This window comes from Thalia democratica, chromosome 7 (assembly GCF_965202585.1).
Source record: "Thalia democratica chromosome 7, ktThaDemo2.hap1.1, whole genome shotgun sequence".
Taxonomy (NCBI): domain Eukaryota; kingdom Metazoa; phylum Chordata; class Thaliacea; order Salpida; family Salpidae; genus Thalia; species Thalia democratica.
This window is the reverse complement of record NC_139171.1, coordinates 30,811,926-30,884,014: the sequence shown is the minus strand read 5'-3', so window position 1 is coordinate 30,884,014 and position 72,089 is coordinate 30,811,926. Positions and strand designations below refer to the sequence as shown.

The 72,089-nt window shown below is 25.0% G+C and overlaps 2 protein-coding genes across 2 annotated transcripts; both read left to right on the top strand.

Moving 5' to 3' along the window:
* The first annotated feature begins 5,589 nt into the window (after positions 1-5,589).
* On the top strand, positions 5,590-6,393 carry LOC145841243 (kelch-like protein 23). Its single transcript, XM_082948609.1, has one exon. The coding sequence runs from the start codon at positions 5,590-5,592 to the stop codon at positions 6,391-6,393; it is 804 nt and encodes a 267-aa protein (XP_082804735.1).
* A 47,788-nt stretch (positions 6,394-54,181) lies between these two features.
* Positions 54,182-55,993, top strand: LOC145841242 (solute carrier family 15 member 2-like). The gene is made up of 5 exons (XM_082948608.1): positions 54,182-54,313; positions 54,476-54,560; positions 55,111-55,345; positions 55,720-55,819; positions 55,955-55,993. Exons 1-5 carry the CDS (start codon positions 54,182-54,184, stop codon positions 55,991-55,993), a joined length of 591 nt encoding a protein of 196 aa, XP_082804734.1.
* The last annotated feature ends 16,096 nt before the right edge of the window (positions 55,994-72,089 follow it).

The following is a 72,089-nucleotide window of genomic DNA, read 5'->3' as shown; positions in this document are numbered from 1 at the left end:
GAAATTATTGCCTTTTTTTCAGATATGTAAATAATTTATGCAGTTGTAATTTTCAAGTTTGTTAATTTTTTTTATATGTTTTTTGTTAAGCTTCAAATAATACGGAAGTTAGTTGGAATAATTGTATTTTAAGTTTGAATTATAAAATGATTGCGAAGAATAAGTAAGTGTTTCGAAAAAATAGTTTTTAGATGTCTAACTAAAACAAGGTTAAGATAAAATAATATTTGTACAGATATTATCATTTTAATTAACCTAACAAATTTCAATAAACACCCTTAAATATTTTAATTTCGATTTCATACAGTGTAATACTTAACTATCAGTTAATTTTTCTACCAAAACAATTTTGCTCTAACTACCAGTATAAAATTTAGTTATTTAAAAAAGAGATGATAGTTTTTAAGACACATTATTTGATTTTAAATTAGTAGCAGTTTAAAAAGGTTATGAGTCTGTTTAAAAAGTCTATATATAAGTTATATAAACTTTGATTTTTTTATATTATATAACTTATCTCAACTTCTATAAATACTTCCATTATTTTTTTATTTTTGTAAGAAATACCAATCTTATTTAGTTTGTTGCAAATATTAGATAAATAACCAATATACTGTTTATAGATACTGAACCTAGTTACACTATAATAAAAATTTTAGTTGTTTGTACTTAGTAAAACATTTTCTAACAGTTTTGTTGTGACTTAAAATTTGTTTTAACCTGTCATTTTAGTTAAGACAAGTTAAGTATTATTTATTACAGAAATATATGTTAACTGCATTATTATAGACAGAACATTCATATAAAACTTTAACTTTAGGCTACTGGACTTCAGAATCAGCAAATTAATTAATAAAGCTTGTTAGCAGTCTACAACGTTCAAGATATAACAAAAAATAAAGTAATAATTTATTTAGTTACTATATATAAAACTATTTCTAAACAGTTTTAGTTACAGTAAAACTTTTAAAAAACATTTCAAATTTTCAAAAGATGTTAAGAGAACTTGTTTGCAAAAATTTAAATTCTAAAAAAATTAGTTTATTATTTGTTATATATCTAAGGATGATTTTTTATAAAAAGTATTTTGTAAGATCGTAGTGTAAAAATAAAGTTAATTAATAATTAAAAATGTTTAATAATAAAAACAGTGTCATCAATTTGTTTTTATAAAATAATGGATCATATTGATAAAAAAGTCATAAGGGGACTAAAATGTAAAATGTAAAGGGTTTTGTCCCAATTTTAGTCAACAAACTTTTTTTTAGAAATGGAAGAATATATGTCCCCAAAGTCACAATAGAAGTGACAAAGTTTAGTCCACAGTCACAATAGAACTGACAAAATTTAAGTCCAATTAACACAATGAAAATGTATGAGTACAAATAACTTACAAAAAATAGTGACCAGTTTTAAGTCACAGTAACTCATGTTAAACTTATTTAAGACTCTTGAATAATTATAGAATTAAAAAATAGACAATATTTGTAAGTAACTAAGACAGTAAAGACCAGTAAAATATTAAAATTTTTAGAAGTTTGCACCATAAGAGTTTGCACAGGCATGACAATTGAATGAAATTTTTTTATTGAAAAAGTAGTTTCAATCATAATGTTAATGTTTTTTTTTTTGTCAAGTTAGTGCAGGGTTGTCACACACTCAGGAAACTTAGATTCCAAATTATAGAAAATCTCAGGAAAACTCATGAAGATTTAGAAAAACTCAGGGAGTTTGATTCCTTTTTTAACTCAGGGAAACTCCTGGCAGTTTTAGTTTTTTCTAAAAATTTCCAGTAAAATTTTCAGATTTAAAAAAAAATCTCAGACAAAACTTTTTATAAATCTAGAATGAGATTTAGTTTATCTTGTTTAAAATAGTTCAAATTGTTTTTAGTGTTTATCAAGAAATTTCTATCCTTGAGACTAGATCTTCAATATTCTTAAAATTAAAATTGTAATTTTTTAAAAAATAATAAAATTTTTAAGGTTTTTAAAAAACTCAGGGAAGTTTTTGGTCACTAAGGGAAGATATTTTGACTCAAAGAGTGGCAACCCTGTATTGACAATTTTTGTTAATTAAATTTTCCTAAACAGCTTTTAGATATTTTTGTGCATTATTAGTTTTCTAAATGTGAGTGCTTTAAAACCATTTTTTGAAGATATTTAATTTCCATCACTGCGTACTAAAATGTTTCATATTTGATTAGTTTTAAATTTAATTAAATGTTTTGCATGTTACATAATTTAAAAAATTTGTTTGCTGTAGATTTAAATAATTAAAAGAAGTTGCACTGTTTTGCAAGAAAAATTACTTTTCCTTACCATTACCATACCTTAAACTTTAAGTAAAAGAAGAGAGAATCGTTGAAAACGACAGGAATAGGTAACGTAATGGTTGAACAGTTTTATTGCTAAACCATTTACAGGGTTGCTATTTTACCTGAAATTCTGGAAAAACCTGAAATTTGTTAATTAAGGCTAAAAAAAACTGGAAAGCCCGGAATTTGAGAAATTTGAAAAAGAAAACCTGGAATATTAACAATTTTCACATGTTGAGTAGTAAAATTTCGATTTAACACAAAAACTCTATCATATAAATAAAAACTTGTTGTCATTATCAAATTTTTTTTTATTAAAAACAATTATAAAATAGGTTAACAGTATGTTTTTGATGTTTTAACAATATTAAACACAGTTTCTTACTTTAAACTTGACTTTAAACTAAAAATAGACCAAAAATTGTGAACTTAAAAACCTGAAAGAAATTTTGAAAACCTGAAAAATTTTTGAAAAAACGACTGCCAACTCCGCATTTATTTGATCATCAAACATTATTATATCAGTCAACCAGAAAGCAAGTCAGTCTTAAGCAAGTTTAAATTTTCAAGATAGAGCTAAATAAACCTGCCACAGTGGAATTGCAGTAAAGACCTTACAGATAGAGTTACAGAACTGAACTTATTAGTAATTATACTGTTTATTGTAGAGCTCATTTTAAAACAATTCTATTAATTTTTAATTGATTTCTTGATTTTGATTCCAAGAATTTTTTTTTAAATTAATATACATTCTTATAACATATTCCTGTTAGAATTAATTTTAGTGTAAACCCTTTGACAAAATTAAAAGTATTTTCAAAAGTATAATGTTCTTTGATATTTTGTTTAAAGTAAAATATAACCACCAAAAGTTATTTATAGTTTTTATAAGTAGTATAGAATACCTGTAATAACAATTTTTTTTAAATAAAATTTAAAATTAATGATTGTTTTCAGTGTGGTTGCACGCTCCATTATAACTCAATAAGAAACGATTTATTAGTTTTTTATTTTACAGAGATTTGAATATTTATAAAAGATTAACTATGTCAACACAACATAGTCAAAATAAAAATACTACAAAGAAAATACAACTAGATGAAGAAGATGAAAGTATAAGCAATATTGCAGAATACAAAAGGCTTGCTATTCTGAAGTATTGTAAGGAAAATGAGATTGAAAAAAATCATTTAGATGAACTATCAATTTCAAATGAGCTTTATAAAATAGGTTTGTTTTATTATTTTGTTATATTGATAATAATATTTATCTTTGAATTCTATGAAAATCTTCTCTATGTTCGTGGTATATCAAACTACAGTAGTACTCATTACTAGCTATCTTATGCACAAATTAAAAAAAAAAAAAAACAAAAGTAAATCATAAACCTTAGTTTGATAAACTTAAATAATTCTTTTTTATTTCTACTGAGGATTCTAATCGTATAAGGTTAATAATTAAACTATCAAGCTTGAAGTTAAAATAATGGTAGGTCATCAGTCAACGAAGCTTGTCTCTTACAAAAATTAACTGTGAATCATAATTCAATCAAAGAAATAAATCTTTTTTGTTAGTTTAGAACGTAATTTTAACAAAGCTAAGTGTTATTGTAACATCCCCACTCTGTTTAAGAGTACTACGAGTACTACCTTCAACTAAAGTAAATTCGCGCTTTGAGTTTTAAACTATTAAGCCTCTTCTATACATTTTGGTACATGCTCTTTATAAAACTCTTTTTAAAGAGCATGTACCAAAAAGTGTAGAAAATTTTTGATTTTTAAATAATAAACCTGGTATACCGGTCAAGGTTTTAAACGCATCTAAACGTTCATCTAATGCAGAACATTTAGTTGTTAATCCAACTTGTGCAAACAGTTATAATATAAATAGACTCAAATTATTAAAGCTTGTAGTAATGTTTTAAATTTAGTTAAATTAGAAGCCATTTGTATTTTGTTAAGGAAACCTGTTTTATGTAGTCAAAAAGATTTTCACTTCACTGTTTCTTTATTTACGTAATATTCTATAAGAGTTGTTTTCATTTTATTTATGTTTAGTTTTACTTTAGATCAAATATAACGTAAAGGGTCTTATTTGATTTTAACTGTTACTAATTGCTTTTATGTTTTATTAATCCCTTGGTTACACTTTGATTACTTGATTACTTGGTTACTATATAAAAATGTAAAATCTTATTAATTGTGAGCATTGTACTCTACTGAAGAGAATTGCTCGAAATATATTTAGTGTTTTTGAAATTGTGTGTCTTGTGTAACATATTATTTATTTACTGGTCACTTATCTTCCAATATGTGTAATATCTTTAAAAAAGTTAGTTTATTTGAATTGACATAGCAGCTTATCTATCAGTAGAACAAAACTGCTAAAATGAAAACAACAAGTAAGTTTTCTACAAGTTTATAAAATCTTATTTAGCGTTTTTATTGAGAATCTTATTGAGTGTTATAAACAGAATCTTGACATCTAGTGTTTAAATTTTATAATTTGAATGGAAAACATTCATCTAGCACCACAATCATTAATTTTAAAAACGACAAAGTGTATATAGCTCGTTAATATAAAAAACTATTCAACAAGCTTCATTAATTTTTAAATTAGCTTTTTTTTTGTTTAAAGGGTTTATTTTTTTAGTAACTACTAATATATATATAGGTATGAAGAACCGAAAATTAAGTGAACTAATTACAGCTACAAGGTTAAACAAACTTTCCCTCAACGAAATTGCAAGTAGTACAATTTCTGCAATCTTAGAAGAAAAGATACAAATAAAAAATGTAGCTTCTGTTTACAAGTTCGTGAATCTGTTCAATTTTTCTAGCCTCCTAGGTTCAACCCTTAACTATATAGAACGTTGTATTACGATTGTTAGTGATAATGAAAGCTTTTCAGAACTTGAATATAAGTTTATTTCTAAAATACTTGCAAGTTCTAAACTTCTAATTACTTCAGAAATTGAAGTATTTGAAATAGCAAATAGATGGTTAAGCCACAAAATTGAAGATCGTAGCAAATACGCTGAAGATCTTTTATTAAAAGTTCGTCTTCAGTTGCTTTCAACAGAAACTATAAGACATATTTTAAATGATTCAAAAATTACAAAAGCTGATATTTGTGTAAAATTTTTAAGTGCTATGCTAAACTGCAGAGATAACTGTTCTTATAAATCTTCAAGTGATTATCATACTAGTAGGTATTGTAGCCAAAAATATTTTAAACTTGTGGTATGTGGATGTCTTAACTCAGTAACATTAATGCCTTATCGCTATGTAAGTTCTGTTGACTTTAACAAAGAAGGAGATGTAGAAGCTTATCCACCAATGAGAACGGGACGTAGTTCACCAAAAGTAGTTTATTTAAAAGGTGAGATTTATGTGTTTGGTGGTTGGAATAATAATGAAAAATGGATAAAGTCTGTAGAAAAATATTCACTTACTTCTAAAACATGGAGTCAGGTAGCTAAAATGAAAGATGATCGTATAGATTTTTGTGTTTGTGCATTCTTAGATAAAATATTTGTTATTGGAGGTATGAAATGTGGATGTGAAACTAGTTCTTGTTTGCAATTTGATACAAGTGATTATAGTTGGAAAGAACTTGCTACTATAAACGAGGCAAGATCAAACGCAGCTTGTGTAGTTTTTGAAGATAGAGTTGTAGTTTCTGGTGGATGGAGTATTTTTGGAAACACTTTAAACTCTGTTGAATCATACGATGTTCTACCAAATAAATGGTCAGCAATGCCAAATATGAACTCTGGTAAATCTGACCACAGTTTAGTTGTTGTTAAAAACAAGTTATTTGTAGTTTCAATGAGAGAAAATGCTTGTGAAGTTTTTGACAGGATTTGTGAAAAGTTTATCTTAATAAAATCACCAGAATTTTACTCGTTTTCTACCATTAGTGCTTATTCTATTGAAAACAAAATTTTTGCCATTCAGGACGACCTGAAGAAAATAATTACTTATGATGTTAACAAAAATGAATGGTCGGAAGAATCTTGTGAAGTCAGAAAAAACCTTCGGTGGTCTTCTTGCGTGACAGTACCTTGTTTATAAATAATATTAACCCAATTATATGTTTTAAAACTTAAAAAAAAAGGTTATAAGTATTGTTTTGATAATTGACAAAAAGACTAGATCACATAGAAATAAAAATATACAAAAAATATTATTCTCTACTCTTTGAATATATATGGAAATACAATATTTTGATTTTAGGTTCTTTAAAATAATTTAAGTCAACGATTAATGAGCAATTTTTTTTTCTTGTTGTATCTTCTTAGGTTTTTATTTCAATGCAAGATTTTAAAGTTTAGAAGATCGCTTTGATTTTTTTTTTGACTAATAAACAATGTTATTTCTTATTGCTTTTTTTGCTTATCGACGTTTAAAACATAGCTTGAAGTAGACATATATTAAAATAAACAAGTTTTTTAACCTTTTATAATGGTTTTTATAGAAAAAATACAGTTTTCAAATCTATTTATTCTTAGATCATCTGTGAAGATTACTTTACATAGAAATTTGTCATTTTTGCACGACGTCACTTATGCTTAAGTGCAGTTTTTGTATTAGACTTAATTTATTTATGTGTCACGTTTATGTACATATCAGGGTTATTGCACAGAGCTTCATTTTAGCACGGCATAACTTTTGTATATTAATATTTTTAACAAAAGTATTTAAGTGAAGTAGATACTGGAGAGATCTTTTTTTTTTAGTTTTTGGTAAAAACAAAATGAAACATAAATTTAAATTAGTTTTAAATTAATTAAACATATTCGAAAGCGGCAAAGCTTGTTTAGTGAATTTTGTTCAGTGTAAATGTTTAAATGAAAAAATATATATGTATATATACTTCCTACATATGTAAAAAATGATTTAGAATCTACCTAATCTTATAAAACAATGAAAATAGTTATATACAATAAAAATTAGAGATAAATAATAAAAAATTCAACTTAAACAGCTTGTGAAAATTTGATTCAACTAAGTACTTTTGTCAACAGTTCAAATCTTATAAATTTATTTTATTTTAAAATATGCGAATTAGTTGCGACTGACCGCTTTAAAACGTAAGATTAAAAAATATTTTGATATTATGATGAGGGAATTTTTTTTTGAGTCACGAATACATGCTTCACAAAAATATTTAATATTCGTTTCTCACGTGATAGTTCAGAGTTTTCATAATTATTTTTTCAAACTTTCACTTATAATATTTGTGTAAACGCGTGTTAAGATTAGTGGTGTCTTACGTCACAGTTCAGAGTTTTATTAAAAGATCTTTGTATAAAGCTTCAAATAAAAAAGTTTGTATATTAGCGTGGTAAGATTTTCTACTTAAATATCAAAACTTCCTAAAAACAAAATAAATTCTATTAAAAAAAGACTTTAACTCTTATATATGGTGTTTAGTTTCTTTTTTTATTAATTAAAGTCGTATAGTATAATTTTTTATATTCAGGGAACATTTCTCATATAATTATAACACAAATGTGAACCTGGTATTATCAACAATTTGTACAAGCTTAGTTATTATTTTAATGTTTTATTTTAAATTTTCTATAAGGTTCATTATATACTACTTAAGAAAGTCTTTAGATCGATGCTAAAGTTTTAGTGACATTTAAATTAAAGTTGTTGTTTCATATTTTTATTTAGAATCATTTTTGGTTCAAATTTTAGTCCTAAATTTTTGATTTTGGCTTCTAACTTTTTAGGGTTATTTGAGTTCAATTGTCATAGCAGTAAAATTATTAAAACTTAAATTGTTTTTTATTGACTAAACATCCAATCCAATTATTGTGTAACCAGTACAGACACGTGATACTTTTGTTAAGGGTGCAGAAAATTTACAGATATTTAAAAACCCCTTTGGTTGATATTTTAAAAATAATTTGTTAAGATTAAAGTACTACACATATTAAAAACTTAGAAGTAAAAGATTAAATAATGTTATAAATGTTTTTTGAAATCAGTTCTGGTTAGCATAATATATTTTTCAAGTTAGTATCTGCTTCAATAAAACCCACCCCAAGAAGCCGTTAATTATTAATATACGGTTAAAAGTATTAACATTCAGGCAATTTGGCAAGATATTTAATATATTTGTAATTTGCTTAACAAAACAGTAGTCTGATTTTAATTTATAGATTGTTTTTACTTGGAAACGATGTTTTTGTAGTTCCAAAATCACGTATTGTATAAAACTTTAATGAGGTGGTTTATGTTTTTATTGTAAATTATGCGTTTTTAAAACTTATTTGTCACAAAATACTAAAACTCATTTGTTATACTTTTAAGTTTTGAAGTATTAATCAGTTTTTCAACTAGAAGTATGCTCACAAATAATACATACAATTATTTTATCGTATCTAGTCTACTATTTAGTTTTTTATCAAACTTTTATTTTTTAATTGAACAATTTATTACATGAATAAGAAAACACAAGTAAAAAGTATTTGATTATATTAATCGTAACTAGTAAAGTTAAAGAGAACTTCTATGAAATGAAAAGTAAATATAGATCGCATAATAACTTTCGTAAATAAACTAATTCTAGTTGAATTTTTTTTACTACAATATACTAAATTGTACTGATGTTCTCGGTTTTTTTAACAATAACTTCATTAAATAGGCATAATTGTAGAAGATGAAGTTAATTTTATTTTAATTAATTTTGAGTTATTTAAGATACATTGTAAGGCTAATGAATTTACGCATAAACAATAATGAAAAGCAAATTAACTGATGTTGCTGATGATTCAAAGTTAAAGCAAGAATGCAAAAAATTAAAATAGAAATAAACAAGCTTTTTTTTTATTTTTTATTTAATTCAACCACAATAACAAAGTTTCTCAACACAAGGAATATTTTATGAATATTAGATGCTGCAGACTGCAGATACTTGGTTTTGGTAGCTGCACTCAATTGCTTTGTCTTTTAATTTCTTTAGTTTGATCGATGATGTCTCGAGCTATGAATCAAAGTATTTCGTGCTGATGCTTGATTTTCTCGAGAATTTATTTTTGAAGATGCTCCGTTGTTTTTGATTTGATTGATACCAGTATTTCCGAATAATTGATGATTATTTTGCATACTTTGTTAATATTGGTTTTTAAAATGTTAAACAGTTTTTAAACAGTATATTGCTTAAGTTTGATGCTGGTCAAAAAGATAGTTTTAGCTGGAAAGTTAACGACCGCAAATTATTATCGATCTATATATTTAGTAAGACTTATGACTTCATAATACATGAATACAAAATTTTCTTAATTTTTAAGTTAAGGTATTAAATCAATTTACAGCTCACTCACTAGGCTTTAAAATAAAGTTATTTAATTTAGCTTCAGGTGTTACAGCTGTAGCAGGGCCTTATTTAAAACAATCTTTAATAACCTTAAACTTTTTGTTTACAATTTTTTTGTTTTGTATTTTTTACTAAGTGCAGCCATAGCTCAAGCGTTCAACCACACGTGACGCCCCTGGTTTGAACAACTGTTTTTCTGTCTAAAAAAAGTTAAACCTAATAATAGACATCAGTGTCGACGAATGATATTTTTCATATACTGCGAAAACATACAAGCATCAAAAAACTGTAATTTCATGCTTTGAAATTAACTTTACGAGACAAAAAAACAAAAAATTATTGAAGGGAAAAGTATATGATTATTTTTATAGTTCTATAATGCTATGATAAGGTTTTAAACTTTTCTTGGTAGAGCATCTGTTCTAACGTTTTACTATAAATTTGGAAAATTTCATTATGGTTAGTGTTAAAAACGGTTCCGATTGTAACGTTGAAGTGTTATACTAATATTTGCAAAGTCACCAAATTAAAAGATTTTTTTTTTTAGTTTATAGCCTTATCCCTAACTCATCTAACTCAAACACGTTTAGAATAATAATAAAAAAGTTAACAACCAAAAATATAAAATCCTGAAATTTTTTCTTTTAATTTTATAGACTCAGCAAATATTAAAAGTAAAACTTTAATGTTTCAACAAGACTCTGATAAAAAGTCCTTGGCAATTTTATTTATTACTTTAACTAGTTTAAATTCTACTGCGAGGATTTGTAAACACTAAACACAGTGCTTTATATCAAGACTGCTCCACACTAGCAGCGCCTCTGGTAAACACTTCTAAGTAAATGTTAACAAACATGTTTTCTTTATATATCTAATATTTTAACATAGTTGAGTCAGACATTGACTCATTGGTTTAAGTTATACTGGTAAATTTAATTTGTTTAAAAAATAATAGTTACCATGATTTAGGCTAGCCAGAATTTCAAAATAAAAGAGTCTCGAATACTGAATACTGAATAATAGCCGATTTTTCCTTCTAATCTGGCAACCAAGCTCTGTAATTTAAATTTAAAATTTTAAAACTAGAATTAAAACTACTTATAAAATTTGTTATGACTTACTATAATCGCTTTACGTACCAGGTCTTAGACCAAATGTTTTATCTATTTTGTTTTTTGTTTTTCAATAACCAATATCACAGAGCAACTTATAAAATACATCAAAAATAATATTTATTAATAAGAAAACTTTTGAACTTTTTAAATAGTTTATTTTTTTGAGGGTGTTTGCCATCCAATAACTTATAATTATTTTTTCCTAAAATATTTTACTTTAATACATTTGTTCCCCTCAAAATATGTTACAAAATGTTAATAGCCAAAATTGTCACATCAGTTCTTGGCATTTTTAACAATAAATTTTATCAATTAACCATTTTTAAAAAACATCATGAATTTTTTCATATATGTAAATAGTTCATGCAGTAATAATTTTTTAGTTTGTTAGTTTTTTTGATGTTTTTTTGTTAAGTTTTAAACAAACTTGGTGTTAATTGGAAAAGTTATATGTAAAGTTTCAACTCTAAAATGATGGCTATTAATACATTTGTTGTTTTATAATAAAAGTTTTTAAATGTCTAAGATAAACAAGGTTTACATAAAATAACATTTTATCAGACATTATTATTTTAACTAACCTGATAAGTTATAAAAACCACATTAAAATACACAATTTTTGTTTTTATACAGTATAATACTTAACTATTAGATAATTTTTTAGTAAAACAATTTTGCTGAACTACAAGTATAAAATTTAATGATTTAAGAAAAAAGATGATAAGTTTTAAAACACATCATTTGATATATATTTAGTAACAATAAAAATATATTATGAGACATTTCAAAAAGTCTATCTAAGAGTTTTATAATTTTTTTTCAATTTATATAAGTATCTCAACTTCTATTGATGCTGCCATTTTTTTTGTAGGAAGTATAAATCTTATTTATATGGTTACCACTTTACTTGAAATTCTGGAAAAACCTTAAATTTGACAATTAAGGCAAAAAACCTGTGAAAAATTTGGAGTTTGGGAAATTTTGAAAAAATACCTGGAAAAACCTAAAATTTTGAACAAAAATCATTAAAAAAACTTGAAACACCTAGAATTTTAACAACTTTTAAATGTTCAGTAGTAAAATTTTGATTTGACTCAAAAATTTATCATATAGTTAAAAAATGTTTGACACCAGCAAAATATTTTTTTATTAAACAGTTAATTAAAGTAGCTTTACAGTATCTTTTAAATGTTTTTAAACTATTTAACAGTTTCTTAGCTTAAACTTAACTTTAAACTAAGAATAGACCCAAAAATGTATTCTTTTAAAAGCCTGAAAAAAAAACTTTAAAAAACTAGTGGCAACCCTGTGTTTAGTTTGTTGCGAATATTAGCTTAATAGACAATATACTGTTGATACATACTGAAGCTACTTACACTTAATTAAAATTTTTATTATTTTTGTACTTTGTTAAACATTTTCTAATAGTTTTGTTGTGACTTATAATTTGTTTTACCCTCTTATTTCTTTAAATATAAATTTTTTTATAGAACTATATGTTAACTACATTATTAAAGACAAAAAAAATGATATAAAAATGTAATTTTAGGCTACTTGGCTTAAGAATAAGGAAATAAATTAATAATGCTAGTTAGCAGTCCAAAATGTTTAAGATAAAACAAAAAATGATTTAATATTAATTTTAGTTGTTATAATAAAATCTAATGCAAAATGTTTTATTAACAGTAAAATTTTTTTGAATAATATTTCAAGTTTTCAAAAGATAAAAAAGGAACTTGTTTACTAAGATATACACTCGAAAAATGTTTATACTTTCCTTGTTATATATCTTAAGTTTAATTTTTTGTAAGAATTAAATTCCAAAAAAAAAAATTGTTGTGTTAATACATAACTTTAAATTTTAAGAATAAAAACTGTTTTTTTAAATGTAAACAAAAAAGGGTAAAAAATGTAAACAACAAAGGGTATTGTCCCAATTTTAATTTTCAAACTAATTATGGAACTGACAAAATATAAGTCCCCAAAGTCACAATATAACTGAAAAAACTTAGGCCACAGTCACAATAGAACAGACAAAATTTAAGTCCAATTAACTCACAAAAGTATTGAAAATGTATGAGTACGACTAAGTTACAAACAATGGTGACCAATCTTAAGTCACAGTAACTCATGTTAAATTTATGTAAGACTCTTGAATATTTATAGAATAAAAAAATAGACAATATTTGCAAGTAATTAAGACAGTGAAGACCAGTAACATGCTGAAATTTTTAGAAATTTGTACCATAGGAGTTTGATAGGCATGATAATTAAATGAGATTTTTAATTGAATAAGTTGTTTCAATCATAATGCTGATGATTTTTGTCTAGTTATTGCAGGGGTGCCACACAATCAGGGAATCAGGTAATTCAGGGAAACTCAGGGAAGGTTCAAGTTTTAAAAAATCTCAAAGAAAATCAGGAAATTTTAAATCTTTTTTTTACTCAGAAAAAACTCAGGGCAGTTTTTATTTTTTCTAAAAATTTAAGTTAAATTTTCAAAAAAATCTCAGGGAAAATTCTTTTCTAGATCTAGAGTAAGATTTAGTTAATTCACTTAGTTTCAATATTTTGTTCAAAAAAGTTAATATATTTATTTTTGTGTTTATTTAGAAGCTTTTACCCTTTCGTCTAGAGATCTTAAATATTCTTAGAAAAAACATTGTAATTTTTTAATAAACGGTAAAACTTTTAGGATTTTGAAATCTCAGGGAAACTTAGGTAAGTTTAAGGTTAATGAGGGTAGTTTTTGGTCACTTAGGGAAGATTTTTTGACTCAAAGAGTGGCAACTCTGTATTGACAATTTATGCTTATTAGATGTTCTTAAACGGCTTTTAGATATCTTTGAGTACTATTAGTTTTCTAAATGTGAAGGCTTTAAAATCATCTGTTGAAGATATTTAATTTACTATCACTGTGTATTTAAATTTTTCCTATTTTATTAGTTTTAGACTAGTTTAATGTTTTGTGTGTTATATATTTAAAAGATTTTTTCTGCTGTAAGTTTAAATAATTAAGAGAAGTTGCACTGTTTTGCATTAAAAATTACTTTCCCTCACTATTGTCATAGCTAAAAGTAAAAGTAGAGAGAATCTTTGAAAATAGCAGGAAGAGTAAATGTATTGGATTATCAGTTTTCTTGCTGTATTATTTACGGGTTTGCCACTTTACCTTGAATCTACAAAAAACCTGAAATTTGATAGTTTAGACCAGGGTTTCCCAAACTCATTTACTAAATCGCCCCCTTTTCAGCAATTTGAAAAAAATTCGCCCCCCACAATTTTAAAAAGTAGTTTTTCTTTTGAGTACAAACTTTTGAGCTAAAAAAAGTTGTGTTCGAAATGTAATTTAGCCTGGTACTTCTTATGCACGCACTTTTGTGTTCAAAGTAGTTTACAAGGCTTGAGAAAATAATTTACAGTTATTTTCTTAGAAGCCCAGTAAAGTGTATTAAAATACTTAATTATTAAAAAGCCTTGTGTAATCTGTAATCAATCTTGTTTAAATATGAACTGTTGTGAAACTGGTGAAACTTTAAGGCCAGTGGTGGACAACTTTTGTAGTCAGCAATTCATATTTACTAAAATATATTTTCTTGTTTCAACTCGTTAAAAAAACGTAAATGCGGGCTGCATGATTTGAAAAATAACAAATAAGAAAATTAAAAAACTCGAGCAAAATTGTAATAAAATCATTTAGTATTATTGTGATCTAGAAAATACTATTGTGAACTGAAAGCGAAATGAAAGCGTATTTCAAAATGTTAAGTATCAAAAAACTAAATTTTATTTATTTTGCACAAGTAGTTTTCAATTTACTTAGCGGGTCGAAATTCAACTGGATCTGCGACTCGATCTGAGCCGTACGTTACCCATCTGAAATTTTAACTGAAACCTGACATTATAATAATATCACATATAAGAAATTTCGGACATTTAGAAGTTAATACTAAGTAACTTATTTAAGCCGCACAAAATACTTAAATTATTTTATAAATAGGCATATTTTAAAATAACTATACCAGAGATTAAAAAACTTTAAAATAATGAACACATGGTTGCCACTGGTCAAGCTGAGAAAAAATTCCTAACTTTTCCTGACTTTTTCCTGACTTTTTACCAAAATTTTCCTGACTTTTATATACCAAACTCTTAAATTAAACTTATTCTAAAATACATAATCTAACATTTGAAATTATATAAAGCTTTCAATCTAATTTTTATACAAGTTAAAAACAACAGTTTTTTGCTGAATTCTATCATCAAACTTCCAGTACTTAAGTGAAGTAATTTAAAAAAAAAAGACATAAAAAAGTAAACTAAATCTGTTGTATAAAATATTTCCTCTAATCATTTAGTATAAAATTTGTAACAAATAAATATACTCTTATTTACTTTAAAAACTTAAGTTACTCTACAAAAAATACAAATAATGTGTAAACTTAATCTTGGCATATACCTCTCTTAAAACTTATTTCATAAATTTAAACAACTTTAAAAAATTATAAAGAGATAAAGTATACACATCAACTTGATCCATAAAATTCTAAGCTAACTGCTTAACTATAAAGAACTTAACTATTTACTTAAACAAAAAACACTTAGATTCTAAATTTATGCTAGATAAACTTTTGTGTATATATCAGTTTCACTATGGAAGTGTCCTTGCTACAGATTATCAATACTAAAAAGCTTACAAAATCTGCTTGTTAAAGTAGGGTACTTGTTCAATATGTTAATAGAAATTTTTTGCAGTTTTATAAAGGATATTTTATTTCGAAAGCAAAATTATTGGATTCTATTAGCAAATTTCTATCGTGACGTAACTATAGTGGTAGGATGGAGCTGATTTTCATTTCTGCTGATACTGACGTCGTTCCAAGGACGCATACAAATTTTAATCAACAATAATCGAGTTACTTTGCTGAAATCGTGATCCAATTTTTTTTTACAATTTCCACTGTGAGGAATTTTTTATCTTAACTTATACCAGGTGAAGGCATTGGAAATAAAATTAAACATTTTTGTAAGTTTCTAGGAAAATTTTGGAATTTTTTTCTGACTTCAAAGGACTTTTAATTAATTTTTACCGTTTGAAGGCTTTGGAAAACAAGGAATTTTGTAAAATTAAAATGACATAATCTGACTTTTTTTTTAATTTTATAAAATTTCCTGACTTTTCCTGACTTTTTTCAAAACCCCCCATTTTTTTTAATTTCTCCTGACTTTTCCTGATTTCCTGACTTTTCCTAACCGAGTGGCAACCCTGTGAACAGTTTATTTTACACATAATAAAATAAAAATTAAAAAATAATTTCTGATCTAGTTTGAGGAAGTTTGACCGACTGGTTGATTATCTTACATGAAAAGTGGTTTCATCAACAGCTTCAATTAATGCAGTAAATTTATTAGTTTCAATGCTAAGTAATATTGTAAGCAAGTTAGTTGTAAAATTAAAAATTTAATTTCAAACTTTTTAAACTATTTGTTTTGTAGTACAACACCATGTAATAGTATTTGACTTGGAATAATCTTTAGGGAACTAAACCTTAATTCTAACAATTTTTTTTCTTTATTAAAATTCAAAAATAAAAAAATCCAATGTTTTACAGTTAATTCTGAAAACAGAAAGTAATCAATTAAAAAAACTTTTAACTAGGTTAAAATGTTTTTTGTAACTGTAGCAGTCTTTCTGATGGCTTATTTAGTTCTGTTTAATTTTTTTTTTCTAGCTATTAGCCTCTAATAATTTAACAGAGGAAAACAGTGAAAAACTAAAAGCTAGTGTTGAAGTATTAAAATAAACTAAGTATGTTCTAATTGCTAATATATGTTGAATTAAGATAATACAAAAAACAGTTGTATTAATAGTTTAAAACTTCTTATATAATAATAAATTTTTTAACAATAATAAATAAAGTTAGAAAATAAAATTGAGTTCAAGAAACTTTTAAATGAAAACGTAGAAGTCATTTGAAATAGAGACCTCAAATTTATACTCTTTTAAAACCGAAAAATTCTTTATAGACATAAAAACTTTAATGGTTACCAGAATTTTACAATCAGATAATAGTTATATAGTGATATAAGTTATATACAGATTAAACAAGTAATAACAAAAACCTGTCTTTCAAACAAATATTTTAGTCACTATGCTATAAAAACTTTTAGTGTAATGTAAAACGACGAATATAAACTACAAAATTAACAAGGTCAAAATAAAACTATTAACAACTTTAAAACATAAACCATTTAATAAATATAATAGACTTCCGCTTGAGTTCGCACTTTGAAAAAAATCAAAAAGTGCAAACTCAGAAAATTATTACAATTTTTTTTTTTCTAAATGACAAATTTCAATATGTTATATGCAATAATGTTAAGATTAAACATGAAATCCACTTCAATATAAAACAAACTTTCATTAAAAAAAAAGATCTATACAAGCTATTAAATATTATATATTTTTTGTTTTATAAATATTTAGTTAGTAATAGACTTGACTTAAGTTAAATTTAAGAAATTATAAATTTGCATTTTTTTTGGGTAAAAAAGACGAAATCAAGAGGAAGTCTACCATAACTAATATTTATTAGGCATTATGCAAACCTGTTGTAGAATAAATAGCTTTATAAAGTTATTATTTTAAAAAGAATACTTAAATACAATACAAACCGGGCTAAATAAGAAATATTTCAAAAGATCAAATAAAATTAAAAAACTTTCAAAAAATAATGTCTGCTACTGAAGTCTAATATTATGTGAAGGATAAGGTTCATGACTGCTTGCAAGTTTTTCTAATCTGATTTTTAATCAGTAAAATAGAGCCTTAAGCCACTTCTTTTATAAATATCTAGATTAGATCTTTTGCTCAAGATGCTGATAACTAAACTGAAAGCTTTCTCAACAACATAGCTAGAAGGAAAAGCTATAAACAACAGTCTAAATTCTTCTCAAATGATTGGTAACTTTTGCCTTAGTTTTTGTTGAGTCCAAAAGCTTTCATATCGTTCTTTGGAAGAACTTACTTTAAGTTCAAGGTCAGTTTGTAAGTCGTTTACTTCAAAAGTATCTGCCTCGAAGGGATCCATATTTTTATCTATATGATAGCTTTTTTGTGTCAAATCTAAATTTTACTACTTAATATGTTAAAATTGTTAAAAATTCCAGATTTTTTCTAAGTTATTTTTTTGCCTAAATTGTCAAATTTCAGAATTTTCCAGGTTTCTAGGTAAATTGGCAACTCTGTATAGTTTTATTTCTTAGTCTAACTTAGTGACTTTTCAAAAAAAAAAAACTGGAAATATCATGAGGTGATAGTTAATAATAAATAACATAGATTTATACAAACCATTTATGATCCCAAATAACATATATGTCAGGTTATAAAACAGTGAGAGGGATTTAAATCGTCTATGATTTTTAACGATTTAAATCGTCTATGTAATTGTTAAATAAGGAAATATTTACTTGAAAGTAGGAGTCATAAGCACTTGATTTTTTTTCTATCTGTTACATAAATAAAAGAAACTTTTTTGTTTAAGTTTCACCTCAGGGTCAAATAATTAATAGCAAGCTAAAATTAGTAAAATAGCAAGAAAAAAAGTAAAAATCTTATGACAGCCCAAAATTTTAAAATCGCCCCCTTTTCGCCCCCTTACTAGTTATCGCCCACCCTTTCGCCCCCTTATTAATTATCGCCCCCCCAAATTACTAAAATTGCCCCCAGGGGGGCGATATCGCCCACTTTGGGAAACCCTGGTTTAGACGAAGAAAAAAAACTTGGAAATCCCAGAATTTTGAACAAAAACCACTAATAAAACTTGAAATTTTAACAATTTACTTATGCTCAGTGATAAAATTTCGTAATATAAACAAAAACTTTTTGTCATCATCAAAAGTTTTTTATCTAAATACATTTATAAAATAGCTTTACAGTATCTTTTCAATGTCTTTATACTATTTAACACAGTTTCTTACCTTAAATAGTTTCTTTAAACTAAAAAAAGACTTAAAAATGTGTATTTTTAAAAACGTTGAAGAAATTTAAAAACTTGGAAAAATGTTGGAAAACGACTAGCAACTGAGCATTTATTTAAACATCAAAAATTATTAAACAAGGCAACCAGTAATAAACAGTAATTATACTGTTTATTAAACATCTTTTTATAAACAACTCTAATAACTATAATAGATATTTTGATTTTAATTCTAAGTAGTTAATTAGTAATTTAACATATATTCTTATAGTATATTCCTGTTAGATTTTATTTTAGTTTAAATGTTTTGACCACATTTAAAGTATTTTCCACAGCATGATGTTTTTGATATCGAGTGTTTGATATTATTTTTAATATAAAATATAACCACTAAAAGTTATTATTAGTTTTTATAAGTAGTATAGTATAGAATACCTTTAATACCTATTTATTATAAATAAAATTTAACTTTAATTATAGTTCATGTGGTTTTACACTACACTATAACTTTACAATATATTATTTGATAGTTTTATATTTTACAGGTTTTTAAAATATTTATAAAAGATAAACTATGTCAACACAACATAGTCAGATAAAAAATACTACAAATAACAAACAATTGGATGAAGAAGATAAAAGTGTAAGCAATATTGCAGAATACAAAAGACTTGCTATTCTGAAGTATTGCAAGGAAAATGGGGTTAAAAAAAATCTGTTAGATGAGTTATCCATTTCAAAAGAATTTTTTAAATTAGGTTTATTTATTTTTTTTTATATTGATAATATTATTTTCTTTGAATTCTATAAAAGTTTTCTCTTTGTTCGTGATATAACAAACTACAGTAGTACTCATCACTAGCTACCTTATACACAAATTTTCTTCCAAGAAAACAAAAGTAAATCATAAACCTTAGTTTGATAAACTTAAATAATTCTTTTTTATTTCTATTAATGAATTAAAAGTAAGAGGTTAAAAGTTAAACTATTAAGCTTAAGTTTTGAACAATGGTAAGTCCTCAATCAACGAAGCTTATCTCTTGTAAACAATAAGCTGTTAATCGTAATTTAATCCAAGGATTAAAGCTTTGTTGTCAGTTTAGAATGTCATTTAAAAATTTATGTATTTTTGAATCATTTCCAGCCTGGTTTAGAGTAATACCTTCAATTAAATTAGTAGTATTTCAATAGTAATTTCGCGCATGTAGTGCTTAATTTTTAAGCATTCTGCTGAATTCATCTTACTCATTATGTTAAACATATAATCATCAGACTTAATACTACTTAATATATGTAATATCTTTAAAAACATTAGCTGTCTAAATTGCGCGAGCGTACAAAATTGCACGAGGGGAAAAAATTGCACGAAAACTTAAAATTGCACGAAGATACTTTTGCACGAAGACTAATTTGCACGAGAGCACAAAATTGCACGAAGATAAAGTTGCACATAGACAAAATTGCACGAAGGTTCACTTTTGCACGAAGACACTTTTGCACGAGGGTGCATTTTTGCACGAGCAGACAATGATGCACGCAGATACTTATGCACGAAGGGTCATTTTTGCACGAGTGACAATTTAGCACGGATGGTCAATTTTGCATGAGTTTTGTTAGCTACCCAGGTACGGGTCAAAATTGCGCGTAGACATTTTTGCACGAGGGGACAAAATTGCACGATAAATTCTTTTGCACGAAAAAATGTGTATAATATATTTAAAAAAAAAATCAGAATTAGAAAAATTAATAACTAAATAATAGAAAAATACGAAAAAAACTATATAATATTAAAAAAATAAAAAATAAGTAAAAATATTAAGTAAAAATAAAAAAAAACAATTAAAAATAAAAAAGTAAATAAATATTAAGTAAAAAAAAAATCAACTAATAAAAACAAAATAATAGTAACTAGAAAAATAGAATAAAATAATATTTTTAATTAAAAAAAAAGTTATTTTTAAGAAAAAAATAAATATTAAATGTGAAATAGATTAAAGTAAATAATAAAAGAAGTCAGAATTTAAAAAATCAAATTACTAAATAATAAATATATTTTGAGAAATCAAAAAATAAATAAGATTTATAAAAATTAATAAATTAAATAATAAATATATTAAATAAAAGTCCAAAACAAAATTTAATAAAATTATTAAAAAAAGTTAAAATAAATGAAATAAATAATTAAAAAAGTTTAAAAGAAATACTAATAATTAAAAAATTCAAAATGAACAAACTAAATAATAAACAAAAATCAATCAAAAAAAAAATTATAAAAGTAAAAATAAAACTAGATTATAAAATTAGATTCAAACCGTTATTAAAATATAACTACCAAAAAGATTTTTTTATACTAATAATTTTTTTTGTTAAAAATAGAAATTAAGTAAGTCTAGCTGTTGTATTATTTTGTTTGTTTTATTTTAGTCAAAAGCTTGTATCTCCTTTTTTTCTAAATAAGTAAGAAGAAAATTGCTTTTGCCAGTGCTTTTGCTTAAGTCTGGGTTAGATAAAGAGAAAAAACAAAGCATGAGAAACTTAAGATATAATTAGAGTAAAACGCGTGCAAATAGTAATGCAACTAAAATAAAGTTTAGACAAATAGAAAATAATGATATATAAATTATGTTTAAAAGTTTTATAAAAAAAAAAACAATTTTAAGTATAATTTATGGAAGTACACAGCCATAACAGAACTTTCTGTACAATGCACAATAAAATTTTCATCAGACGGATTTTCTCCTTTCTAAATTTATTTAATTGATTCACTGTTATGCATGCTAGTTTTTTTCTGTACAAAAGTATCTTCGTGCAATTTTGTACGCTCGTGCAATTTTAACAGCTACCCATGTAAACATTATTTACTTGTTATTATTTTTCATCTTGTTTTATTTCATATCGAGTTAAGTATAATTTTAATTTAATTTAAGTTTACATCAATACATGTTTATTCTTTAATAAGGGATATTTTTATTAAAATAAAACCGTATTTTAATTAAAAGCTTTTTAAATTTTTTATTAGTTTTTAAACACAAAAATTTAGTTTCAAATTAAAAATAGCTAAATAAATTCGAAAAATAAATAATACTAATATAAACCTAAATAACTTTAAGTTAACTACACTAATACATGCTTATTTTATTTTGTTTTTATAAATATAAAGGTTTAAATATATTTTTTATTTAGTTATTTTAAGTTAGTACTATTTTGTGCAAAATTGAACCTCGTGCAAAACTGTCTGTCGTGCAAAATTGACCTTCCGTGCAAAATTTTAACTCGTGCAAAATTGAGCTTCCGTGCAAATTAGTCTTCGTGCAAATTTGTGCCTGCGTGCAAACTAGTCTTCGTGCAAAAGTATCTTCGTGCAATTTTGTACATTCGTGCAATTTTATTCTCGTGCAATTTAGTCCCCACGTGCAATTTAGTAACCTCGTGCAATTTTGTCTTCGCGCAATTTAGACCCGTTCCCCTTTAAAAAGGTTAGTTTATTTATATGACAAAGCAGCATATCTATCAGTAGAACAAAACTTTTAAAATGAATACAACAAGTAATCCAAATTTTTTACAAGCTGACAAAATCTTATTTAGTGTTTTTAATTTTTATAATGTGAATTAAAAACAATTATATAGTGCCTCAGGAGGTAATTTTAAAATCAACAAAATGTATATAGCTTGTTAGAATAAAATAAAAATATTATTTTAGAATCAGTTTTTTTTTTTCTGTTTAAAGCGTTTGATTTTTTCTAGTAACCACTAACAAAACTATTTAGGTATGAAGAACCAAGAATTAATTAAAATGGTAACAGCTATAAGATTTAACAAACTATCTCTCAACGAAAATGCAGTTAGTACAATTTCTGCAATCTTAAAAGAAAAAATACAAATTAAAAATGCTGCTTCTGTTTACCAGTTTGTGGATTTGTTCAGAATATCTAGCCTCCAAAGTTTAACACTTAGCTATATAGAACGTTGTTTTACAATTGTGAGTGATAATAAAAGCTTTTTTGAACTAGAATATAACTTTATTTCAAAAATACTTGCAAGTTCTGAACTTCTAATTACTTCAGAAATTGAAGTATTTAAAGTAATTGATAGATGGTTGAACCACAACATTGAAGAACGTAGCAAGTATGCTGAAGATCTTTTATCAAAAGTTCGTCTTCATTTGCTTTCAACAGAAACTATAAGACATCTTTTGAAAAATATATCATTTTTTAAAAAAGATGATGGTTGTGTGAAACTTATAAACAAAATTCTAGACTGCATAAAGAGTAAACCGTTTTTATAAATCTTCAAGTAATTGTCATTCAAGTAGGTATTGTAACCAAAAATATTTTAACTTATTGTTTTGTGGGGGTTATAACTCAAAAACATACATGACTTGTAGCAATGTAAGTTGCATTGATGTTTATAGCATGGAAGATGTAGAAGCTTATCCACCAATGGAAATGGAACGTGAATGTCTGAAAGTAGTTTATTTAAAAGGTAGTATTTATGTTTTTGGTGGTTTTGATAATATCGGCAAATGGATAAAGTCTGTAGATAAATATTCACTTACTTCTAAAACATGGAGTCAGGTAGCTGAAATACATGATGATCGTTATGATTTTTGTGTATGTACATTCATAGATAAAATATATATGTTTGGAGGTAAAAAAGATGGATTTTGAACTAGTTCCTGTTTAAAATTTGATAAAAGTGATTACAGTTGGAAAGAAGTGGACAAAATGAAAGAGGCAAGGTCGAGTGCAGTCTGTGCAGTTTTCGAAGAAAGAATTGTAGTTTCTGGTGGAATTAGTGATAATGATGGAAATGTTTTAAATTCTGTTGAATCATACGATATTCTACCAAATAATTGGTCAACCATGCCAAATATGAACTCTGATAAATATAACCACAGTTTAGTTGTTGTTAAGAACAAGTTGTATGTAATTTCACATTCAAAAGACGATTGTGAAGTTTTTGACAACATTTGTAAAAAGTTTACTACTATTAAATCACCACAATTTAACAATGGTTCTACCATTAGTGTTTTTTCTATAGAAGACAAAGTTTTTGCTACTCAAGAAAACATGCCAAAAATAAGAACTTATGAAACAAACGAAAATGAATGGTCGGTGGAATGTTGTGAAGTTATGAAAAACCTTCGAGGGTTTTCAAGCGTTAAAGTACCTTGTTTATAAAGAAAATTTTTAGTACGTTTAAGTTTAGATTTAACAAAAATTTTAGAAAATTATCAAACTAATTAAGTGAAAAAAATTATTTTTATATAAAAGATATAATTTCTACGCTTTAAATGTATATTTTTTTAATATTTCTAGATTTAATTTATACTATTTTACTTATTAAAAAAGGTCAATAGTTTTAGTCAATTCTTGTTTAGCACTATTTTTCTGACAAAGTTTTCTTCGATTTTTATTTTATTGAAAAACGGAGTTATTTAAATTTTTTTTGACTCATAAACAATTTTAGTTTATTTTTCTTTTTATCGTTTAATGCAGGGCTTAAAATAAACAAATATATATACATATATATCTAAATGTAAAACAATTAATTTTTTGTCTATTAAGATAGTTTTCTTAAAAAATGTTATACTTTTCAAAGCTACTTATTCTTGAATGGTTGAAAAAGATTATTTTAGCTCATATAAATGTTTCACTTTTGCATGACTATTGTGCATGTTTTCAAAAAAAAATACTAATAATATTTATCTTATCTAAGTTAAGTAACAACTCTTTCTTTTTTTTTATATTAGCTACTTTTATTTTTCTACGTCTCCCTCTAACAGACTATTAAATAGTTTTTTTAGTTTTGTACAAATGTGTTAATGTCGTATGTACTATAAAAAAAATTTATTGAAAGCGATCTTTTTGACAGTAATTTTCTATAGATGTGCTACACCATTTCTTTTTTAAATGTACCAAGTTATCACCTTTTATATTAAACGAATTGTTTATACTATTTATTAGTTATTTTTAAGTTAAACTTTGTTTAGTTTCTGGTTTACGTTTATTTCAATCTTGATTTGTTGAATAAAAATTATTTTATTTTTATTGCCCTTCTTGTGTGTCTTGTTTAAGGGGTACGGATTTTGATGCCTGAGTCCGAAATTGTACAATAAACAATATAATAACAATATTATGTATGTGTGTTTATATCTATACTTATTTTCTTATCAGATTTTTATTTGCTAATAAAGATTTGAAGAAAAGAAGTTTTTCTATAGTTTTTTCGTTCTAGTATGTTTATGACATAAAAACTGTTTATTGAACGATAAAAAAGCGCTCAATAAATTTGGTCTACAGACATGTTGTACAAAGGAACCTTTTGGATATCGACTCATACACCAAATGCTTATAATATTTCTTACGAACTATTATATTAAACTATTTTATTAATTATATGTTTAAATCTTTACTAATAAAACAATCAGTTTAACAAAATGAAAGATAAAAATTATTACGAAAGTTAATAGAACTTTTTATATAAAAATGTACTTAAAAGCTTGTTTAGTAGCATAAGAACTAAAAAATAGATATTGCTTTTCATCAACTTATAATAGGATATAAACAATACTAATAGCAAACATTTAAATATTTGAATGATAGGTTACAACCTCTTTAAATAAAGTAAAAATGTAATACGCTAAAATATCTTTACGTTCAATTTTATCAGTGTTTTGTGCGAAAAGTTTTATTTTGTTTGTCAATTTCAAATGAACATTAAATACTATTTCTCGTTCGAAGAGATAAATAAATTATTGCATAATTTTTTAATAATTTAAAAAAATTGAATTCTACTTAGACCGAACTTAACTTATATAAATAAAAATAAAAATAATGGTAGTGGTAAATTTATGCTTCTAATAAAAAAACAAAACAAATCATAATTATAATATAAACAACAACATATTTCCTTCTGTTTTAAAATTCACCTTATGTTTTATTTTTAATACTTGTCTTAGCCCAAAATTGTAATACTACAAGGCTAAAAGTATTTGTAAACATAAAAAAGAAGTTTTTTCTTTTTTTTTGATTTTCTCATAAAAAGAGATTTTTCAATATAAGTTTGCTTGAAACAGGTATCTCAGCGTACTTTTTAAATACTTAATTTCTTTTTAATCTATATACATTTATAATATTTTTTTACGTTGGCATGCGAAATGAAACAAAAAGTTTGTAAGTATTCTGAACTTACTCAAAATAGTAATCTAAAAAAACAATCTAAAAAAATACCAGGTAGAAAATGCTGCAATCTAGGCTATACAACTTTTATTTATTGTAAGCGAATAATTCAACTTTTGAACTAAAAATAAATAAGTAAATAAAAAATTTGCTTATCAATAAACAAATACTATTAACTCATTAAACAAATGTAAGTAGACACGTTTTAATCATCATAAATAACCTTGTTAATCACTTTATGTTAGATTACTTTTAAGTTCATGCTGGAATTTTCCAAAAAAACTTATATTTTTAAAACATAATAGTATCTAAGTCCATAACTTATTTTCTTGGTAGGAATTCGATTTATGACCTATTTTGCTGTTGAATCTAGGTGGGAAAAAAAGTTTTTTTTGAGAAGACCTTGTATGATAAATATGGACATTTTATACAATTTTATAGAAGGTTTTAAAGTTATCTGCTAACAGATTATTGTTAAACTTAAACATAAACAGATCTAAATCTTATAGATACAGACTTTCAACATCTAATATTTTTTTCTGAGTTTTCAGTACTCTTACATTATTATCATCATGTTTTTTATAAAGTATGCGTCTAAGTACTCTGTTTTTGAGAAGATTTATATCATTTATGAATTTTTTATTTGCTCTTCCCCAGCACAACAAGCCATATATAACGTTGCTCATAAGCAAAGAATTCAGAATCAAATGTAACACTTTTTCATTTAAGGAGTGTCATGTTTTAAATAAGATACCTAATGTTTTTTGAAAATTTGTTTTTTATAGTTTCTATGTGTTTTGACCATTTTAAGTTTTTATCTATAATTATTCCGAAGTTTTCAACGATATTTGTGTTTGTTATAATCTTTTACCTATTTTTATAGTAAGGTCCAAATTTAAAGTTAAAATATTTTTTCGATTGATATAGAATCAAGCTTCTAGTTTTATTAAGATTTAGTTTAGCTTTGTTTCCATAAGCCAATCTGATACCTTTTTTAGTACTGTGTAAAATTATTACAATAATTTTGGTGTATGTCTTCTGTGAATGTTTTCTATAACATTTTATCATCTACATAATTGAGGACGTTAAGACTGGTATTGTTCTGTAAGTCGTTCTTATGTATTAGGAATAACAACGGTCTTAATACTTAGCCATGTGGTACCCCAACTTCACTTTTTTCACAGGTTGACTCGTATCATCTAAAGATAACGACTTCCATCTAGATATGAGCTCAATCATAACATTGCATTCTAATAAGTAAGATATTTCTATTTACAATATCAAATGCTTTACAAAATATTCAAACAAAATATTTCAGTCAAAGAAATTTAGGAAAGTGTTTGTTATTGTGATAAACTTTTTTAAAGTTCATAATCAAAATAAACTTAAAATAATTTTGAAAAATAGTTTAATCTTATTTACAACATTCTCCAGCAAACATTTATATTCAATGGGTAGGGTTTTTTTTGTCGTAGTTGTACATACTACTGTCTTGACCATTCTTATTTTTTGTTTTAGTTAGTACCTTTTTGTTGTCACGACTTATTAATGACTTAACATTTTTCATATTGCAGTAGAACACTTTGCACTATTTTCTGTCAAAATTTTTTTTCCATGTTGTCGCTTCGAAACTGTTTCTTAATTTGGTCCAAGAAGTATTCTTCTATATTAGTTTTAATTTATTGACATTAGACGAGATAAAAGAACACAATCTTTCCTGTTCGTTTTCGTTTCTTTTATCTGTAGGGTTGGGTAGATGTCAGAAAAGTTCAGCGTCATTTTTGTACGGGTCGTCAATTTAGCACGGAGTGACACTTTAGCACGGGGGGTCACTTTAACACAGAATGACATTTTTTCACCGATTTATTTAAAATCTTTTAAAATGTTCATTTAAATAATGGTTTGATGTTTTATAATTAATAAGTTAATAAACGAATACATTAGAAAATTTCTTCTAACACTTTTTATTGTATCGTCAAGAAAAATTATTAAGAAAGATTTTACTAGGAGCACTTAAAATTAAGCTGTTTTTTTAAATTTGAAAACAAAAAAATAAATAAAAAAGCTAAACAGGCAGAAAAACTGTCTAATTAAGTTTATTTACCATAGATTTAAATCTCTTTAAGATAAGAGCTAGTTATGTGTAAGCATATGTTAAAAGTTTACTAAATTTTAAATGTTTGTGGGAAGAGTATTTTTTAGCACAAAAGATCTCGACATAATTATTTTTAGAAAATATTAGTAATGACTATATTTACAAAAAGACAACGACGTTTCACTTAAAGTTTGGATCTTCAGGTCTGAAAACATATATATATGAAATTTACTTCCAAGAAATAACCTTTTCTAAAATTTAAAAACAAGAAAATACCAAAGTTTTTTTAGGGTCGACACGTTCCTTAAAGTCAAATTCAAAAATTTTACAAACTTTACACTCAAAATTGTATGCAGAACAATTAATCCAGACAAATATTCACTCTGTATAAAAAGTAAGGATATACTTGAAAACACTTTGACTCAAATAAAAAAAAAAAAAACAATCACTCAATGGAAAATTCACATATGAAGTAATAAAATGGTTTGATCAAATAGATGATAATTCACTTAAATGTTTTGTAAACTTCGACATCCAAAAACTCTATCCAACCATCAAATTGAAGCACTTTAAAATTGCAACAGAATTTGCAAAAAAAAAAACATATGTAAGTGAAGAGGGAACAAATATCATAAAGCACACGTACAACTCAGTCCTTACATACAATAGAAAAGCATTGACCAAAAAATATCAAGACTCAGTATTTGATATCGAATGGTTTTTATCTGCTGAATTGTGCGATGTGTTGGCTGTACATACTAAATATATTAGGAAAAATATTTAATTCAAACCAAATAGGCCTACATAGGGATGATAAATAATCAATTATTGAGTAAAAAAAAAGCAGGATCTGAAGAATTTAAAAAAAGGAACAAAAAACATCATTAAGAACATCGGTTTCAGAATCACAATAGGTATAAGAATGACCAGACGCAACTTCTTAGATAACACTTTAGATCTAGCTTATAGCTGTTATATGACATACAGAAAAGACAACTCCTCAATCAAGTACATCAACAACAACTTTAACCACCCGATGACAGTCAAGTAAAGGCTACCTAAATGATAAAGAAGTCTGTCTACAGACCTAAAGTTCTTCAATAATGCAAAGTTCAGCTACCAAACTGCTCTACGCGAATATAACTTCAGACACGAGCTAGAATACGAAAAGAAGACCAACCCTAAAGGAACCTGAACAAAAAATACGGCGTCACTTTAGTACAGAGTGACATTTTAGCACATATTTTTTTTTGCTTTTATTTCTATGCTTAAATAATATTTGTACTGTTATGTTTTCAAACTTAAAAAGAACTATGCAACATGTAAAATAAAAGTTTACAAGCGTTAAATAAGTTACGAGTTTAGGCTTTAATGAACATTTAAATGAAAGTAAATTTACAAACTTTATCAAACATATAATTTTAAATTAAAAAATTTGAAACATGTACTTTAAAATCTTCTTTTACTTTATTATTTTTAATCTATTTATCAACATAAAACCATTTTTAAAAGCTAGCAATATATACAAGCACTAGGATTCCTAAAACATTTTAAAAGACTAAACATTATTTTTTATAATGTTAAACTTTAACCGTAAAATTAAAATAAAAGGTGATATATATAAAGGTTAAAAACTTACTTATTTCATTAGTTAAATACATATAAGTTTAAATGTCATATTACAAAAAACAAATAGTTCCTTTTATTTCTACATGCACGCATCTCGCATCTCGTTTTATGCTTATCTATGTGTTATAAAAATTATATTTGATAAGTCTATCTTATCTGAAAGAAAAAAATAGTTGATTAAACAAAAAAAGAACTATTATGTAAAATTCTTAAAAAATACTGTTTTTGATAACAACAAAAACTAATATAAAATTTACTTGTGCAAACTAGTTCTTCCTTAAAAATAATTTTGTTATCAAATGTTAAGTACAGCTATCTAGAAAAAGTTTATTCGAAAAACAAGATGGTTTATTCGCAACTTAACATTTAGATAAATTTTTAAATCGGTTTAACTTTTTTTAGATCATTAGATTTATGGAGGTAAAATGCGAACATCATTATTGTTTTACATGCGAGAGTCATTTACTTGAAATCTTAAGTTTATTTTTGTTAACCTATATACTAGTTTAGATGTATATCAGAAGTAAAATAATAGCACACAACAATAAAATATTAAACAAAAACTATATAGCACCAAAAAACATATACTTTGCAATTGCTGCAGAAAACCTTGCCCTTTAAACAAACAATTTTTAGCCTTAAACGTAATTTATAGAGCAACAATAACATCAAAAAACCAAGAAAACATTACTTAGGAACCACAGAAAATACTTTCAAACAAAGACACGAAATCCACAAATCAACATTCAACAATGTTAAAAAAAGACATACAACAGAACTGGCGAACTACATTTGGAATTCAAAAGATAACAATTAAGACTAGAAAATTGAAAGGGAAATAATAAACAAGACTAAATTAAATTTCAATACTAATTTCGGTTGCAAATTTTGTAACTTATATAAAATAAAAATGAATAAATCAGACAAGAACATAACAGTTAACAAGAAAAGCGAAAAACTGAATATATGCATCAATTATCGAAAATACTTTTTTAGCAAAAATCAAACTAACTAAATATTAAATATAAGTAAAATTAAGCCGCGATCACAAATATTTTAAAACATTTTTCTTAAATAACGTTTTCCAAACTTTCAGAAATGCAAAAATTAATAATTCAGTGGTATTTCTAAACTAAAGTTACTGTACAATAAACTCTATTATTACCACGTCATAATTATTATAAAAAAATTTCAATTCTAAATTACTGTTTACCATTGTAATAAACTTTAGCATACTGAGGAGAATATAAAGTTTTATTTCTCTTATACAAAACGGTTGTCTAAACTATTTTTTATGTTTAGTTTAACAAAAAAAAAATATGTTTATCTACATACATAAAGGAATTTTGTTAAATCTTGACCACATATTTAAGTATTCTGTATCATTTGCATACAAACATGTAAACAAAACTTCATAATATCTTTTACAAGAACAATCTATATAGTGCCAGAACATAAGTAGTAGTGAAATTCTTTACACATATTTAATTATTCTGTATAATTTTGAAAATATATTATACGGAACACTTAAATAATTAAATAAAACACCAAGTTTTTGCAATATAATACCATCTTGCTTATTCTATTTTAACTTAAAAACGAAACTTGTTCAGTGAATTTTGTTCATTGTAATTGTTAAAATTTAAATAGATATATATACATATATATATCAACCTACATGAGTAAAAGGAATTTATAACTTATACAAACTAATAAAACAATGAAGCTGAAGTCCTTTTTATATACTTTAAAAACTTATGAATAAATAGAAAAAAAGTTTAACTAAAACAGCTTGTGAAAACTTAGTTTAACCAAGTACTTTTGTCAACAGTTCAAATCTTTTAAACTTATTTCATTTTAAAATATGCGAATTAGTTGCGACTGACCGCTTTGAACTGTAGAAAAAAAATATCCAATATGATCTTTAATGAGAGAAATATATTTTATTAAATCACGAACATATGCTTGACATAGTTTTTTAATACTCATTTGTCACATCATAGTTCAGAGTTTTAATAAATGATCTTTGTATAAAGCTCCAAAAATAAAAGTTCGTATATTAGCGTGATAACATTTTCTACTTAAATATCAAAACTTCCTAAAGAGAAAATTAATTCTTTTTAAAATAACATTGTAAATATATGATGTTTAGATTCCATTTGAGTGTTTAATTTTATTTTCTATAATGTTTTTTATATACTACATAAGAAAGTCTTTAGAACAATGCTAAAATTTATATGACATTTAAAACAAAATTGTTATTTCATTGTTCTATTTTGAATTATTTTTGGATCTAATTTTAACCCTAAACTTTTGAGTTTGGCTTTTAACTTTTTAGGTTTATTTGAGTTAAATTGACATAGCATTAATTATTAATTTAATATTTTGAAACTAATTTAAAGAGACAAAAAACAATAAATTGTCGATACCAAAAGTCTAAATTTTTTTACTACAGTTTTATAATGCTACAATAGACTTTTAATTTTTTTAGTAGTTTGGTGTGGAACAATGTAGCAACTGCATGTTTCACACCAGACTTGGTAAAAGTCATTGCGGTAACTTCTATAAAGGGTTCTATTGAAACGTTGAGGTGTTTCCCCTATTATTTTCTGAGTCTTCAAATTTTTTAAAATTTTTAATTTATTTTTATTGTAAATAATATCCTAATCCCTAACCCACCTTGCCCAAAAAAAAAATAATAAATTAACAACTAAAAACAACAAAAATATGTACAAAACCCTTATCATTTTGTCAATTCAGCAACTATTATAGGTTACACCGTAATTTTTCCACAAGAGTCTGTTAAAAAAATCCCTGGCAGTAGGATTTTAGTAATTACTTTAACTAATTTAAATTCTACTGATGGGATTGTTTAACACTAAACAAAATGCTTTTTATTAAGTTTGCTCCACACTAGAAGCGCCCCTGGTAGACATATATAAGTAAATTTTCATAAACACTTTGATTTTTTTTTATTAATCTAGTATTTTAAGATAGTTTAGTACAGATACTGATTCATTAGTTTTAGTTATACAGTTAAGTTTAATTTAGATTTAAAAAAAAGTTATGCTGAATAAGTTTAACCAGAATTTTTAAAATTAAATAACACTGAATACTGAACAAACGTTCTAAATAGTTTTCCATGCACGAGTAATTTTAGCCTATTGTTCCTCCTAATCTGAGAACTGTGTCCTAAAGGCTAAATTAAAATTTTAAAACTTTTAAAAAACTACTTATAGCATTTATTACGATTTATTTTTTATCGCTTTGAATTTTTTATCTTAAGACCAATTATTTTAAGAACTTTTTTTTCGTTGTTCAATAACCAATATCACAGAGCAACTTATAACAAACATCAAAATTAATATCTGTTTATAGGAGAAATCTTTGATTTTTCAAAATAGTCTAGGTTTTTGAAGGTTTTTGCCATCTTATAACTTAAATTATTTTTTTTCCTGAAATACTTTAGTTTAATATAAATGTTCCCCTCTAATTACATTACAAAATTTTTGAAGCCAAAATTGTCACACCAGTTATGGCTAATTTTAACAAAAATATTTATCAACTTTCCACTTTCAAGAAATACAAAAATTTGTTGTGTAAAAATATAGTTAACTAATACTAAAAATATTTAAAGAACAAAAACTGTGTCTTCAATTTTCTAGTATTAATTTTTTTTAAACGTTTTATGTTCAACTTCAAATTAGATAATTTTTGGTTGGAATAATTGTATGTTAAGTTTGAAATGTATACTGATTGCTAAGAATAAGTAAGTGTTTTGAATAAATAGTGTTTAGATGTCTAAATAAAACAAGGTTTACATAGAATTAATATTCTTAATATTTCTATAATCATTAACCTGATAAATTATAATAAACACCATTAAATATGCTATTTTTGTTTTCATACAATGTAATACTTAACTATTAGATAGTTTTTTCTACCATAATAATTTTTCTCTAATTACTAGTATAAAATTAAATGATTTAAGAAAAAAATATGATAGTTTTTTAAACACATTATATGGTATTTATTTTGTAGCAATAAAAAAATATGAGGCTGTTTAAAAAGTCTATATAAAAGTTTTATAAGTTTTAATTTTTTCATATTTGCTAGATTATCTCAACTTCTATAAAAAATTCCATCTATTTTTTTATATTTTTGAAAAACAAAACCATAAACTTATTTAGTTGTTGCAATTATTAGATTAATAACCAATATACTGTTAATAGATATTGAACTTAGTTACACTACAATAAAAATTTTAACTGTTTTGTACTTAGTAAAACATTTTCTATTAGTTTTGTCGTGACTTAAAATTTGTTTTACTTCGTCATTTTTGTTAAAATAAGCTAGGAATATTTTTTTATAGAACTATATGTAAACTGCATTATTAAAATCATAATATTTAATAAAAAATATAACTTTTGGCTACTTAGCTTAAGAGAAATTAAATCAATTAATAATGCTATTTAATAGTCTAAAATGTTTAAGATGTAACAAAAAAAGTTATATTATTTTCATTAGTATTATACTAAAGACTAAACAGTTTGTGTCACAGTAAAATTTTAAAAATAGCACTTCAAGTTTTCAAAAGATGAAAAAGTCCTTGTTTGCAAATTTCTTGTTTCCTATTCTTAAATTTAATATTGTATAAGAATTGAAATACAAAAATTTGTTGTGTAAAAATATAGTTAACTAATACTAAAAATATTTAAAGAACAAAAACTGTGTCTTCAATTTTTTTTTACTAAATAAGGGTCATATTGATAAAAATGCCTAAAGGAGACTAAAATGTAAAATGTAAAGAGTATTGTCCCATTTTTAGTCCACAAACTTATTATAGAACTGACAGAATATATGTCCCCAAAGTCACAATAGAACTGAAAAAATTAAGTCCACAGTCACAATAGAACTGACAAAATTTAAGTCCAATTAACTCACAAGAGTATTGAAAATGTATGAGTACAAATAACATGCAAAAAAAGGTGACCAACTTTAAGTCACAGTAAATCATGTTAAACTTATTTAAGACTCGTGAATATTTATTGAATTAAAAAGTAGACAATATTTGTAAGTAACTAAGATAGTAAAGACCAGTAACATGCTGAAATTATTAGAAGTTTGTACCATTGGAGTTTGCATAGGCATGACAATTGAATGAGATTTTTAATTAAACAAGTTGTTTAAATCATAATGTTAATGTTTTTTGTATAGTTGTGCAGGGTTGTCACACACTTAGGAAACTCAGGGAATTCAGGGAAACTTAAGGGGCTTTCAAGATACAGAAAATCTCAGAGAAAATTAGAGAAATTTGATTCTTTTTTTTAACTCAAAAAATATTCAGGGCAGTTTTGGTTTTTTCTAAAAATCTCTGGGAAATTTTTTTTTAGATAAAGAATAAGAATTAGTTTCTAGTTAATCTAGTTTCAATATTTTGTTCAAAAAAATTAATTTTATTTAATTTTTGTGTTTATTTAAAAAGTTTTATCCTTGCGTCTAAATCCTAAAAATTTTTAGAATTAACATTGTAATTTTTTAATAAATAGTAAATTTTTTAAGCTTTTGAAAAAAAATCAGGGAAACTTAGGGAACTTTAAGGTTACTCAGGGAAGTTTTTGGTCACTCAGGTAAGATTTTTTGACTCGAAGAGTGACAATCCTGTGTTAACAATTTATGCTAACTAAATATTATTAAACAGCTTTTAGATATATCTCACTACTATTAGTTTTCTAAATGTGAAGGTTTTAAAACCATTTGTTGAAGATATTTAATTTACTGTCACTTTGTAGTTAAATGTTTTCTATTTTATTAATTATAAGACTAAATTAAATTTTAATATTTTATCAAACTTAAATATTTTTTCTGCTGTACTTTAAATAATTAAGTGAAGTTGCACTGTTTTGCAATAAAAATTACTTTTCCTCACCATTGCCATAGCTAAAAGTAAAAAATGAGAGAGACTCTTTATGAAAACAGCAGGAAGAAGAAATGTAATGGTTTGCAAGTTTTCTTGCTGTACCATTTACAGGGTTGCCATTTTACCTGAAATCCTGAAAAAAATTGATAATTTAGGCAAAAAAAACCTATAAAACACCACGATTTTGATAAATTTTGTAAAAACTGGAAAAACCCGAAATTTTAAAGCAAAATCACTAAAAAACCTGGAAAAACCTAGAATTTTACCAATTTTCACATGTTCAGTAGTAAAATTTCAGTTAATTAAATACATTTTTTTACAGTTTCCCAGTATCTTTTCAATAATTTATACTATTTTACACAGTTTCTTACCTTTAACTAAACTTTAAACTAAAAATATAACTAAAAATCTGTACTTTTAAAAACCTGGAAGAAATTTGGAAAACCTTAAAAATAATTGAAAAACGACTGGTAACCCTGCATTTGTTTGAACATCAAATATTATTAAACCAGGCAACCATTAAGCAAAATGGTCTTAAGCAAGTTTAATTAATCAAGATATATCAAGATAAACCAGCCACAGTTTAATTGCAGTCAAGACCTTCCAGATTGATTTCTAGAACTGAACTTTTTAGTTATTATACTATTTATTGTAAAGCTCTATTTAAATGTTTCTGTTAATTTTGATTGAATTTTGATTATAACTCCAAGTAGTTAGTTCTTAATTTAATATACATTTTTATATTATATTACTGTTAATTTAAATTTAGTGTAAAAGTTTTGACCACATTAAAAGTATTTTTAAAGAATCATGTACTTTAATAATAAGTGTTTGATATTTTGTTTAGTATAAAATATAACCACAAATAGTTGTTACTAGTTTTTATAAGTATTATAGAATACTTTTAATAGCAATTTTTCCTAAATAAAATTTTAATTTTATTATAGTTTTTATTGTGGTTCTACACTACACTATAACTTTACAATATAATACTTGCTAGTTTTATTGTTAAATAGGTTATTTAAATATTTATAAAAGTTTAACTATGTCAATACAACATAGTCAACATAAAAATACTACAAAGAAAATACAACTGGAAGAAGAAGATAAAAGTGTAAGCAATATTACAGAACACAAAAGGCTTGCTATTCTGAAATATTGCAAGAAAAATGAGATTAAAAAAAGTCAGTTAGATGAATTATCCACTTCAAATGAGTTTTATAAATTAGGTTTGTTTTGTTTTTTTATTATATTTATAATCAATATTTATCTTTAAATTCTCTGAAAGTTTTTTTTTATGTTTGTGATACAACAATTTAAAGTAGTACTCATTACTATTAATCTTATTTAAAATTTTTATTTCAAGAAAACAAAAGTAAATCATAAACCTTAGTTTGATAAACTTAAATAATTCTTTTTTATTTCTACTTCTGATTTTAATAGTAAGAGGTTAATAGTTAAACTATTGAGCCTAAAATTAAACAACGGTAAGTCATCAATTAATGAAGCTAATCTCTTATAAACAATAAACTGTTAATCATACATTAATCTAAGGAATTAAGCTTTGTTCTAGTTTAGAATGTCATTTAAATAAATTTATGTATTATTGTAGCACCCATACCCTTGTTTAGAGTATTACCTTCAATTAAAGTAATTTCACGCATTGAGTGTTCAACTATTAAACCTTCTCCTGAATTCACCTAACTCATTAGGTTAAACATATGATCACCAGACTTAATACTACTTAATATATGCAATATCTTTAAAAAGGTTAGTTTATTTGAATTGGCAAAGCAGCTTATCTATCAGTAGAGCAAAACTGCGAAAATTAATACATAGAGTAATCTAAATTTTCTAAAGTTTATAAAATTTTGTTCAGCGTTTTTATTAAGAATCTTATTGAGTGTAATAAAAAGAATCTTAACATATATTGTTTTAATTTTATAGTTTGAATGGAAAACATTCATCTAGTTCTAGCGCCTCATGCGGTAAGTTTAAAAACAACAAAATGTATATAGCTTATTAAAATAATTATTTGTTTTGGAATCAGTTTTTTTGTGTTTAAAGCGTTTGATTTTTTAACAACTAAAAAACTATTTAGGTATGAAGAACCGAAAATTAACTGAAATGATTGCAGCTACAAGGTTTAACAAACTTTCCCTCAACGAAAATGCAATTAGTACAATTTGTACAACCATAAAAGATAAAATACAAATCAAAAATGTTGCTTGTGTTTACCAGTTTGTCAATCTGTTCAATTTATCAAGCCTCCTAGGTTCAACCCTTAGTTATATAGAACGTTGTTTTACAATCGTGAGTGATTATGAAAGCTTTTTAGAACTAGAATTTAGCTTATTTCTAAAATACTTGCAAGTTCTGAACTTCTAATTACTTCAGAAATTGAAGTATTTAAAGTAGTTGATAAATGGTTAAACCAAAACAGTGAAGAGCGTAGCAAGTACGCTGAAGATCTTTTATCAAAAATTCGTCTTCCATTGCTTTCAAATAAAACTATAAGACATCTTTTAAATGGTTCATCATTTTTAAAAACAGTTGATGGTTGTGCAAGTTTTATAAAAACAAAGTTAGACTGCAGTGAGAAAAACAATTATAAATCTTTAAGTAATTTTTATACAGGTAGGTATTGTAACCAATCGTATTTCAAAATACTGGTTTGTGGAGGTTATAACCTAGATACATACATGAATTGTAGCAATGTAAGTTGCATTGATGTTAACAGATTAGGAGATGTAGATGATTATCCACCAATGAAAACGGAACGCACTTTTCTAAAAGTGGTTTATGTAAAAGGGGATATTTATGTTTTCGGTGGTTGGAATGAAAATGGCATATGGACATTGTCTATTGATAAATATTCACTTGCTTCTAAAACATGGAGTCAGGTAGCTCAGATGATAGATAACCGTATTCATTTTTCCCTATGTACTTTCACGGATAAAATATTCATTTTTGGAGGTAAAAAAGATGAAGGTAGAACTACTTCTTGTTTACAGTTTGATACAAGTGATTACAGTTTGGAAGAAGTTGCTACAATGAACGAAACAAGAACAAATGCAGCCTGTGCAATTTTTGAAGAAAGAATTGTAGTTTCTGGTGGATGGATTGATAATGTAGGTATTTCTAATTCTGTTGAATCATACGATGTTCTACCGAATAAATGGTCAGCAATGCCAAATATGAACTACGGTAAAAACAACCACAGTTTAGTTGTTGTTAAAAACAAATTGTATGTAATTTCAAAGACAAAAGACAATTGTGAAGTTTTTGACAACATTTGTAAAAAGTTTATCACTATTAAATCACTATATTTTGACTGGTATTATATTATTGGAGCTCATTATATTGAAAATATAATTCTTGCTATACAAGACAAATCGTCAAAAATAATTTCTTATGATACTAACAAAAATGAATGGTCGGAAGAATCTTGTGAAGTTACAAAAAACCTTCAATGGTTTTCTAGCGTGAAAGTACCTAGTTTATAAAAAATATGTCAATACATTTAAGATTTACGAAAAGTTTAACAATATTATTTTGATGATTAAAAATTTAATAAGATTTCGTAGAAATATACATAAACAAAGGTATTGTTATGTATTCCTTATCTATGTATAAAATATTTTAAACTTTGATTTAATTGAATTCTCGTTCTTAAAAAGGGTCAATAGTTTTAGTAAATAGTTGTTTAACACATTTCTTTCTGATTTTTTTTTATGTTTTTTATCAAATCGAGAAACTAAATAGCTTATAATTTATTATTGACTTTTATTGACCCATAAACAATTTTGTTACTTATAATTAATTTTGCTTTATTGTGTAAATACAGAGCTTTAAATAGGCAAATATATTTATATGTAAACAAACCAGTTCTTTTATTATCTGTTTTTATAGTTGTCATACGAATTGCTTTAACTTTTAAATGTACCTATTCTTAAATGATTGTAAAACATATTTTAGCTTATAAAAGATTTTTATTTATAAAAAACTGATATTTATGTATGAAACTTCATTTATTCATGTTTGACATTTGAGCACAGCTTTGAACGAGTTTCATTTATTCCGATATAAATTTTATTAAACTAAAAAAAAATAAATTAAATAAATTCAAGTATGTATTTGTTATTTGAATAAACTTTGTTAGAAATAGTAAAGAAGTTAAACTGAAACAAACTTTGAAAAAAAAGGTAAAATAAAAAATAATAACCGTAACTTAATTATAAACAAAATTTCACAAAACTTTTTTTCAAAGTTTTGTCATTTTTACTAATGTATGTCTAATTCTTAAACATTTGAAATTTATTTTTAAATAAGGCTACATTAAAACAGACATGTTAAAATAATCAAAAGTTAGTTTCAAAGAGTTTGCAAATTTATCTGTAAATTTAACTTTAAAAAGTTATCTAATAATAAATCTTAAAGGTTATAATCGATTTTTATACTTATATACTTAAATGATTCAAGTTTTTTTTTGATCTTAGTGTTCACGTTAAGAAAAAAATTAAAGATTGATTTTATTTCAATCTAGAGAAGTTTAATGTAGTTACTTTTACTAGGAATTAATTTGAAAAATATCTACTGAAAGCTAATTTTAACTTGAAATTTTGTACATCATTAATTGATCAAAATTTTATTTGTCAAACTCAGTTTCACCCTTTAAGGAATCTTCAGTTACAATTTAAACTTGAAAAATAATAGTAAAACAAAATTATGAAGATACTAAAAAGTAAAACAAAAAAATTAAAATAGAGTTTGTAATTTATGATATTTAGTAAGTTTCAAGTCTTAAACATGAGAGTTGTATGTACTAGAGTTACTTAATAAGTTGAAAACTTTAAATTAGGTATTGCACATAAAGAAACTAGACTTAAAAACACAATCAGCTTAAAGTGAATAAATAAACTAAATGACTTACATACTACCGTGAACAAAAGGATTTGAATTTAATCTATAACTTGATAAACTAGCTAGCTGGGGTCAAATTGATCTATGTAATTTAAAATTGCATTGAAATTTTTTTGAATAACATCGCTTCTACTATTATGACGTAACTAATGTATACTTTGAACTAAGTTAATGTTATAATTTAGTTTTTACAGTTTAAAGCTGGAATTGTGTTTTAATTATCTAAGTAGAAATGAAAACGTTTTTTACTAATAAATGAAAAAGATCTAAAAAATAAAATAAAACGACATGCAAAACTAATCATCAAGCGCTAAGTCTTAAAGTGAAGTTTTTAAGTGTGGACAATTAGCAAACAGTTCGTGTCTTTTTTTTAAGTTCTTTTATGAACTTGTTTATAAATGACTTCTATAAAATTTTACCAATAGTCACCAGATTGCAAAATACCAAAAAATACTCGAGAGTGGCATTTAAGTTGAAACAAACAAATGTTTCTTTACTATTAAGATTTCTGAACTTTGGAAACCCTGTATCTGTGTTTATAAACTAAAGGTGTAAAATGTGAGACCTTTAGGCCGTAACTAGTTTACCACCAGGGGCGTGTTTTTACAGCTTCCTAAAAAATCAATTCGTAGCGTTTTTATAAAGCTTTATTCTAAAATCCTTTGTGTACAGTACTTGGTGTATTTTTTGAGAAAAGTATTGATTTAAACTTAAGTTTTATAAAAGTTGTCATTTGAGATATGTGTAACTTATTTAAATTATTTATAACATTTTAACAATTTGAATGTAAAAACAAATTATTAATAAATATATTCTGTTTAAATCAAGTTTGGCTCAAAGAGATCGTCAGTGCTTACAATAAACTAAAAACTCATCTACAATAAGATTCAAACTGAAGTTATAACATTGTTTTAATTACTGATGAGCTTTTGAGTGGTACTTAATTTGCCAAAAAAAAAAAATCTTTTAAAAATTAAAAGTTTTTTTTTGCTTTTATGAAAAAAGCCCCCTATATTTTTTCCATCAATGAAATTTTTTATACAAAAAATATAATTTGTTTCATACAAATTAAATTTTATTTTGAATATTTTTTTAAACAAATCTTTTTTTTAATTTTATTAGTTTTTATATTACTTTCCATTTATTTTTCATGATGTATTTTTTTAATTTAATTCAATGCTTTCTAAGGTAACAGCTTGTTCAATGTCTATGCAAATAACTGACAAAATTTAAAATCAAGAAACCAATTGAAATTAACTTGGTCTACTTACGAAATAAGTATAAAACTTAATTTATTTAAATGAAAAATAAGAAATAAAAAACATATTGAGAAACAAATGTACATTCCCCATAATTTATTTTTCGTTTACCATTCAAAACTACACTGTGTAACAGAAAGTTAAACTACAGTCCCATATACTTTTTTAAACAACTTTACTTTTACACTTAACAATAAAATCTATGCAAAATAAGTTTTGAACTAAGGTATACTTATATATAAATAAAGATATTAATGAAAAAAAATTGTTAGTGATTTTTATCAGGAATATATGTTTGATTAATTTTAATTCTAGTATGTTTAATTAAAAAAATAACATTTATATAACCTGTAAATTTATTTTGTAAATAATAACTTTGTTTTTTACATGCTAAATGCTGCTATAGCTATTTGTAGTAGGTCGGAAAGGAACACAGCAAAGTAATTTAAGATAACTTTACTGTTAGATGCAGCTTACAAAACTTTTTATCTTTTTAAGATCTTTAAATTATCTTAAGATGTAATATAAACATCATAATCAGTGCACAAACACTAGCTATTTATAGTAAACTGCCAGCTAGGTACGCACTGTGTACCCAACCGACAGTGCGTACCTAGGAAGTTTTGGTTTTTAATTACCTTCATTACATACAAACATGCTTGAAACCGAGAAAGCTTGCGAAAAACTATTTTAGCAAAATTCTCCAAAACAAACAGTTTTACATTAAAACAAATTATATTTATCGGAAGTACATATACATAAAGAAGATTTGAGTTTTTATTTAATAATATACATTTAAATACTTACTTAAGTATGTATAATTATTTTTATATTCAAGCCACAAATTTTTTTATATGTTTTTTTATTTTCTTATAGCTTTAAATTTCATAGAACTTATAAACATTTTGAACTAATTAAAGATTTATTAAAACACTGATTATGCTTTTATTAAATGCTTTTTACTAAAACAAAGTCTATCATCAATGAATTTTCTTCTTACTTAATTATTATATAGAAATTTTGAAATTTTAAGTGGTTGTCTTCGTAGAAAAGACAACAGTAAAGAATTAGATAGTGTGGTGCTTATTGTAGACAATGATTTCCATAGTCAATATTGGTATAAGGTATTTTAAAATGATTTACGTTTTTTTTTTTTAATTTATAAGTTTACTTTATACATGTTTTGATTTGTATATTTAACATTTCTACCACAATCTAAGGTCACTTAGTCTAATTAAAATAAATCTGACTTGTTTATGATTAAAAAAACTCAAGATACTTTTTTTCATACAATTTTAAAAATAATACTTTTATATTAATTTTTTTAATTTTTTTCTTAATTCAAAAAACAGTATCAAGATAATACACTTCAACGTACTTGTTTACACCTACTTTAGCTTCTATTCTTTCCTTACAGTATTTATTCTTTTACAGAGATCCGTTGAAGTTTGTTAAATATATTGTTTATTATTATATCTAGTAATATGTATTTACTTGCAAAGATTTATTTATGTGTGTACATATTTTTTATGTTTATATTCTACCCAAAAATTTTTTTTACTTAATAAAATAGTTCTGACATGACTATGTTATTAACTTATCTATTTCGTCAAAAAAAAAATCTTATTTTTAAATACAATTTACTTAACATATTTATACTCACAACAATTAGAACGATTTAAAAAAGAATATAGCTTGTATTAAATTTGCTTATAATTATGTGTGTAGTTTTTCTCAAATACTCAAAAACTCAATTCCTTAGCTTTAAAAGAAAGTTATTTTAATTCCGTTTTGGTTTGTACAGCTGATGCAAGGCCCTATTTAAACCTGCTTCTACAAAAGCTTAAACTCTAAAACTAAAAGAATTAAATTTAAAATTTTTGTACACTATTTTTTATTTAGTTTTTGTAAGGTATAGCAACAGCTCCAGCGTTCCATTCTAGCGTTGTACCAGCTAGCTATTTACTGTAAGTAAGAAAAAAAATATTAGAAACTTCACTGTTAAATGGAACTTATAAAACGGATTATTTTTTAGAGATCTTTTAGTCCTCTGAATATTTATTATTGACATACAAGAACTAATTATTTGCTAAAACTAATTACATTTATAAAAACATACAAACTAATTTAAGCATAAAAGCATGACTTAGTAAATACTAAAAATTCTTGTTTTTTAAGTAAACTCTATAGTCTATCACGAAGCCACATATAATACTAAGCTTTGAATGCTTTAAAGTTTATTTGTAACACAAATTTAAACTTTTCTAATCTTCCAATTTATAAATGTAATTTAAAGAAGCACAAAAATAACTACTCCATTCTTTATAAAGTTTTATCTCAATAAAATGAATTTAATGAAAACAAATGCTTATGCATCTAGTTTCATATACTTTTCGAAACGATTTTAATAAGTTAGTGAAATTTAAAGTTCATATTTAAGCTCTCTGTTTATTTTTTACTATTTTAAACAGACTAACTTAAATATGAAATCAAAGATCCTACAGTTGTTAAAACCCAAATTTTTTATATCTAAAACGAAGTTTGTGAAACCCTGTTCACATATCTAAGTTTTCTGTATCATTTTATAAACAAATGGTACAGAAATACTTAAATATGTAAACAAAATGTCATCATAAGTTTTAAAACTTTAAGTAATCATATAATATTTTCCAAAAACTAGTAAAATTCGGTTCACATACTTAAGGTTTCTGTATCATTCAACTATCACATGGTATAGAAAAATTTAAGCATGTAAACAAAACTTCATGAAATTTTTGCAACAAATAATCTATATAGAACCAGTTCAAAATTAGTGAAATCCGGTTCACATATTTAAGTATTCTGTATCATTTTATATAAACATATGGTACAGAAATACTTAAATATGTAAACAAAACTTCATGATATTTTTGCAACAAATAATCTATATAGAACCAGTTCAAAATTAGTGAAATCTGGTTCACATATTTAAGTATTCTGTATCATTTTATAAACATATGGTACAGAAATACTTAAATACGTAAAGAAAACAACAAATTGTTTAGCTAAAAAAAAAATTTGGTCATTCTGTTAAAATTTGATACAAAACTTTTATAGTCATTTAGTGCAATTAAACTTTATTACATTGTTTTGATTTTTTCATAAAATATGCTATCTACTTTGCTAAATAGTAAAATCTATACATACTGAGCAGAAATTACAGTTTATATACAATGAATGTGAGAGAATGAGTAGTAAAAATTTCAACTTAAACAGCTTGTGAAAATTTAATTGAACCAATTATGAACTTTTATCAACAGTTAAAATCTTAGAAAAGGGAAATTGATGTAAAAATATGCGAGTTACTTACGTAATAGAAACTTCAAAGCTTGAGAAAGAAAAATCTATTTTGATCTTCTGATGAAAAAAAAAATATTTCTTTGAATTGTCAGTACGTACTATGTATAACATTTATAACTCTGTTCTTACGTCATATTTAAAAGTATTCAAATAAACGATTTTAAGCCAAAATCCCAACATAAAATCTATGGATATTAATAACTGATTTTGATATATAGTTTTTTAACTATATATCAAACCTTTATCTGAAAAGTAAAAAGTTTTTTCTACAAAGAATACAAAAAAAATTAAAAAAAATCTTTTGCTTAGTTTGTTTTTTTTATTCGATACTTATATTTTAGTTTTTTATTTATTTACGAAGTAATTAACTTAATTTAAAAAAAAATGTGAATCTAAAACTATTAAAACATATTGTAAAAGTTTAATAACTAGTTTACGGTTTAATTTTAGATTTTTACTGATGCAAATTTATGCCCTACATAAAAAGTGTTATTAAGTCCATATTGGATAACTTGTGATATTCGTAACAGTAATTATGATTAAACTTTTTTTTTTAATTTAAGATAATTCTAATTATAAGCCCGTTATTTTTCATATTGATTTTTGCTAAAAAGGCTTTTTAAGTTTAAAAAGTTTGACTATTGTAGAATTATTATATGATTCAACTTAATTTCGTTATTTGACTTAACTCACAATTAGTTTATTTTGTAAATTAAACTTAATCATGTGAAATACAGAAATACAAAAATGTACTTCCTGAAAATAAATTGTATAAATGGGCTGATATTTTGCACATATATATCACATTTTAGTTTACTTATGGTTGTATTTCTTTTATATAGAAACAAAATTAATAAGGACAAAGAGTCCGAACTGTTGTAACATTAATCAGTACTAAATAATTTTTTTGTGTTGAAGTTATTTTGTATAACTCTTTTTTTATGTTTTACTTCAGTTTAGAAACATATTTACATTTTTACACAATCTTTTAAACGTAGTTTCGTTGAAGTTAGTTTAGAACATATAAAATTTACTTCCATATTAACTAAGTATTTTATTTAACATAAAGCTTTTGTTCTAAATATTAATTTCGAAAACAAAGTTAGTGCACACTGAAATGTCTAATTTTCTAAAAAATTTCATGAAAAGTTATAGTTAACTTATAAATCAATTAAGAAAATTATTATCATTCATATGTGCTTAAAATAATGAAGATTTTTTGTTAAATTAAAAATTAAGGAATATAATATAACAAACTTTAAATAATTTAAACAAGTTAAAGGTACAACTTTGTGTTTAACCCTAAAACTTTTACTAGTACTAATGTGCTTAATTAAATAAAACGACTGGCATTATAAAAACTTATGACTACTACGTAAAATTTTACTATGTTACTCAACGTACTATTTTAACATATTTAGTATTTTATATACTTAGTTGAATGTTATCATAAGTTAAACCTAAGAATAGTTTGTAGTAACAATTTTTATTCTTTCATTAGAAAGCTTCTCTTAATAAGCTAGTAAACTGTTTGTAAAAATTTTGTTGTAAACCCGTAATAGTTTTGAAAAATTTGCTAAAAACATTCATTGCTGCACACCGGTTACTTGCCACTTTAATTTTATTTGCTTTGTTCACGTAAATTTAGTGAACCTTACTTGTAAAAAATTACAAAGTATTTCTGATAAAAAAATCTTAAACTAAAACTTGTCATTGAACAACCAAAAAAAGACTTTTAATTAATAAGTCCTAGGACCTGGTGTACATAAAACCTTTCGGTTACCGATTCGTACACCACAAATTTTATGACTTGTCCAGGACCGTAAAAGTATTCAAACTAAAGTTTACGCAGAGCTTATTGTACATACAACTGCGGTTATTATATATTTTAACCATCTATATTGTAAGTATTAGAAAAATGCTAAACTTAGCAGCAATATAGAGCAAAACTTTACTAGTGGTTTTAAGTTACGAAAAAACTAAAAATGTGGTTAAGTCTAAGATAAATTTATGTTTTTAGAACAAGACACGTTAAACTTAGTTAGTAATGCCAACGGGTAACTTTAAAATACGTTGGTTAAAATCATAAAAATTATAACAATTTTCACTTATAAATACAAAGCTGATCGATTAAATTCATTATTAAATTAAGAAAACAAAGTTATACATTCTTAGTTTTCTCATAGACTTAGTCAAAAACAAAATGAAAACACTTTCACTGATAACTTTGGCACTTTTATGCCAACTTTTAAACACTTCAGTTGCCTTAAAAAGAAAAATTTCTGACGAAATTAAAATTTTTCCTCAATTCTGAAAGAATACTCACTTGAGAATTTGGGGGTTCTCGACGTTTATTTCAACGAAAAGTTTTTCATCGAACGATACACGGACGATCAACTTAAGGACATGAACAAGTTTAATGAGGTTCTTTTGAAAAACAATTTTCCGGGTCACTCAAAAAGCAACGAGTCCCACCACATTGAAGAAAGTCACTGTAGAGACGAGTTAGACGAAGAAAAGTTGTCTTCAAACGATAGTTTCGCGTCATATTTCAACGGATACCTGATCAAAACTGATGATGCGTGGAAAATAAGAAAAATCGGTGACAACGAAGTTACTTACTTGAACGTTGATAATGATAACGTGATGGACTTGGTGGAGTTTTTGTACGCATTCAGCCGTAACGACAACATGGACCGATACGACACAGAAAAGTTGCTTTCGTTGATTAAAATTAAATATCAATTGGAAGAAGCCACAAAAGAGGCGGGAAGAACCATGACTAAACTTGAAAAGAAATTTTGGAAAAGGTACAGACTTGAATCCGATCTGATCATGAAGGTTATAAAGCTGATTTACGTATTTGACGAGTTTCAGCACGAAAAAGACGAACTGTATTTTGGAGTCGATGGAGAAAAGCATGTGGTTTATAAGCATTTGGGTTATGTTTCGTTTGCCAGAGTGTTTGAGGAACATCTTGGAAATTTCAACTTTGTTTTGTCCTATTACAGTGGATTGCGAGATCAGTTTACCACGAAAGATGCGGTTAAAGAGTTTATTGAGAGTCTAAAAAGATTACATGGAAACGCTTTAATGGAGATAGTTGAAGAAAAGGAAGAAACAGCAACTGTCGAAAAAGTAGATGAACAATCTGATGTAAAATATGTAGACAATGTTTCAATTGAAGGTATTTTTTTATCGTGATTCTAAACTTTTATAAACTTAACGTAAATAATTATTCTATTAGTTTATTAAATAATTAACAACCTTTGATATCTTTTTTTGGCCAAAAATGCTAAATTTTAAGATACTTTAGCACAGTGCTTCTGAACCTTTTTTTAGTGGCGGAACCCTTTTCCAAAGTTCAACTGTTCCGCGGAACCCCTAATTTTAATTTTACATAAAATTTTTAATTTTATATTTCCTGCAAAAAACAAAATAATTTCAGTGAAAAACGATTTTTTTAGCAAAACTATATCATTGTTAGAAATCATACCAATTGTAACAGTATTAAGTCGAGTCAAACTCAAAGTGCGCCAGAGGCAATAGGTATTTTATGATTCTATAATAAATAAACAAAAACAAACATGATTAATCGCAACGTCATAAAAATCTTTCGTTCCATTATAAAAACAAAATGAGAGCTACAAACAATAACGAAATGAACATGAATCTAATCGATTTCACAGATTACTGTAATAAACGGGTAAGATGCCTAACGAAAAAAAAAAAAGCATTTAATGCGAAACTTCAACTTGTCTCTTAGCAACCTGCATGTCAATGCGCGGCTGGATTCTGGATAGACTGAGACGGAGACAAGCAGATAAGGTTGGAGTCAGCATTCAGTTCCTTTGTTTCGTTTTAATGCTTGTTACATGCGAAAAGCCAGACTCACAAAGATAAGTAGTGGTGAATGGTAAAAGAAATTTTACTGCACGGTTTGCTAAGACGGGGTACTCTGAAATTATACATATCAAAAAATCTAAAAGCTCCTTCCCTTTGAAACTCAATTTAAAATTGCTATCTTCAGATAGTTGCAGCAATTCGTTTTCTGTATCTGTAGGAAGATTCACTTCTTCTGAAGCAATATCACACATAAAAGGATTCAAAATCCATAAATTTCCGATGCGAACATCTTCAGTAAAATAATGTTGAAACTTTATAGACAAAAAATCAAGGTGGTTTTATATTTCGTCAGAGAAGTTGAATTCTATGCATTTTTCATGGGTCTCATCAAACCGGCGAAACATCGCAAAATTACTATTGCTAAGCTTTTTCTTCCAAAAGTTAACTCTATTTTGAAACACCTCAATCTTGTCTGTCATAACAAAAATGGAATTTTGCTTCCCTTGCATGCTTAAGTTCAAAGTGTTCAATTCTTCAAAAATATTGGTGATATAAGCTAGTCTGGCCAAAAAACATCATGTTCAAAGAACTTCACTAATTCTGAGCCTTCATCTTTAAGAAAGGTGAACACCTGCTTCTTTAATTCAACGAGACGAACCAGTGTCCGTCCCTTCGACAGCCAGCGAACTTCGTTGTGATAAAGAAGTCGCAGATGGTTAGCGTCTAAACTTTCACATAGGTCTTCATCTAAATTTTTCGTCTAAACATCTGGCCTTTGTGTCACTTTTCTTAATAAAATTAACAGTTTTAATCGACGCTAAGAGAACTTCTTGTAATCAAGAGGGAAGATATTTTGTTGCCAAATTTTCTCTATGTAAAAACAATTTATCCATTTTTTTTCTTTCAAATTTCTTCGTAAGTTTCGAAAGGCTTTGCGGAACCCCTGAGAGGTGTCGCGGAACCCTAGGGTTCCGCAGAACCCCATTTCAGAAGTACTGCTTTAGCATATTACCTTAAATTTTTTTTTAAAGTTTATTAGAAATTGTTGATATGTTTGGTACAAAATTATAATAGAATGTTGTTTAATTAACTAAAAAAGTTTTTTAATAACAGCTCAATAATAATAAATGTATTTAAAAGCAGATCACACAACCAAATACTCAAAACTACACCGAAATGACAGAAACAAAAAAAGAAAGCTCAAAATGAGCAGAAAATAAATTGAAAGAACTAAAATATTTCCAAAGAAATTCGCTAAAAAGAAAGTGAGTTGTGGTCATTAAAATTAAAATATATAACTATAAAATTTTGTTGAAAATTTTAAAGACATAATAAACACATAAAAATTTTATTACTCTATTAAAAATTACTTCTTAGTGTTTTGAATAAACAAAACATTTCATTATGTAATCAATCATGTTTCTTAAAATTTAAAAGTTTTAATAAATCAAACTCTAGCCTTATTTAATAATTTTTTATACAGTTACCTTGCAAAGTTCACCTAAAAAAAGTAATAAAGAAAAATAAAGAAAGTTACAAATATTGGAAGCCATTTTGTAACCCGGATGGCTCGTATAAAACTACTGAAAAAATTGTGAGTTACGAAATATTACTTATTTATTTAAACAGTTTACATTAAACAACTAACTTTGTAATACGCAAATTTATTTTTTAATGTCGTACTTATAAAAAGTACCTTTAAGAAAATCTATTTAGGTGTATTTTTTTATAAACTTTTGGTTATACATTACAGATTATACAGATACTATCCTTTTAAATTAGTAATCTTGGCTAAACAGAAAGTTTTTTTTAATTTGAAAACTTAGTCGCCGAAATTTGAATTTAACTTATGATAGCTTTTGTAGAATGTACTTTTATCAAAACTCATCCTAGTTTACAAAAACACAAGTTAAAGTTTATCTTACGACCTTTAATTTAATTATATACGTTCTGAAAAATTGCTCAAAGGAGGCCAAACTATTAAGACAAATGTCTTGACCTTTTGAAATATTCATTTTTTTAACTTATAAAGTAATAAAATAAGGTTTAATTTAAATAAAACACTATATGAGAATGTATTAATTTATAAAAAGTATGATACTCACTTAAAATAAAATTACTAACTCTGTTTTAAGATAAATTTTTAGAATTTAATTACAAAAAAAAAATTAAATATAAATATATATTTACAGTGTAGAAAAAGACAGTGTTGGTGTGTTGACAATAAAGGAATATTCGTGAAACAAATATTCAAAATTTCTAATGTATGTTAAAATAAAAATACATATATTCTATTTTTAGAATATATTTATTATCAGATATCTTGTTAACTCTTTATGACTTGAAATCCTTAAATTTACTTGTACTTATTAGCTGAAAGACTTAATGTTAACATCGTATTTATCTTACTCTGTATTTAGATAAAATAAAAATAAAGTTTGGTGTATCTTTTATATGAAATATATATTTTGAGTTATGTAGATTAAAACGCACTTTTAAACATATTTTTTTTTATAACAAATTAAGTTTTAATATCTTAATGTTGTTACATTTTTTTAAAGGTACCATTTCGTTTATGTTTACAAACACTACTGATTTATAAAACATAAATACACTTGCTTGACTTGTTTATCTGGAAAAACATAAGTTAGCATAAAATTAAGCTGACAAATTAGATTTTGATATAAAAATTTGATTTATTATCATATAATACTTTTTCCGTAAATTAAGAAAAGATGTATATAAAAGGATTATGTTTCAATCCTGTTAAAAAGTATTCTTTCTGTTAATTCCAGATTAAATCGATAAATCTACCAATAACAACTTAAATAAAACTGTTGCTTTTTAAAGATTTTTTTAGAAGAAAAGTTTAAAATCTTAAGGTATTAAAGCTACTTTTGAATTTATTTAATTCTATTTGATTTAAGAAGAGTTACAAACATTTGTAGTAAAAGTAAATTTATATAATTGTATTACAATTTTAAGATAACTAAAACAGCAAAAACCATTAATTTCTGTTGTATTACTTGCTGTATTTTGTTTATACAAACTACTTCCGACTTTAAACCGAATTTTTTTAGAGTAAACGTATAAAGACAGACAACACTCTGCTTTTACAAAACGAAAAATCGTAGCGGCTTTGACAAATGTTTAAAGATTTATGTATAAGTTATCTAACATGTATTTCTAAAGAGTTATAACTATAAGTAAGTTTTATGTAACTTGTCCTATGCAAGACGCTATAAGGTATCCAATAAGGTGTGCGACTCGATAACAGAAAGGTTTTTTCGTGCACCAGGTTTTATACTCTTTTTTATATTTAAGGGGTTATAACTACAAGTAAGAATCATATATAGAAGTAGCTTACTTTACAACAAACAATAATCTCTTTTATCAAGCATCAGTTTTAAAGTTTTTACATGTCAATGTTTTCAACACCTACCATGCAAAATTTTCGCACTTTTTACCTGGCAAAGTTTAAAATCTAATACTAACAAGAAAGTTTTATAGAAACGAGAAATTTAGAAAACTTTAAACCGTGATTAAAACTAACAGGATCGGCAAGTTGCGACCTCCGCTTCTAATCTTCTTGTTAAAGAAGAAGTTTTTGGCCAGCGACTTGTTCTTAAGTAAAATAAAATCAACCCGATAAACTTAAAACTATCGTTTAAGACAGTTTATACTGTTATTGAACTTGATAGAAAAACAGTTATAGATCTCTACTTTACAAAAGGTGAATTAATATAGTTTTCTATTTGACCATTTTTGAACAAGACTTATTTTTTTACTGCTTTTTGAGCTTTTTGATAGAAATTTTGTTTATTAAACAAGCTTGAAAATAAGACCAATTTTAGACAACCGATATCTAAATTAATTTTGCAAATATTATTTAAGAAAAGGAATATTTTTATTTGTCAAAAAATGATAACTTTTATAGTAAATTTTAACATTAAGACAATAAAACAGAGGCATAATATGTAAACTGCTTCTTGAGTCTTTAAATGAAAATCATTACGTGCTCTTGATATTATTTTGAAGTTATCCATATTGTAGCTTTCTTACCATTTCAAATTATTAATCGAGTGTTGGCGAATGGTTAAACTAATATCTATTTTACCACAGATGTTTTTGTGTCAAAACTTTATTCCGACTAACGGCGTTTCACTGCTCTAAAATAAATTTAAGAACAGATCTACGGAGTCTAAAAAAAGCTCTAAGAATAAGCTCAAAAAATCTCTAAGAAGCTCTCTTTTTTGATACTTCGTAGATCTGTTCTTAAATTTATTTGAGAGCAGTGAAACGCCGTTAGTCGGAATAAAGTTTTGACACAAAAACATCTGTGGTAAATATTCCGATAAGCTTAGCTTATCAGGATCTCCAGAACTTAACGCCTTTAAACGTTACACCTTATACTATTTAATTTATAAAGTTTACCAACATCCTTTTCCTTTTTAGACAACCTAATACTGTTGTGGAAAATTTTTAGTAGATGTTGATCAAATCTAGTACATTAATCTTATTAGTTGAAAACTAATATAGTAAGACTTAAAACCAGAAAGATATAATTTAAAGTAACGGAAAAATTTACGATGTAGAATTTGACATAAAAGTTTAAGTTTAGTATTCCTATATTATTATGTCATAACACAAAAGTTGCAACTAATTTTAACCTGGTTGTTAAACTGTTCTAAGCTTTGTAGTAAGAATAAACTTTATGAATAAATTTGCTATTTTTAAATGAATTTACACAAGAAAACTCGTACCGACAAAAGTTAGTTTTATAGTTCATATTACAACTTAAAATTTTTTTAAACCTAGTCGATAAACAATGTTAGATTTACTAAAAAAGTTATTTTAGCGTCTTTATTGTTAATTAATACTTAAAACAACTTTTTCTTTGAAGTATTGTCAGTTTTGTAAAAAACTATAAAAAGCACTATTATTAAGAACAGTATTCTTGTAATTATTAAGCAGTATACATCAAAAATTTAAATTTTAAAAGCTTTTTTTTTACAAATTCTGAAAAAAACTAAGACATTTAAACTATAACAAGAGCAGAAGTTATTTATAAAACATTTTCTGACAAGTTTAAATGTTTTCAAAACTTTTCAAACATTAATAACTTGTAAAAACTTATCATAAACTTATTAAAGCATCAAGCTTTTTACGTACAATTAAAAGTACTAAAAATTAATAAAAATGCATATTGAAAAACTAAAAACAGGTAATACTGCTAAAGGTGTAAAATGTCAGAAGATGAAAGTAACGCAAATAAATCCCAGGAAAATGCAGATGAAAACCTAAATGCTAATAACTCAAAAGTCTCGCTATTAAAAGATGACACAGAAAAAGATTCCTTAAACAGGAAGTCTATAAAGGTTTGTTAAAAAATTTAAGCTTTTTAAGTTTTGAGAAAAAAGTTTAAACTATTGGTTTTAGTTTTACCGCTTACATTGATTAGAAGATTTAAAGTTTTCTCTAATTCAACTGTTACTTAGTTTTACTCTAGAAGAAAATTCTTTAACATCTTTAATGTATAGGAAAAGATCCAAGCATATCCTAAACACGTGTTTTTTATCATTGGAAATGAATTTTGTGAAAGATTTACTTTCTACGGAATGAGAGGTATATAGTAGAGTTTAAACTTTTACTTTCACTATGAGAATATAAAAAATAATTTTCTCGTGCAACTAACTTTTTATATAAATCCAACTGTTTTTTATAAGCTATGCTTAAACTTTTTTGCACTTCTTTGACAAGTTTATTTAAAAATTTATCGCTAAAAAAAGTTGTACAAAAATTTATACTTTTTTTTAAATTTTGAATTATTTTACTTAAAAAAACTAAATGCAGAAAGTACTTGTATTTGTAAACTAGTATTTGTTCAACAAAAGCATGAACACGTCTACAAAGACAAGTTTCATTGTAATCTACGTCTTTTTAAGTGTTTTCTAGGCTTAAAATGACTATAATTTGTTTAAATTTCATCTGCAAGTTTTTTAAACTAGTTTTGTAGCCTATTGTGGCTGCACAAACTTATTTTTTCCAATTTTAAACTTATGAATAATTATTTTCAACAAAGCATAGTAAAATCTAGAAAAAAAACTATAATTGCCATAATTCTAATTTATTTCAACGACTGCTGGTTAACTGTTCTTTAATTACAACCCCACAGCCGTCCTGCTGCTGTACCTGCGAAACTACCTGGGCTGGACCGACGACCAGGCCATCAGCATCTACCACGTCTTCGTCATGTTCGTCTACTTCTTTCCCATCCTGGGCGGCATCGTGGCCGACACGTGGCTGGGCCGCTTCCACACCATCGTCTACCTGTCCGTGGTGTACGTGCTGGGCAACGTCTTCCAGACCATAGGGGCCATCCCCTTCATTCCCTCCTACAACGCCCACTTGTGAGTTTGCATTTGTTTGTGCAACATGATTAAGTTTGAAATTATCAAAACTTTAGATTGTTTTACTTTGTCTAAAACCATGTCTATATCAAAAAACTGCTTTTATACAAATTGTACAATTACTCATATAAATTAAGAGAGTTTGTTAATTTACTCATATTGTTTATCTAAATTGAAAACAGCAAAATTTGTAAATGCTTAAGGACTTAAATAATAAACTTAACTTAGAGTTAAGCGAGTATTTGAAAAAAAAAACAATTATTATTTGATATCTATTAGCATCTTTATTTTTCTACATTTTTTAACCTCATACCAATACAGTTTTTAATTTTAAAGTTTTTTAGTTTGCTTGTTTTACAAATTCATTTTTACAGGGCATTTTCAATGTTGGGTCTTTTTATGATTGCCATGGGAACGGGTGGGATCAAACCCTGCGTATCTTCGTTTGGTGGTGATCAGTTTACAGCTGAACAGGTAACTTTTAAATTGAGATGTTAAATTAGCTTTTACACTGTTCTAAATATTTTGCATTTTTTGTGTATGGTTTTCTCAGTGTCTTTTTTGTGTTGATATCTTTTAATTAATTTTATAGAAATCATATTTTTTTAGAGATTAGAGAACATGATTATTCAGTCAGATCATGAATAAATTTAAAGGAACTTATAAAACACAGATCTTTATCAAATAAATTTTAATCTAAAACTAAAAAATTGATTAAATTTAAATTATATTTAAAAATGGTATTTTTCTTAAATCTGCTTTCTACACACTGTTTGTAACATTATAAAAATTCTATTATCTGAGTATGTGCTTAAACGGATTTTAAAGGGTGGGTGTCACTTTTGCACGAGCGACTATTTTGAGCGAAAAGACACTTTTGCGCGACGACTCTTTTGCACGGCGACACTTTTACAGGAGGGGACACTTTTGCACGGTTGTCAGTTTTGAACGCACGGTAATTTTTGCACAACGTCATTTTTGCATGAGGAGACACTATTGGACAGCAACACTTTTATGTTAGTTTTTACTGCAGTATTGTTGCACAACGATACTTTTGCACAATTACATATTTTTACGATGAAATTTTTGCACAGCGAAATTTTGGCAAGATTAATTTTTTGCACGGAACATCGATTTTGCATGCAGGCCGACTAAAAGTTTTCTAGCTTGTACCAAATTTGTACATAAAAAGAAACTGAAAACTAAAACTTTCTAACATACCTATAATAAAAGCAAAAAATAAATTCGATATATTGACGACATATCCTGTATCTTCTGAAAAGATGTTTCATTCGAAAACTTCCACAAAAAATTAAATAAAGTACATAAATCAATCAAGTTCACATATGAATAGTCCATTAAAAAGTTTTGAATTATAAAATTTTTTATATACGACGTGGTATATCTAACTGATGGATTTTACGAGTCAAATCAGAATTAATTTACTTAATATGTTAAAATTGTTCAAAAAACAAGGATTTTTTATTAATTTATTTTGGTGATTTTTGTTCTAGTTCAAGGTTTTATAGCTTAAATTGTCGAGTCCCAGATTTTTCAAGGTTTCAAGATTTTTAGTAAACCCTTATATATCAAATTATATATATATATTATGTTATATCATATTATATCAATAAAAATAAGTAACTATATAAAAAATTTGAAAAAAATGTATTAGAGTATTAAAGTACTTTTGCATTAAAAAAACATAACTTACGTAAAATTTTGATAATAAGTTTTTAGTTTATCATAAGACTGTATTTTAACTTGAGTCTCACAGAACAAGTCGATATATACTACAGTTTTTCTCAAAAAATTAAATGCTGATATTTTATCTAAGTTTACCCATAAAGAGTTAGCAAAAAAACTATCTAAAAGTCGTACCAGTATTACAATGCTCTTGTGATAAAAAAAAATCAGTGGTCACGTACTTATTATGATATTTATTGTTTGTCATAAGAATATATGTTAATTTGAGCTTGTCTTACGGTAGATCTTTTTTAAAGTTATCTCAGTGATAAAAATGCTGACATATTATAAAAGTTTATTCCAAAAAAAATTATCAGAAAAAACTTTTTTAAAGTTAATTTTAAAACGCATTAAAAACTGTTTTAAATTTAAACAAAAAAAGCTTGTCCAGTATTCAGATATCTTCATTACAAAATATTAATTTAAACTAAAAGTTTTTAACTAAATAATAAATTGCTTAAAATACTTGGTCCTGGGACCTGTTGCATAAAATAACCTTTTGATTATGAAGTCGCAGATTTTTTTATATATGTTTTTGTGTAACTGTTTTAATTTAAAATGTAATGTCCGTGTAACTGTTTTGCGTTTTCATATAACAATATAGCAGTTACGCCTACTGCTGCTAGGTTCACACTCGTTAACAATTTTTGCTAAAAAAATTTAAAGAAAAATAAAAATATATTTTGGAGTAAATTTACAAAAAACACGAATAAAAATTTGTTAGAGCTAAAGCATCGATTCACATGTGAGATATGTTCAAATCAACATAAAGTTGTATGATAAACAAAAATCATTTAAAACATTATTAAAAACGGTACGTAATTCTTAACTAAATATAATACTAAATACAAAGTTGCCACTTATTCTTGAGTCCTAAAATTTTGTAATTAATGCTAAAAAACCTTGAATTTGAGAAGTAAACAAAAAACCTAGAATTTTGAACAAAAATCACTATAAAATCTTAAAATTTTGAACAACTTTTACTTGTTAATTAGTAAAATTTTGGCTTAACACCAAAAATATTATATACTTATACAATATTTTTGTCATGATAACAAAAATCATTTAAAAACGCATTCAAAGTAAATTTTTTCAATGCTGTTTTACTATTTAAAAAAGTTTTTTAACTTAAAATTAACTTTAAAATAAGTGGAAAAAAAACGTGTACTTAACTTAAAAAAAGTTCTAAAAAACCAGTTGCTTGCTTGTACTTACAACCAGACCTGCCATTTAATTTGCATCTTGTTTTAAAAATTAGAGACTAAAAATAATATTAAATAGTAATTTATTTTTTTATATTTCCAAGCACATCATGCATACTAAGAGTAACAACCAAAAACAATTTTAAAAGAACTTTGTTTTGCTTTAATTATGTAATTTGTATTTGTGCACTACAATAAAAAATTGAAAATGGTCAAATAACCAGTGTGGATAATTTTTATTTTGATCATTGAATATAAATACAGATAGCTGAAATGATCGTACGTATTCTAGTCAAAATACGTCTTTATGATATTTAATTATATTGTCAATTAAAATCAACTGATTATTTAATCTTTTAATTCAACTTTACTCAAATATTAAATTTTACAAGTTGAAATTTGCAACAAACTATTTTACAAACATCAAAATGATTTAAATTAAAGAAACAAAAAGATTTGTTATATAGGTTGTTTATTGGACGAAAAAAAGCTCAACATAATTAGTCCAAAGACCTTTTGTATGAAAAAACATTTCGGTTATAAATTCGTATACAACTCGGATACTCTAAACATCTTGTCAAATACAAAATACTCATTACTAAATATAAAGTATGAAGTATAAATGTTTACTTAGTTTAAGATAAGAAATGTTTTTAAAAGTTTAAGCTAATAATTACTTTTGTATGAAAATATGTATTCTACCTACAATTAGTATAATTTATAATTTGTACTTTAAAAAACAATATTATTATGTCTAAAATCTAAAAAAATCGAGTATTTACATTAAAAGAATATATCTATAGTAGACAATAAATGTTTATATCTATTAAAATGAATTTTATAGGGTACACTTTGAACTTAAGTAACTAGTTCAATGAAGAAAAGTAAGAAAAAAAACAGCAAACAACGTTTGTTCGAAAATATCAAATACTTCAAATTTCAAATAACAAAAAGTACTAACCTGTAGTGCTAATTTTTTTTATTAAATTTCAATGATATTCGACTCTAAAAACCTTGTAATAAAACTTATATTGTTTTGTTTTCAATTCTACTTTTCCTATGAAATACGTAAACAAAATAAATCATAAAAATTAGAGCAAAGAACAGAAACCAATGCCTCTGTTTTTTTTGTAGTGAGTTTTATAAATATTTTTCTGAAACGATATCAAAGGAATTTCAACACAAGAAAAATAGTTTATATTTTTTGTTACTTCACATGATTTCACTGACCATTTACCGTTTTCAAAGTCATATATTATAACTTGACTGTTTTTCTGAAAAACAAAAATCTTGCTGCCAACTGTAACCACTCCGAAAGGATAATAAAAATTTAATTGAGTAGCTGGTTTAGGTTGTTTTAATAAAGTAAACTTATTAGTAAATGAATTAAAAACTTCACAATTGTTTGTAAAACACCCTCCTATCACAAATAATTTGTTTTTTAACGCAACTGATTTGTGACGATGTCTTTCATTTATCATATTTGGCATGTTTTCCCAGGTATCTGCAACATGGTCATACGCTTCAACAGTGTTTAATCCATTAATATTATTAATTCCACCGGATACAACAATTCTTCCTTCAAATACCGAGCAGGCTGGAAAAATTTTTGCGTTGTTCATTATTGACATTTCTTCCCATTTCAGAGTTGCTGTATTAAACTTAAAACAAGTAGCTGTTTCGTGTCCTCTTACAATATGACCCATACGGCCGCCTATAATATAAATATTATCCATAAAAGAACAAGCAGAAAAAAATTTACGATCGTCTATCATATTATCTATATATTCCCAAGTATTGGTAGCTAGGGAATATTTTTCAATCGACTTAAGTTCTTTTTTAGAGCCATTAATGCCACCAAACACATATATTTCACCTTTAATACAACCTGCTCCAAAAGCGAATCTGGCTTCTTTCATGTGTGGCAAGTTTTTAAGTTTACTCAAATTGTTAGCGTTTAATAAATTAAGATCTTTGGAAACTTTATTTAAATTAACATTGACACCTCCAAATACTAGTACGTTAAAATTATTTTTGTTGCAGTGCCTGCTCGTTATTTTACATAAGGCTGTGTTTAATTGTTCTTTATTGACCAAAACAGCTTCTATAACGTTACTACATTCATGATAACTTGACGATACTCTATCTAGAATATGTTTTAATGCTGGAATTGATAGAAGCTGAAGTTTAACCTTAGACAAAAGTGCTTTTGCATACTTCCTACGTTCAGTTATGTCATGGCACAACCAGCTATCTGCTGCATTGAATACTTGCAGTTCCGAGTCAATATTTAAATCACTGCTGGAAAGTATCTTACTAACATAGATAAAGTCTGACTGTAAAAAGTTGTCAAGGTCAGCAAACATTGTAAAGCATCGCTCTATAAGACTCATGGAAATTTCAATTGATTTTGAAAGTTTGAAAATACTCGATAAGCAATATATTACAAAACTATTATTTATATCAATTTTGGAAATCATAGTTTTCTGTATTTTATCATTTTCAATTTCGTTAAGTAAAACTTTATTAAACTTAATTGACTTCACGAGTTCATCCTTCTCTAAAATATGGTTTTCTGTAAAAATTGAAATTTGAACGTTTCAAAATGTATTTCATATTAATAGACACAAAACTTATACCAAGCTTGCTAGCTTTATTATTCAATGTCCCATTTTGCTTTAATTTTTGTTACAAGAAGAAGTAACTAGTAAAGGGTTAAATTTAAATGATAATTTTTTAATAAAAAAAAAATTATTTGATAAAGGGATGCCTACAATTTTATAATTTTTACTTAGCATTTAATAAAGAAAATAATAAAAGAATTTATCTAGTATTTGTTTTTACAAAAATTATAGTAAAATATTTTTTACACTCAAACAGAGTTACAACTTAAAACTACTAAGTAAAAGTTCTAGAATAAAGAATTATATAGATAAAATGTTTGTAAAAAAAATATACTTTAGTTTCAACTAGATCATCAATACAATGTAATACACAAAACAATAACAATAAAATTAAGAATAAACCTTGATTATTAAGTTCTTCGGTATTCTCTAACATTTTTCCACCAAGTTTTTCAAAAGTTTTTCTTTTGCTTAATATAACAAAATTGAGGCAGATGTGGTTCTCTTGTTTTAATTGAGACTTTAATACGTTTAGTCTGGCATGTTCAATTGCCTTTTCGTTACATACTTTCATACATCTATTTGTTTCTTTAGCACGTTTTTCCGGTTTTTGTAGGAGTTTATCAAGCATTTTGAGGGTTAGAAGTTTTAAAATATCTATAAGTTTAAAAAAAACCATAAACAACAAAAATTTGAACGAAAAACATTTAAATTATACAAAGTCAAAGATACCTCTACAAAAGTATTTAAGTCCTAGTTTTTAAATAACTTTCACTCGAAAAGTTAAACAATTCATATCGTGTTTTTTATGTTTTAATTAAACATGGACAATTATCAATAAAAAACAGGTCTTTATTTGTCGTTTACTAACTTAATAGTATATAACTTAAGTTATTATAAAACTTTATATAATTTTTCACATTCAACAATGTATAAATTTATTTCTAATATCTCTGCTCGGACTATTGTAGTTAAATCAAATTTATTTTACTATTTTAAAACTCAAAGAATATAATTTTTTGTAATTTTTTTTTGATAACAGCTCATGTACAAATAAAAAAAAAACATTTAGCTGTTATTCATACACGACATGATCCTAAAACAAAAAAAATTTTTAGTCATGTTTCATGACTTAAAATATAACTAAATTTTTTGACTGTATTTTAACTGTATTTATAGAGTTTGAATTTATTAGGTTTGCGCTAGAGCAAATATTAGAAGTGGGACATTTTGGATCTAATTTAGTCCTCATACCTTTTAAAATACATTATTGAAATAAAATCATGTAAATATTTTGTCTAAGAACCAACAAAGAAAGAAATTGTTGTGATTAAAATTTTATAAGTCAAGAAAAGTTATTAAATTTTCCCTTATTTTAGAATGAATGTAGTAGATAATGACTATCTATGTTAATTTGAGCTTGTCTCACTGCACATTTTTATCAAGGTTTTTGCTTTAAAAAGTTTTTGCTCATGTTTTTTTATTTGTGTCCACTCCAAGATCTAATGCTAATACGTGAAATTACTATATATTCATGATAAAATTTATAACTTATACTAGAGCATTAGAGTTAAAAAAACAATTAAGTGTTTAGATTTCACGAATTAATATATCTGAATACTGAGTTAACTTTTGTATTTGTAAACTTAAAACAAGTATTTTTTAAAGTTAACTTAATATTTTAAGCTGTATTAAACTGTAAGCTAATCATTTGTTTTTTATTATTATTACATTTTGGAAAATAAAAAACACTTATTAAGTCTAAATTAGAAATAATAACAAATAGTTCAAAAGCTAACATATACCAAATATGTTTTATTTTGAATATCTTTGTTTCTTATAAGAAATTGCCCTGAATTTAGATGTAGTTTTAACTGTTTTGTTAGTTACTTTATTTAGACTTACAATTTATTTCTGCCAAAATTAAAATATTAATAAAAAATCGTTTAATCAACAAAAACTTAAGAATAAAACAATAACTATATATAATTTTTTACTAAAAATCTCAATTGAAATATTAAAACTTTGGTCCAAGTTGCTATTGTTATATTTTTAACTATAAACCATGGTTTCAAAAAAATTTTTTTTATAAAGACACCCTTAAGAAAACTTAAATAAACTATGACCTTTTCCTACAAATTTACTCTAAAAAATACCATTAAAACCGCCTGAAAACTTTTTTTTGCAGTTCATTATCAATTCTAAAACACAGAAAATCTTGTAAAGTTTAAAGTTATGGCCATATCGCTGTGGCTTGTTGCTCCTTAAGATTTTCAATGATCTTAGTATAAGTTTCAAAACTACCAATTAAAACCCCCAGAACCTTATTTTTCTAATGACAATTATCTATTTAAGTTTCAAATTATGAACTCATGGCCTCTCTCTGGCTGCTCTGCTGTAAATTACCCCAAAAGGGACTACTAGGCCTATTTTGGAAAACCCTGCTATTAATAAAAGTTTTTTTTTTATAAAATTTTATCTAATATGTATGATAAAAAAAAACTAATAAGGAGTACAATAAAAAACTAACAAAATAAGCATAAAACTGGTATTTGTTGAAAAATAAAATCTAAAACATTTATTACTTTCTGTAAAAGAATAATAGTTAGTTTTAAACAAACAAAAAAAATAAAAAAAAAAATACTAATGAATTCGTATGTAGGATTAGGCTTATCTTTGTAAGTAAATGAAGTGTTTAAAATCTCAGTTATATGTTTCACATTAAAGAAAGAACTATTACAGAATAAAAAAACTATAAAATAATAAAAATTATAAAAAGATAATCTATTAACCATAGAGATTTACATTATTGTCAAAATTACAATAAATTTAAACTATAGTTGTTAATTATTCTTATACAATTTAAACATATTTTATCTGAAGTTTAATTTTTTATTAGTTAAAAAATGTTAAATAAAAGTATTATACATATGTATAACAATGATATTTTTTAAAACCAAGACAATATTAATTTACTTGACTTAAAGGTAAATTAAAAAGATCAATCTGTGAGTTACTGAAATTAAGGAACTTATGGTAGTTAATATTAAACCAGTACAATAAGCAGTAAGCACCAACACCTGTTTAATTTTAGCTTGAATACTATGTGAAGTTATAAGGAAAACAACATTAATAACAAATATAAACAAATTTAAAAGTCTTTTGAAAGAATTTTTTATCTTAATGATTTAAGAACTAGCCTAAAATTAAAAAAAAATGACTTTGATATTGGTTAAAAACTTTATATGAGTTTTGAAAAATATATACGAGCTTTTTGAGACAATATTTCAAATTATCTGAAATAGACACACTCAAATTGTATCCTTCACGTAAAAACTTTTTTTTTTTAAATAAATTGTCGTATAAAATAACTATAACTGTAGTAAGTGTAGTTGATATATTTTCAAGGTAAAAACTCCAATCTCTTATTTAAGCATGACATTTAAAAAAATAAAATAATTGTTTTGGTTTATAAACGTTAAGACATCTGAATACCAGATAAACGTTTATATTTTTAAATTAAAAAAAAATCTAAGTTATTTTAATTTAAATTAATCTTAATTTTTCTTTTTAGTATTATGTATGAAACTTATAATTTATAATTGTTTACAAAATCATTATTTGTAAACAATTTACTAACAACTAAGTATATTTTTCATTACAGTTTAAAATTGAATCAACAAATTTTAACTTTGAAATTGTAACTTATGGTACAAAAGACAGTATAGAGTATAGACCACAGTATAGATTCAATTTTTGCTAATATGAAAAAAACCTCATGTTAGATTAAAGTTTAAAATTAATAAAAAAAATTTTATAACTTAGATTTACTACTTATGTTTAACACAAATTTACAATTTTTGAGTAAAATCTAAAAAATAAAAAAAATGAAAAATGTTTATAGCTCAGTACTAAAAGTCTTTAAATAAAGTATTAGAATAATAAATTTTAGTCAAAATTGCTAATTTCATTTTTATACTATTGACAATAGGTATATGATAAAATCTATTCAAATATGTATAAAAGTAGAACCTTAAATAAAAACTAGTTACTAGTTAAATACTTTTTAAGTGCTAAAAATACAAAAAACAAAACTAACATAACAAACATAAAACTAGTCTGTTTGCAATAACTATTTAAAGTAGTTGTTTCATTTTGTAAAATATAATTTTCAATATTTAATACCTCAAGTTTCAACCATTTTTAAATTATTAACAAAAGTATGAAGAAAAACTTAAGTCAAAGAAAAATTGCTAATGATTAAGAATGTTAATAAATAATAACTTACACTAAAATTTGTTTAACTTTTGTATAAAGGTTAACTTAACAAAAATTGAAAAGTAAAAAAAAGACTAATTCAAATATAATTAAAAGTAATTGTTTGACATCTAAGGCTTAGCTAAACTTATTTAAACTACTTTATTATAATTATTATAAATCTAACAAAATACTGTTAATAAGTTACATATATTTTCAAAAGAACTGTAAGTACTTTGTAACTATTACAGATTTGAATGTCTTTTTTTATAAGCAAAATTAATGAAATCAGGTTTTTTTTTCTATACAATAGATTTTGTGTGTTAAATCAAAATTTTTCTACTCAACATATAAAAAAAGGTTAAAAAATTCAGGATTTTTATGTCCTTTTTTTATAGTTTCTTACATCTTAGGTTCTTTCAGGTTTTTTTAGCAAAAAATTTGAAATTCCACGGCTTTTTTTTTTGAAATCCTGCAACAAATTATTTAACAGAAAGTCATACTAGATTTATTTTAAAATATTTGTAAAATTTACTAAAAAAATAATTAGTAGGTTTAAACTACTACTGCTCTTACTGTGTTTCTTTAATAAAAATAAAGTTTGATACCAAGATTTTTTTCAAAATATATTTTTTGTATCAAATCAAGTTTTTTTTTTTTTAATTTAAAATGTTGTTTGTTATTCCCGTTTTTTACAAAGTTTCTCACTTTTCAGGTTCTTACAGGGTCTTTTAGCCTAAATTTTTAACATCTAGGTTTTTCCAGGGTTCCAGATTATGTTACAACCCTACTATTAATGAATATAATTTTTTACTAAACCAAAAAACATTCTCTAATGAATTTATTACATAAATAAATTATGATAATGCAATGGTTTAAAACAAAAAAAGCATTAACATTTGAAAACTTTTCAATGATAGTTATTTAACTTTAAATACTGTTAGTTACTTAAAAAAATATTAATAACTTTTATATATTTTTAATATGAATAATTTAAATTTTAGACCGTCTTTATCTTTCAAAAATATCAATTTAAATATTTTTTTTTTAATGTTTAAAAATAATCAAGATTTTTTTTTATTCTTTTCATATATTTCTTACTTAAAACATCAAAGCTAAAACTAACAAATTTAGCTTTTAAACTAACTGTTTTCATCAACTGTTTATTGTTATAAAATTTAACTAACAGTAAGCAAAACAACAATCTTAAGAACAAATAAGGAGATTGGTTTTATACTAGCTAAAAATGCCCAGCAGTCAGGAATTTATAATAAAATTAATTTTCAATTATTTATTATACCACTATTACCTATATAAAATATCTCAACTACTGTTTAATCTTTATTAAACCTTATAATGAATATAAGTACTAGCATACTTATTTTTAAATATTAAGTTATTTAAAATTTTCTTACAAGTCAAGTTATGAATAAAGTACCCAAATAAATTAGTAATGACTTCAAACTTCGAGTTTTTCTACCCCCATTATAAGTAACGCTTGGTTGCACTTACAGGATATTCAAACTCCACATGTAAGCATTACTAGCTTTAAACTAAATAAATAAATAAAAATAAATCATTGCATTATATTAACCTTTACAAAAACTTATACAACTTTTTTGTAAAACAGGGTTGCCAAATGTTTTTGGCAAATTTTCTTCAGGTTTTTGAAGTACAAATTTTTGGGTCGGTTTTTAGTTTAAAATTCAGTTTAAAATAAGAAACGATGTTAATTAGTATAAAAACGTTGAAAAGATACTGTAAAGCTATTTTAAATGTGTTTTTTAATTAAAAAATCGTTGATGATGACAAAAAGTTTATTTATATGATAGATTTTTTGTGTCAAATCAAAATTTACTACTGAACATGTTAAAATTTTAAAAATTTTAGGTTTTTTAGTGATTTTCGTTAAAAATATCAGGTATTTTCAAAATTTTTAAAACTCAAGGTTTTTTAGCCTAAGTTGTCAAATTAAAGATTTTTTAATGATTATTGGTTTTTTTGCCCTGATAAATGTTATTTTGACATAATCTTAAAACTACAAAAATAAGTAATTGACATTACTCATCGAGAGTCAATGGTGTGTTTTACATCTAAGGGTAAGCAAAATAAACTAAAATTAGATAAATAATCTATCAAAGGTCAATTTCAAAGTTAGAGACTTTTTCAAATGATCTTTTAGTAGGTTTAAACTACTACTGCTCTTAATGTATTTCGTTATATAAAAAACACTATGAAGACAAACTTTTTCAATAATATGCTGTTTTGTGTTAAAACATTTTTTTTTACTTTACAATAAAAAAAAAAGTTCATTATTACCTTTTTTTTAAGTTTCTTATATTTTAGGTTCTTCAAAGTCTTTATAGCCCACAGGGTTGACACTCGTTCTTTGAACATTTTTCAAGGTTTTTAAATTTCTTCAAGGCTTTTAAAAATAAAAATTTTTGGGTCTGTTTATAGTTTAGACTTAAGTTGGAGTAAGGAACTGTGTTAAATAGTATAAAAACATTGAAAAAATACTGTAAAGCTACTTTAAATATGTTTTTTGCAAAGAAAAAAGTTATTGATGCCAATTTTTTTTATTTATTTGATAGATTTTTTGAATCAAATCAAAATTTTACAAGTAACATGTGAAAATTGTTTAAATTAATTTTTTTTTTTCAAAATTTCTCAAACTCCAGGCTTTTCAAGGTTTTTTTTGCCTAAATTGTCAAATTCCAGGTATTTCAAGGTTTTCCAGGTTTCCAGTTAAAGTGGCAACCCAGAGCCAAGAGAGTTTTCCAGGATTCCAGGCAACCTTGCTATTAATGAACAGAATTCTTACTAAACTAAAATAATAATCTCAAATGAATTTCTAGCATAACTAAATAAATTATGGTAATGCAATGGTTTAGTACTAAAAAAACTGAACTCTTATTTTAAAATTTTTTAATCATAGTTACTTAATTTAACTAAAGTTAGTTACTTAAAGAAAATAAATTAAACAAAGATAACTTTTATCGTTTATAATATATAAACAATTGAAATTTCAAATTATCTTTACTTTTTCGGAAAATAAAATTAAATAAATTTAAAAAAATATTTGAACAAATATCAACTGTTTTTTTAACTATTGTCCTACATTTTTTCAATAAAAATCGAAGCTAAAAAAAAAGTTAGCTTATAATTATTAAAAATAGTTTTTATTAACTGTTCTTTATTATAAAATTTTAACTAACATTAAGCACAAGTACAATATATATTAAGTATACAACAAAGTTCTTAAGTACAAATAAATAGGTTGAAGCAATGTTAACTGAAATACTAAATAGTAAGGTATTTATATTAAAATTAACTTTTATCTAATATTATACTACTTTCACATCTAAATATAGTAGCTCAATGACAATTCAATTTTTTTTAAACCTTATACAAAAAACAAATACCAGCATACCTACTCTAAAAAAAGTAAGCTATTCAAATCTTTCCTACAAATCAAGCTATGTATAAAATACCCAAACAAACTTGACATCAAATGCCAAGTTTTTCCGAATCCATTACAAGTTCCGCTTGGTTGCACTTACACGGCATTCAAACTCCAATTGTAAGCATAACCAACTTTGAACTTCTTCTTAAATCTGCTGCAACATGGTAAAAAACAAATACTAAATAATATTTACCAACATTTTTACACGCCTCATGTGATTTTTATGGTATAACTGTATTTTAATTAATTTTGTCGCTTAGCTGCAATTTTTCCATAACTTTTACTTTTTAATCAGCAGCATTTTCTGCCAGTGCACTTAATTTAGCGTATGCACCACTTGTGAATTTAAAAAATTAAACCTTTACAAATATAATATTGAGATAAAAAAAATCTTTATATTACGGTCTATAAACTACATTTTAAGTATGACGTGAATTTTGTATTATTATTGACTAATCTTTTACTGTTTAATAGTCGGTTAGTCTTCAGTTAAATCTTAAAAACTTATACAAGTTGATCTACAATTCAAATGGGCCTATTAAGATAATGAAATATAAACAAACATTAGGAGAAATTAAAAAAAAACTTTGTTATATGAAGTTGAAAAGCATACCTTTTAGACATAACCTAGCTAATAAAACAGCTACGCCATGAAACAAACTGCGAAAGTATGTTATGTCGATTGAGCGTCTTGAATTTAATAAACGATTAATGAATTCTTACTTAGACTTAGAGCAAAAAAAATTCACCGAAACTTAATCAGACTTATTTATTTGTATAACAGTTCCAAAAGTTATTAAATTTCGTTTAGTTAATGTTCTTTAAAACTTTTACTCAAGTTTATACAATATCCAAAATGTTTTAATTACGACTTAAATTAGTACCAAACTAAACTGACAAATATTTTTTAAAAATCTACTTATGTAAGAATAATCAAAACAAGGTAAGAAAAAAGAAAAAATAAGTGAAATTTTTTTAACTGGTAACAGCTAAAATAAGTATAATTAGGAGCAGAAGCTCATAAAAACTGTTCATCCTGTGTACTGTACTGTACACTGTCTATATGAAATTTGTTTATAAAAGTAATGAACATTGTTGTTTTATGTTGCCTTGTTTTAAAAATATTGTTTATTTTCTTAAATTACTTGAAAAGGGGTAGGCGACGTTTTTTATCAGAGGGCCAGATTTTACTAGAAAAAATCATTTGCGAACCTGACTCATCTCTATGTTAGATAAACTTGTTGATTTTTAAATCAATATTTTTTTAGCTACAAGTATTGATTAGTAATTTTTATTTACTTCAGATGATTATCTTATAATTTGTTTACTATTTGATTATTAGATTATTATTTTATTTAACTATAATAAATTTGAAAATGTTTACAGTTTTTAGAAACAATATTTAAGGTTATCAACGACTATGTAACTACATTGTTAAAAAGGTTTACGTCTTATCGAATAAATGAAAGATGTTTTTAAAACTTTTTAACTAAACGCTTTGTTAAACTATAAAAAGTTAAAAGATTTTCTGTTGTTCCAATTAGCAAGTATTTTTTTGTAGAAAAAAACTAACATTTTAATAGAGGTATCATTAATTAGTATGAAGTATAAACTAACATAAATAATTGATCCTCTTATAGATTAGCTAATTGAAAATGTTTGAACTAAAACTTTATCATTTAAACCTTAAAACTTGTATTTATTTGTGTAATTGCTTTTATTAACTTACTTTTTTGTTTATTTTATTATTACTGTAACCCCTAATCTTTATCCTCGGTCAGTAACATATCTTTTTTTTTTCTTGTTGATTATTTTTTTATATTTTACTTTTAATTTCTTCAAACCTTAACCCTTACCTTTTGTCCGTAGCTTTTCTTTTTTCTTTTTAATTAATATATATATATATCTATTTATTCATTTACTTATTTTTCATTAATAATACTTATACACTTTTTTTAATTTATACTATCACTGTTACCTTTAACTCTTACCCTCGGTCAGTTACTTTTTTTATTTATATATCTTTATTTTTAGTTTTTTTATTATATAACTTTTTTTTTTTTTACTTTCGAGCAAAATTGACTCTTGGTGCAAAAGTGTCTTCTTGGAATTTTGTCCACTTCGTTCAGAGTGCAAGTTTGACCCTTAATGCAATATCGTCTTAGTGCAAAACTGTCTTCTCGCGCTATTCTGACCTGTTCCATAAGTAAACATAGTTTAGTACTGTAACAACTTTGATAATAAATGTAAATATTAGAAGGGCGTAGCCCTGCTAATACACAAAATTGAACTTATTGTCAAAAAGTTTCTCTCAAAAAGATACAGTTAATAAGTAAAATATGCGCTCCCAAAAGAGAACATAACCCATTAAATATTTTGACTGCTGTTGATAAGACCTAGAGACTAAGAATTAGACACTTATTGTATACTTGTAACTACATGTAAATCTATTAGTGTATTTTCATGGATTAATTATAAGAATAACTATTTAAACAATATTTAATTGCTTAAAGTCTTTTCAACAGTTTATAGATTACATTAGTTAAAATTTTAAAATTTTTTTATTTTATACTTAAATTGTTTTTAAGTCTTATTTATTTCAAGTTATTTATAAAAATAACTTATATTTTAGAAATAATGTTGTTATAATTATGTTTTGTGGTGGTTTTTGTAACAGGTATATCTCCCAAACTGGCTTGTCTGATTTATAGTCTCAAATAGAATCTATTGTTTTTTTGATAAAAATTAAATAAGGTAAGATTTAATTAGGATGAGTAATACCAATAAATTAAGTGGACGCACATTAACAATTTACTACATTATGGAATACATGACTAAATGTGTTTAGTTGGAACTACTCATGTTTTTATTATAAAATATGTCAGGTTAGTTTTCTGTTTATTTTTGACCATCTATGTTTAGCCAGTTTATTGATAAGAAAACTACCTTGTATGGGTTTCATCAATTTTTTTTTTTTTGTAGAATTTAGTTTAAAATTTTATAGATTAAAGTGGTTATATAGTTGACATTATATTAAAATTTATTGTCGATTCTAGCTATAACAATATTAAAGTTATTGCTTGATTTGTATGTATCAACTTATTTTTTAGATTGTACTAAAATATTCTTTACTAACTAAAACCACTGACTGGTCATCATATAACTTAGTAAATTTTAGAGATGTTTTCTGACTAGATATGTTGCCAAACTTAAATTTGTATTTAAAGCGTTATTGGTATTAATGAAGCTTTTGTAAAATTAGAGGTTGTTTTTCTGAATAATTTAGTTTCAAGAAACCAATTTTCCATTACCAAACAAATGGGAGATCTAAGTTTAATATTTACTTTTATAACTGAAAGTTGTTATAAAATTCAGACTGTATGGGATTGTTTTTTAATTTTGATAAGTTTTAATAATTAATACTTAATTTTATACTAATTATATAGATA

What these genes read in the sequence shown, in the direction of transcription:
- LOC145841242 (XM_082948608.1), top strand. Translation starts at nt 54,182, where the DNA reads ATGTCAGAAGATGAAAGTAACGCAAATAAATCCCAGGAAAATGCAGAT. An exon ending in TAAACAGGAAGTCTATAAAG is followed by an intron (nt 54,314 to 54,475) that starts GTTTGTTAAAAA and finishes TTTAATGTATAG; the next exon opens with GAAAAGATCCAAGCATATCC. An exon ending in CCCTCCTACAACGCCCACTT is followed by an intron (nt 55,346 to 55,719) that starts GTGAGTTTGCAT and finishes TCATTTTTACAG; the next exon opens with GGCATTTTCAATGTTGGGTC.
- LOC145841243 (XM_082948609.1), top strand. Translation starts at nt 5,590, where the DNA reads ATGCCTTATCGCTATGTAAGTTCTGTTGACTTTAACAAAGAAGGAGAT.